General features: G+C 35.3%; 2 protein-coding genes, 1 long non-coding RNA gene and 1 other non-coding gene across 4 annotated transcripts; all 4 read right to left on the reverse strand.

Annotated features, from left to right (window-relative positions):
• Nucleotides 1-17164: 17164 nt before the first annotated feature.
• Nucleotides 17165-19732, reverse strand: LOC131175230 (uncharacterized). Its single transcript, XR_009145389.1, has 3 exons — nucleotides 19537-19732; nucleotides 18198-18261; nucleotides 17165-17330 (listed from the first exon to the last, which is right to left on the reverse strand). It is a non-coding gene; the product is annotated as an uncharacterized LOC131175230 (long non-coding RNA).
• Nucleotides 19733-22005: 2273 nt separating this feature from the next.
• Nucleotides 22006-22079, reverse strand: TRNAR-UCG (transfer RNA arginine (anticodon UCG)). The gene has a single exon. It is a non-coding gene; the product is annotated as a tRNA-Arg (tRNA).
• Nucleotides 22080-42642: 20563 nt separating this feature from the next.
• Nucleotides 42643-56470, reverse strand: LOC131175263 (uncharacterized). The gene is made up of 4 exons (XM_058138973.1): nucleotides 55997-56470; nucleotides 55800-55915; nucleotides 55544-55673; nucleotides 42643-43278 (listed from the first exon to the last, which is right to left on the reverse strand). Exons 1-4 carry the CDS (start codon nucleotides 56468-56470, stop codon nucleotides 42643-42645), a joined length of 1356 nt encoding a protein of 451 aa, XP_057994956.1.
• A 910-nt stretch (nucleotides 56471-57380) lies between these two features.
• LOC131175264 (uncharacterized) lies at nucleotides 57381-57812 on the reverse strand. The gene has a single exon (XM_058138974.1). It carries the CDS (start codon nucleotides 57810-57812, stop codon nucleotides 57381-57383), a length of 432 nt encoding a protein of 143 aa, XP_057994957.1.
• Between the last annotated feature and the right edge of the window lie 14277 nt (nucleotides 57813-72089).

Below are 72089 nucleotides of genomic sequence, written 5' to 3' on the forward strand. Positions count from 1 at the left end.
TGACTCATTGTCATCCTTAGTAGAAAGAATTTTAAACACCAATATTGTTACTTAACTAGAATTGTTCAATTCTAGGAACAATTCTAGTTAAGTAACAATATTGGTGTTTAAAATTCTTTCTATTAAGGATGACAATGAGTCAAACTTTCGTAGGTGTTCTAGTATGATTTTATCTAAAGATTAAAATTAAAATCAAAATTTTTAATTTTATCAATAACATTAATTATTTCCAAAATTTTAAGATTTAAAATTTAAATTTCAATCAAATGCCATATAAACCAAAATTAGTATGATCTAATATGCTATCACACTTGTTTATAGTTTTCAACACAACTATACTCATATGTTATTATTACCATGTCAAGAGTTTTTTTTTCTCGTTTCAGATAACAAGCCACATTTCTCCTTTCTTTAACCTTTTCTCTCTTCTCAATTTCATTCTATAGATCGTGTTCTTCTTTTTACTTCTTTTATTTTTTTCTTCCTTTACCTCTTCTCTATATTTTCTTTTCCAATGGAGGCTGGAGGTGAGGCGGATAGGTTGGTGGAAGACATGTATCGAAGATTAACCCTTGAGGAGGAACAAGGGCGGTTAGAGTATGGTGAGAAGGATGGAGTGTAACATCCTCCCGGTAGCAATTCCGCACAGTCTACTGTTCCGGTGACCAGTGTCGGTCCGGACAGCTAGATCTTCTGGAAAAATATTTAAACTAAAGTCAGGAATCATAATTAACTCAAATATTAATAAGAAACACTTAGTAAAAATTTTAGAAATAAAATACAACTAAGTCAAATGAGCCTGTGCCCAAGCGATGGGTGACCCAGAGGGAAGTTGCGGTTCTCGCAACTAGGAGCCCTAGACCCGGGGGAAAAACTATAAAATAATTTTTGGGACTCCAGAGAAGGGTCATTGAGGTTCCTATGGCATTAGAATGCCAAGAAAATACTTAGAAAATTTTTTTAATCGGTACAGACAATTTTGACCCGTTAAGCCAAACGGAGGGCATTTTGGTCATTTCGCCTTCAGAGGTGATTTTTGGCCGACTTGTCCAGTCAAGTAAATAATTAATATGACATAAAATATGAATAAAAATTACTAAAAATGAAATTGGAAATGAGTAGTGGATAAAAGAAAAGGAAAATGAAATAAAAAGCAATTTATGACATCTTGATGATGTCATTTAAAAGCTATAACCAATAACAATTAAGTAACCATTTGACTAATTAATAAAAGAGATAAATAAAGACCAAGGAAGACCAAAAACAAGCAGCCATCTTCTTCTTCAAAACGTGATCCTCTCCTCCATAACCCTCCATGGAAGTTTTCTTTAATTACTTCCATTTTCCCATGAATTTACACTATAAAACCCTAAGTCCCTTCACTAAAAGCTTGTCTCTACCTCTTGGGAAGTGTTTGGCAGCCTAGAAAGTGAAGGAAAGTGAAGTTTTAGCTTGGAAAATTCTGCCCTACAAGAGGTTAGTGCACATATATATTTAAAACTCCTTAATTCCATGTTAGAGATGTGTAATAGGTAAGAAATTGTGAAATAAATGAACTAAACTCATGTGTATGAAGCCCATGGATTTCGGCTGCCCCTAAGGAAGGAACAAGATTGAGTGTTTTGATGGACTTGGAGTGCACTAGAGATTATGTTTAAAGTGTATAAACATAAGGATAATGAAGTAGTTGGTTAATTAAGGTAAATTGTGTAAATTTTGAATTTAAGCTAGGGTTTTGGGAGTGAAAATTTGATTTGGCTTATGGAATGATTAGTGGACATTCTAATGGTCAATTAGTGACCATTTAAGGCAAGTAAATCATAATTTGAAGTGAGCTAATGCATGGTAAACTGAAATGGGAAGGCTGCCAAGAGACAGCAGAAATGAGGCTGTGAGTCCAGCATGTTTGGACTGCCATATCTTTGGCTGTGTAGGTCCAATTGGTGTTTGGCCAATTGGACATGAAACTAGGCTTATAATGGCACATTTTTGCTGAAGAAACCATGCCCAAAAGACCAAAGCAAGAGGACCAAAACTTGGCCCCAATCCGGATACCCTGCAAACAGCCCCTGCAGAAATGACCAAATGAACAGTAACTGTTCATTTGGCCATAACTCACTGTAGATATGGTCAATTGACCTGAAATTTTTACAGCAACAAGATAAGATATAGACAAACAACTTTCATGAAGGATACCAATCTAAATTATGCCATTAACCTAATCAAATCATTGAGCAAAGTGAAGTTTACTGTACTGAGATTTCCAGAATTTTCATTTGAGCAGTAATGTTTGGATGGCTATAACTCTCTCTAGAAAACTCGGATTTAGGCGATTCTTGAACCGATGAAAACCTAAGGCATAGTAGAACATTTCATATGAAGAAAGTTAGGCCAAATTATGAACTTAACTTGATCAAATTACTGACCAAAGTTGGACCAAAATCTGCCAAAACCCAAAAGTGCAGCATGAGCGATTGCGTGAACAGTAAACTTATTTTGGCCATAACTTGAGCTACAAAACTCCAAATGGAGTGATTCAAAAAAAGAAATTCAACTAGACAGAATAAGGAACAACTTTCATGTTTACCATTTCCTCAAATTCCCACTGTAAAAATAACAAATGGAATAGTAAAGATGAAGCACCAAATCTGAAAATTTTGTTCAATTAGCATTAAGCTTAGAAATGGTATTGGCAACCAATACCAACAAGTTTTAAATACAAAATGTGGTATGTTTGGGGTGTTAAAACCAATACACCTATTTTCTATCCAAAAGTCAACATTTTTGTTGACCAATGAGGTGAATAGTGACACCAAAACCAAAAATTGGCAATTTTGCCAAAATGACCTAAGCTTTGAGAAAGTGACTAAAACCAACAAGTTTTGAATGCAAAATGTGGTATGTTGGGAGTGTCAAAACCAATGTACCTATTGTTTATGCAAAAGTCAACATTTTAGTTGACTAATGAAATGAATAGTGACATGAAAACTTGAAATTCAAAAATTGTGAAACTTAAAAGTGCAAAATGCCCTAGTAGGCCTAATGTGATTGGTTTGGATAGATTAGCATGCCAATAGGGTATTGTTTTAGCAGTACTGCGAAAGGAAAGGCTTTGTGCCTGTATTCATGGCTTTATGCCCGTATTCATGGCTTTTATGCTCGTATTCATGGCTTTTATGCCAATTATGTGATATCATGGCTTTTTAGCCATACCGATCGTTATACGTGGTTGGCGTTACTGCGTCCCATGGTATGACGGCGAGGCACCACGGTGTCGGTGCCAACGACCCGTTATCGATCGATCGTCGAAGATAGGTTACTTGGGCATGGAAAAGTATAAGCGTGATTGAGCGATTATTAAAGAAAATACGAAAATTAAGTATCAGGAATGATTACAAAAATACAAAGAAGCTCAAGATCATGAAGAAAATAATTAACGAAATGCATGAAGAAGTTAATATCATAAAACATGATTAGCCCTCGACTAAACAATAAATTAGTAATTATTCACTTCTTATGAACACAATAGCAAGGAAATTATTATTTTTATTTGCATATTATATTTTCTTGTATTATTGGCACCACTAAGCTTTATGCTTAGCGCGTCGCTTTTACCAGCGTGAGTGCGAAGATTTGGACAGAGGGCCCAGTAGACCACAGATTCGGTAAGGCAGTTCACAGTTCTTCATAGTGTCCGTGTCACCTCACCATCCACAGTGCATTGGTAGGACACTAGGTCCCATTTTGTATTTTGAGATTTTTGTAAATTTTATAATTAAACTCTTATTTTATCATGTGTATTTGATACAAATGTAATATAATTTTGTATTAATGTAAGTACTTGTAATTTGTGATTATAAATCACATATGAGAATTTATTTATGATTTGAGTCTAATGATGATGTGAAATGAATGAATGACAAATAAAGGAATTGTTAAGAAAATTGTGTTTGTGAATGGAAGAGTGGATGTCTATTTATGACTTGGACATGATTATCACATGAGATGAATGATTGAGAAATGAATGGTGAAAAATGTTGTGATTTTGGTATTGAAGTTTGAGAGTGATGAGATGATTGAATATGATCATAGGAAGTGTTTTTCACAGGTTCCGAAGAACGGTTTTCTCCATTTTTAGCCGGTATTCTGCCGGATTTTCTATAAAATTCTCGGAACTTCAAATAAATTATAATTTCGATAAATGGCTTAAATAAATTATATTTCACAAGTTATATTCAAAAGGAAGAATAAAAATGAATTAAGATAAAATAGAGTGCTCGGCACACTGAGTGGCATAACTTGCTCGGCTACACTGTAGTCGGGTAAGGGGTGTCACATGGAGAGCAAAGGGCTGATGAGGATCATGGTGTGGATTGGAAACATTGTGTTGTTGGACGTTTGCTTACAGATAAAACAATAAATTTTATGGCTCTTAAACAAATCATGGCTAGTGTTTGGAGACCGATGAAAGGTATTCTTATTAAAGAGCTGGGTAATAATGTTTATCTATTTCAATTCTTTCATGAATTGGATGTTGAGAGAGTGCTTAAAGGAGGCCCATGGAATTACCAACAACAACCTATACTCTTGCATGAGTTGCAACCCAATGAGAAGCCACGTGAAGTTGAGTTAACACGTTTAGATCTTTGGGTTCAAGTTCATGATGTACCGAATGGTTTTATGTTTGAACACGTTGCTAAGGATGTGGGGACTTATATTGGCATTTTTTTGGAATTTGATCCAAGGGATTTTTCAAGATTATGGCGTGACTATATGCATATACGGGTAAGTGTTGATGTTCGTCAGCCATTGAAATGAAAATTGCAAGTGAAAAAATCTAAAGGTGATTGGGTCTGCTTCAATTTTAAATATGAGCGACTTAATACCTTTTGTTATTTCTGTGGAATTATAGGCCATTCTGATCGTTTTTGTTGCAAATTGTTTGATATGCCAAAGATTCCACGTGAGAAGTTTGCCTATGGTCCATGGATGAAGGTTGAGTCACGTAGAATTTCACAGGTGGGAGCTCGCTGGTTGCGCACAGAGTCTGATTTCATGGCAGATTTGGTGGGTGACTCAAAATTGGAAACTCATTTTCGGGAGGATGTTAACATGATTCCTGTAGATAGGCATGATGGAGAAAATCAGGGGCATCGAGATCCTCCAATTCAAAATTTAAATTGTGAACGAGTTCAAGATGGTAGTTTGGTGGGGATAGATGAAGTGCACGGTAAGGCAAATAATGGTAAGGAGATAATTAGTGACGTGAATGATGAGGCTATCATTACTACTGATATTAAACGTAGAAGAATGGAAGAGGCTCTCATTGATAGGGCTTTCATGGATGATGAGCGAGTCTCGGATACTTTTGAAATTAATCCAAAAAATGTGGAAGTGGCGGGTTTTGGATCCCAGGCCCGCCAAGGCCAATGAATACCATAAGTTGGAACTGTCGTGGGCTTAGGAACCCACGTACAGTTCGGGCCTTAAAAGACTTAGTGTCTGACAAGAAACCTAATTTTGTTTTTCTCATGGAAACAAAAATTAAACAAGATAAAGTGCTTCGTGTAAAACAAGCTTTGGGCTTTAAGGGGTCTTTTATCGTTGACCCAAGTGGTTCGAGAGGTGGATTGGCTTTATTCTGGAAAGAGAACCATATGGCTAAACTTATTAGTTATTCTGCTCATTATATAGACGTTTTGGTTTGTATTGAAGGCATCACAACTTGGCGTCTAACTGGGTTCTATGGTTTTGCTGATCGTAGTCAACGGAGGTTAGGTTGGGACTTGTTGAGGAGATTAAAACAAAAATCTAGATTACCTTGGTGTGTTATTGGTGATTTTAATGACATTATGTTTCTCTCAGAGAAGCAAGGTAATGATATTCATCCTCGATGGCTTATGGAGGGTTTTCGTAGTGCTCTTTATGATTGCCAGTTGCATGATATGGTTTATACTGGGTCTCGTTATACTTGGGATAACCATTGAGATGATTCAAACTCTGTTCAGGAAAGGTTGGATAGGGTGGTGGCTACTTCGGATTGGGGTGTCTTTTTTCGATGGCTAAGGTTTATGTTATTGATGGTGTCTCCTCTGATCACTTGCCTTTGTTTTTATCTCTTGGCATTCAGATTTCTCGATATGTACAGAGGAGGTTCAGATTTGAGAATTCATGGGCCATGGAATCCGATTGTCACAAGATTGTTCAGGATGGTTGGTTTTCTATTTCAGATGTTAACCTTGATATTCGAATCAGTCATTGTTCGAATATGTTGCATTCTTGGACATCTAATCATCATAAAGATTTTAAAGATTAGCTTTGGCAAATAAAGAAACATTTGGCTTTTCTACGTAGATAGCCTTTTCTTAATATTGTACAGCTTAAGGTTACAGAAAACCAATATAGCGAGTTGCTTCTCCAAAACGAGTTGTATTGGAAACAACGATCTAAACAACACTAGCTTGCTCAGGGTGATTCAAATACAAAATATTTTCATGCTATGGCATCTCACAGGAATCGAAAGAATTCGATAGCAAGGCTAAAAAATGAAGATGGAGCTTGGGTTACTTGGGATTTAGGTTTGCCTAATCCTGTTTTGGATTTTTATATGCACTTGTTTACTTCTTGCCAAGGGGATCCAGAGCAGATTGTAGATTGTGTTGATACCTGAGTTACCAATCAACACAATGAAATGCTTTTATCTCCATATACAGCATGTGAGGTACGTAAAGCTTTATTTTCCATGCACTCGGATAAGTCCCCAGGACCAGACGGTTTGAATCCTAGTTTTTTCCAAATGTATTGCGATGTTGTTGGTTCTCATGTCACAAATGCATGCTTAGATTGTCTTAATGGTACTGGTTTATTACCGGGGCTAAATAGAACCAATATTATTTTGATTCCAAAGAAGTCAACTCTAGAGAAGGTTACTGACTTGCGTCCCATTTCTTTGAGTAATGTGGTGGACAGGATTGTGTGTAAGGTGATGGCGAATCGTTTGAAGTTAATTTTGCCAGATATAATATCTGATACCCAAAGTGCCTTTATTCCTAATAGCCTTGTTACAGATAACATTATTGTGGAGTATGAGTTGTTCCATACTCTCAAGCGAAAAACTCAGGGGCGTGAAGGTTTTATGGCCCTTAAAATGGATATGAACAAGGCCTATGATCGTGTTGAATGGGACTATTTGAGGCTAATGATGAGAAAGCTGGGATTTGTTGAAGCCTGGATTTCAAAAATAATGATGATTGTTTCATCTGTCTCTTATTATATTGCTTGAGGGAGTGAGGAGTATGGGCCAATTATTCCAAGCCGTGGTCTGAGACAAGGAGATCCATTATCTCTGTATTTGTTCATTATCTGCGCTGAAGGTCTATCTGAAATTTTATCAAAGTATCAAGCACAGGGTCGTATTCATGGAGCAACAGTTGTTAGAGGTGAACTCCTGTCTCTCATTTATTTTTCGCAGATGATTATTTATTTTTTATTCGAGCTAATGCTGTTAAAACAACTTATTTAAAGAAATGTTTGGATTTGTATGAGGCGGCCTCTGGTCAACTTATTAATTTCTCCAAATCGACTGTATCTTTCACTCTAAATACTAAGGTAGAGGCTTGACATCTAATTTGCTAGCAGTTGGGTGTGCAAGAGGTCAAAAACCATAGTAATTATTTGGGAATGCCTTTAGTTATAGGCAGAGATAAAAGAGTAGCGTTTAACTATGTGGTAGAAAAGGTTGCTAAGAGATTACAAGGCTGGAAAGCTAAATGTTTGTCAAAGGCAGGTAAGGACGTTTTGCTTCGAACTATGGCGCAAGCAATACCTAATTATTTGATGTCCTTATTTCTTTTACCTGTTGATTTGTGTAAAGATATTGAGTGCTTAATGAATGGGTTCTTTTGGTGCAATTTTGGTTCTATGAATAGTGGTCTTCGATGGATGAGATGGAGTAAGTTGGCAATGCCTAAATGTCATGGAGGTCTAGGCTATCGTGACCTTAGATAGTTTAATCTTGCTTTATTAGGGGTAGCGCATTCTAAAATATCTAAACTCCATGACAGCAAAAGTGCTGAAAGCACAATATTTTCCAGTTTTTGATTTTTTTTAGCTAGTATTGGATCAAATCCAAGTTACTTGTAGTGTAGAATCTGTGCGTCTCATCTAATTTTACTTCATGGCTATAGAAAGTGAGTTTGAGATGGCTCTACAATATCTATTTGGCATGACCCATGGTTATTGGATCCGAATGAGCCTCATATTCAAACGGAGATCATTGATGGTTTGGATCAGGCTGTGGTTGCTGACTTGATTGATGGTGGTAAGTGGAATGAGGCTTTGATAAGATCTCTCTTTAATCAACGTGATGTGGGATTAATTCTAAAAATCCTATTACCTTTTATCCGTGTATGGAGATGATTGGTTTTGGTTTTTAAATCAGAAAGGTGAATATGTGGTTAAAGAAGGTTATAGGGTCAGTTTGGATATGGGATTTGAGGAGGCTCGTGTCACAGGTGTTTCATGGGATTGACTGTGGAAAATTCAGGTCCCTGAAAAAGTTAAATTTTTGGTTTGGAGGATTTTAAGGGATGTTTTGCCTTGCAAAGTCAATTTGTTGAGAAGACATGTTGAAGTGGATGAATTATGCCTAGTTTGTGGAGCTCAACCTGAGACTGCTTTTCATATTATTTATACCTACTCTTTTGCCCAAACTTGTTGGTTGTTATCATCTTTGGGATGGAGTCCGATGAATTCTTTACAAGTTTGGTTTAATAATCTTTTTTCTTCTGATCGCGAAACATCTATTGAAGAAGATTTTATGATCATGTGGAGCTTATGGAGTCACAGGAATGAGGTTGTTTGGCATCAGAAGTATCAATAACCTTTCTCGATTCTAAGTCGAGCTTGCTCTATTCATAGCTAATGGAGTGTAGCTTATGTTAATATTTCGTCCCATACAGCTCATGTGCGTCCAGATTCTGTGTTGCAAACTCGTTGGAAGCCGCAGGAGCAAGGAGCATTCAAATGTAATATTGATGTGGCTTTGCTTAATGATGGTTCTTATGGCTTAGAAATGATAATAAGGGACTATACCGGTTATTGTTGCGCAGGTCGATTGCTTGCAAGGCCTGGTTTAACTGATCCTCTTATTGGTGAAGTGCTTTGTTTTAGAGAGGCATTAAGTTGCATGAAATCTTTAAGTTTTCAACCAGTTGTGTGGAAACATATAGCCAACTAGTGTTCCAAGTTTTGAATACTTCATATGCATTCTCATCTTATTTTGCTATGATTATTAATGATTGTAAGGCTCTTCTTCAAGAGCTCCAATTTATTTCTTATGCTTTTGATGCGTCCCACATCGGTTCTGCAGGGAGGTCTTGGGTGTTATATATATGGGTTTGCAAACCTCCCATTGTAAGCTAGCTTTTGAGGTGGAGTTAGACAGGTTCATATCATTTGGTATCAGAGCCTCACTATGTATGGGTCGGTGGGCCATGTACAAAGGTTCCCTGACGTTCTTCGGGAAAGGTCGGGGTGAACGAGTCATGACCCCGGTTACTTCACGAGGACGTTCAGTCTAAAGGGGTCGGGAATGATGCGTCCTACATTGGTTCTGCAGGGAGGTCTTGGGTGTTATATATATGGGTTTGCAAACCTTCCCTTGTGAGCTAGTTTTTGAGGTGGAGTTAGACAGGTTCATATCATTAAACTGATGTGAACCTTCAAGTAATTGGTAACTTGAAAACCCACATTCAAGAATTAAAGGAACAATATGGAAAGCACCAAATCAAGATGTATGAATTTGATTCTTTGAACTAGCACAATCAGATTGTTGTGTAATTCAAAGAAAATATCAGAAATGAGATTCTTGACCTAATTCATATGGAGAATGAATAAACGAAGAATATTATGCACATTAAACCTTGCAAGATAGAAATCTCAGCAAGTTAATGAGCTTCACAAGAACAAAGGCAACAACCAATTTACTCACTAAAGGAGCAGAAACAATCTTTCATTAATATTCAAAGTGTGTCCTTCACTCTCTCATTACATTTGTATTTATAGTCTCTTGGCTCCAAAGCTAAAGACAAAAATATCCCTACTTTAATAACAGCTGCAAGGAGCTTTAAGTCCAAATAAAAATTAATCTATCAAAAGACTAAAAACTCCTAACAAGAAGTAAATTTAATACAGCAGCAAATAAGGGCATTTAAGTCCAAAAGAGAGGTGGTTATAACAGTAAAGGAATATTCTTTTAAAAAGGTGCCAGCAGATGCATGTACATGGGTTGGATCTGGTACATGCATGTCCACAGGTTATTCCATGTAACCTAATGCTCCACATGACACCTGGTCACTTCCAAGCTTAATTTTCACCAAATTTAATCCTTTATAATTTTCTTCATGCCATTCCAGCTTATTATCCTTGCTCCTTAAGATTTCACAAATTAAATTCTGAAGTGATTTAGCTCTAGCTCTAGTAATTGGACCTTGGATGAATTCCTTTGGTGTGGATGTAGCTTGATTCTCATCATTCCCCTCCGCTTCAAAAGGATTCATCCTCGAATCTGTTCCTGCATCAACACAAGGAGATAAATCAATAACATTAAAGGTGGCACTGACATTATACTCACCGGGCAGGTTTATTTTGTAGGCATTATCATTAATTTTGGTCAGCACTTGGAAAGGTCCATCACATCTTGATTGTAATTTTGATTTCCTTCAAGAGGGAAACCTTTCTTTGCGCAAGTGAACCCATACCCAATCTCCAGGTTAAAATGTAACTTTCTTCCTTCCTTTGTTGGCTTGACTAGCATATTTTTCATTTTTCTTTTCAATTTAAAGCTTGGCTTGTTCATGGATTTTCTTCACCAATTCTGCTTTTCTTTTTCCATCTAAACTAGCAAGCTCGTTCACAGGCAAAGGTAAACGATCCAAAGGAGTTGAAGGATTAAAACCATACACAATTTCAAATGGAGAATAGCCAGTAGAAGAATGCATATTTCTATTGTATGCAAATTCAACAAGTGGAATGCAATCTTCCCATGACTTCAAATTTTGCTTAACCACAGCACGCAAAAGAGTAGTTAGTGTCCTATTTACTACTTCAGTTTGACCATCGGTTTGTGGGTGACAAGTGGTGGGAAATAACAACTTGGTGCCCAATTTTCCCCACAAAACCTTCCAAAAGTGACTAAGGAATTTAACATCCCTATCACTAACTAAACTCTTAGGTATGCCATGCAACCTAACAATATCTCTAAAGAATAAATTTGCAACATTTGTAGCATCATCAGTTTTATGGCATGAAATAAAATGTGCCATTTTTGAAAACCTATCAACAACAACAAAAATTGAATCATGGCCTTGTTTAGACCTAGGTAATCCTAACACAAAATCTATAGACAAATGAACCCAAGGATCACGAGGAGTAGGTAAAGGTGTATACAAACCTTGTGGCAAAACTCTAGATTTAGCCTTAGCACACACAACGCACCTAACACATGCTCTTTCAATATCTCTTTTCATATTTGGCCAATAAAAATGTTCCTTTAATACATCTAAAGTTTTGGCAACACCAAAATGACCTATTAATCCACCAGCATGAGACTCATTCACAAGTAATTCACGCATGGAACTCTTAGGCACACACAATCTATTTTCTCTAAACAAATATCCATTACGCCTATAAAACTTCTCAAAAGTATTCTTTTCACAAGCTGCATACACTCTAGCAAAGTTATCATCTTCAGCATATAATTCTTTCGCATATTCGAATCCCAATAACTTTGCATCAAGAAGGGCAAGAAGGTTATACCTTCGAGATAAGGCATCAGCCACCACATTTTCTTTCCCATGTTTGTATTGAATCACATATGGGAAGGTCTCAAGGAACTCAACCCATTTTGCATGACGCCTACTCAATTTATTTTGCCCCTTGATATGCTTAAATGACTCATGATCTGTGTGGATGACAAATTGCTTTGGCCAAAGGTAATGTTGCCATGTTTCCAAGGCACGTACCAATGCATACAACTCCTTGTCATATGTAGAATAGTTTAAAGCTGCTCCATTAAGCTTCTCACTAAAGTATGCTATTGGTCTCTTATCCTGTATTAAAACGGCTCCAATACCTATACCTGATGCGTCACACTCAATCTCAAAAGTCTTAGAAAAATCAGGTAAAGCCAACACAGGAGTGGAACATAACATGTCTTTAATTTTGTGAAAAGCATCATCTTGTTTCTGTTCCCAAACAAAATTAACATTCTTTTTGACAAGATCATTCAATGGTGCTGCAATGGTACTGAAATTCTTAATAAATCTTCTATAGAAACTAGCTAGTCCATGGAAACTACATACTTGGATCTGGACTGAATGGGCCAGTCTCTAATAGCTCTAATTTTTTCATCATCGACTTCAACACCATTAGCACTAATGACAAATCCTAAAAAGACAACCTTTTCCATGCAAAATGAACATTTCTTCAAGTTAGCATATAATTTTTCCTTTCTTAACACATCGAATACAGCTCTTAAATGATGCATGTGTTCATTCATGCCTCTACTGTAAACCAATATATCATCAAAATAAACAACAACAAATTTTCCAATAAAAGCACGCAACATATGATTCATCAATCTCATAAAAGTGCTAGGAGCATTAGTTAGCCCAAAAGGCATCACTAACCACTTATATAGTCCATACTTTGTTTTAAATGCAGTCTTCCATTCATCACCTACTTTCATGCGAATTTGATGATATCCGCTTTTCAAGTCAATTTTGGTAAACACACAAGCACCACAAAGTTCATCCAACATATCATCCAATCTAGGTATAGGGTGGTGATACTTTACAGTGATTTTGTTAACCGCCCTGCAATCCACACACATGCGCCATGTGCCATCTTTCTTTGGTACCAAAAGGACGGGTACAGCACAAGGGCTCATACTTTTTTTCACATAACCCTTAGCTAGCAATTCCTCAACTTGCCTTTGTAATTCTTTGGTTTCTTCAGGGTTAGTTCTATAGGCTGGACAGTTGGGAATAACTGCTCCAGGTACAAAATCAATCTGACGCTCAATCCCTCAAATAGGTGGTAGTCCAGCAGGCATCTCCTCAGGTAGTACATCCTCATATTCCTGCAAAAGGGAGACAACAACATTAGGCAAATTGGGGTCAAGGTCAGATGTGGATAAACAAGAGTCCTTAAACACAATTAATAACATTTGCTTGTTAGCAAACAAGGCATTCCTCACATCTTTTCCTTTAGCATACAAGCTTAATTTTCTCTCCCCTCTTTCCGCACAGCTCTCCTTTTGCGCCGAAGATTCACCTTTTTCAAGCACTCTTGGAATGTTTTCTTTACTCTCTTTTCTTTCCTCACAACCACCCTTGTCTTGCTCACTCACAATATTTTCAGTCAATTTCTTTTCACTCCTTTTTTTCTCTGCTCTCTTTTCGGCCACTCTTGATTTTACCTCACCCATTGCTTGCTTAAGCCTTGTTTGGTCTTCATAAATCTGTTTTGGTGTCATAGGTGCCAAAATGATTTTCCTTCCATTCATTTCAAAAGAATACCTATTTTTATACCCATCATTGATCACCTTTCTATCAAATTGCCATGGTCGGCTAAGTAATAAATGGCCAGCTTGCATTGGAACCACGTCACACATAACCTCATCTTGATACTTTCCTATTGCAAAGGAAATCAGCACTTGTTTTGTTACTTTCACCTCACTGCATTCATTCAATCGCTGCAATTTATAGGGCCTAGGGTGTTTCAAAGTCCTGAACCCTAATTTCTGTACCAAAATAGTACTAGCAACATTGGCATAACTTCCCCCATCAATGATGACACTACAAGCTTTGTCTTGGATAAGACACCTTGTATGGAAAATTATTTCTCTTTGCAATTCATCACCAACATCCTCCTTTACTTGAGTATTTAATGCTCTCATAATCACTAGAGCACTTCCTTCAGCAGCATATTCTACCTCTGCATCCTCCTCCCCTGAAGATGTGGAATCACTCACAATTTCCTCCTCCGTTTCTATCTCACCATTTTCTCTCATAACCATGACTCTCTTGTTAGGGCATTGAGAAGCTATGTGTCCACTGCCCAAACACCTAAAACACTTCACATCTCTATTTCGGGTAATAATTACAACCTCCTTTCCTTTACTTTCTACAAATTTTTTTTCCACCTTCTTTTCCTTTTCCTCATTTTCCTCATTTTTCTTATAGTTGCTAATAGCCTTTTCCCTATCCTCCTTCTTCCAGTTAGACTTCCAAGATGAAGAAGTACCTGCATTTCCTCCAAATTTTGACTTGCTTTTAAGTTGCCTTTCTACCTTCATAGCCATGTGGACCATATCCTCCAACTCAACATAGTGATGTAACTCAACAATATGAGCAATCTCCTTGTTTAGCCCATTCAAGAATCTAGCCATGGTGGCTTCTCTATCCTCCTCCACATTTGCTCTAATCATAGCAATTTCCATTTCTTTATGATAATCTTCAATACTTTTAGAACCTTGAGTCAATCTTTGTAACCTCTGATGTAGCTCTCTATAGTAATGACTAGGAACAAATCTCCTTCTCATTATAGTTTTCGTCTCACCCTAGGTTGCAATTGATTGCTCATAATTTCTCCTTCTACTAATCAACACTTGATCCCACCAAACCAAAGCATAATCAGTAAATTCTACTGCTGCTAACTTTACTTTCTTCTCCTCTTAATAGTGATGACAATCAAAGACAGCTTCTACCTTCCTTTCCCATTCTAGATACACATCCGGATCATTTTTTCCTTGGAAAGAAGGGATGCTCATTTTAATACTTTTGATATTGTCATCTACCCTATTCCTCTCTCTTTCCTCTCTTCTTATCCTCCTATCCCCATTCCTCCTATCTTCAGCTCTTCTCTCATACCTACCCCTCCTAGGTCTTTCAATCTCAAAATCATAGTTATCAACCTCATCTTTATCAGATTCAACTACTGGAGGTACAAGATCCCTCCTATTTGGCCTTATCTCATTTTGCCTATCTCTTTGCTCCAATCTTTCCAACCTATCTATGATTCCATTACACACAACATTCATTCTTTCAAATTGTTGTCTGACAGCCTGCATGTAGCATGGATTTTCACCTTCCCCCTCATTACCATCACCCCTTCTAGACATGTTTTTAGACCTGCAAGAAAATGGTTAGTGTAAAGAAAACACCTCACTCAATCCCTTACCTGTTTACACTCAACAGGGGACACTCCACTCGTGTTTAACTCAACAAGGCTTTTCCCCTCTTATGAACTCACCTCTCTGTGCCTTTTACCTCTCTTGGCTCTATCCACAAGTTCTTATCAAACTCAAGTAACTCAAACCAAGACTGTACTCACAAAAATTTAACACACAATAAAATTCTTGAACGTGACGGATCAAAACGAGTAATCAAGAAAACAATAATGTGACTCAAGAAGTCAAGAAAAGAAAAGCTCAAGCATGAAAATGTAATGCAATAAGGAATCAAGAAAGAAGACACCAAAATAAAAGAGTAGTAAGCTGGAAAAGAGACAACCTAAAGAAGTGATATCAAGCTTAAATATCCAAGTTTGCCACTAACTTATCACAATTACCAGCAGTTCACACAATACATCAAGAATTGCATAAATTTAGGATCACCAAGTAAACGAGTGTATTTTGATCTCAAATTGAGTAGGCAAATGCAACCCAATACTGACTAATTGCTGCTAGAATTTCAGGCTTTTCTTGACAGGTTTACTATGTAAATCAAATGTAATCGTGTCTGCCGCAAAATTTTGGTTCCCCATACAAACGATTAAATTTTGAGCTGAGATTTAATTTGAGAATAGCTCAAATGTGGCACAAATAACCTGTAAATTTTCAGGAATTTTTGGGCTGATTTGTAATGTGAACTTAATTTGATCGGGTCTGTTACAAAATTTTGGTTCCCTACACAAACGGTAGAATTTTAAGCTGAAATTTAATTCGGGTACTACTGAAATGGGGTATAAAAACCCGGTAAATTTTCATAAATTTCTAGGTATATTTGCTATGTGAACTTAATTTGATCGATTCTGCAGCAAAATTTTGGTTCCCCACACAAACGATTGAATTTTAAGCTGAAATTTAATTTGGGAACTACTGAAATGGGGTATAAACACCCTGTAAATTTTCAAGAATTTATGGGTCTATTTGCTTTGTGAACATAATTTGATCGGGTCTGCCGCAAATTTTGGTTCAGCAGGCAAACAACATCAAACAACCCCCAAAATTTATACCCAATGTCTTAAACACACCCAAATAATGCTGGAACAGTTTCAGGCTAAATAGGTAAGCCGAACTCAATGACCCAAATAAGCTCTCATGCTTGATATCAAAATGAAGGAAGCAAAATAGATAGCTAGAATAATGGGTTTGGCTTGATTAACCCAAAACCCTAAGACAAACTCAACAAAACAAATTTTTTAAACAAACAGATTATACTAAACCCCAAGAGACAATTTCGGTCAAATACAAAGAACAAAAATGTGAATAACAGAAACACAATAAGAAGCAAAACAAGGTTTAGCAAGAAAGAACCAGGTGCAAGATGAAGAAGTAAAAGCAAATATGGAACTAGTGTCACACCCTACTCCTCGTAAGATGTAACATGCTCCCGTAGTACACCTAATGAATTACTGTACTTCGTCTATCGGAAACCCATTAAATATATTATAAGGAATTTTAAAACAATTTTCGTTCATTTTTAAATTGGTGGGTAAATTTTTTTCAGATATTAAAAACCTTTATTTAAAGTCCAACATAAATCAAATTTTTAGATATTTAAAATCTCCGCAATTTTTATAAAAATTTCGGCAGAGTGCCGTCTGTATTTTGAGAAAATAGTTCTTCAAAACCTGAAAATAAAGACACTCCCAATATATTTTTCAATCACAACTCCATTATTCAATCTCATTTCACAAATCAACACAAGCAACTCAATACACAGTTTAAATTAAATCAAATATTGAAACAGCTCATTATGGTGACATAATTAATTTTTACATTCATGGGAGTATTAAAAAGTCAGTAGTGTAAAACTTTATAAGTACATAAAATCTCAAGATAATATTACAATAATTTGTATTTGATTATAGTCCAAAAATATATTACAAAAGAGTTGATACAATTGCTCAAATGAAATTACATACATATAATTACAGAATTACATCAAAATCTAATGTACAAGGGTATACCTATGATATACCCGAAGGTAGTCTCACTATGTCTTCTCAGTAATCCTGCTCAGCTGCTCTATATTTCCTTTCACCTGTGACAGCATACAAAGCTATCGCTGAGTGGTGAACTCAGTAGTGCATAAACTAATAATTTAAAACTTAATACAAATTATGCTTGACAATTCATAACAAACAAAAATTTAAAATTTCTAAATTCTTCAAAATTTATAACATTCAAAAATCAATATTTTCATTCATGCAAATTATTCATTTGAATAACATTTTGATCAAATAGTAACTATTTATCTACATTTCTTTTAAATCCCGAAACAATACAAAAATATTTTGAATCACTGATAAATTATTTATTTCAACCACAATTTATCAAACCATGCATAATTTAAAGGGCGTTGCCAACAATTCACACAGTTGAACCCATAACCCAAAATTCAAATAGATGCCGTGTTGTACACCACGACATTTCATACTCTCCCAATAACCGAGGCTAAAAGGGAGGAACAAAGACTAGCTAATATATATGAGTACTCATTCAAACTCTTCCCAACTGGCAAGCCAGAGAGGAAGGAACTCGCCCCATCTAGTGGAGGAGATTTCTCACTAGAAAAGCTAATGAGAATTCACAACATATTTTGCCATGTCAACTGTGGTTTCAAATCATATTCAAAACAATTTCTATTTACAAAGTGTTTACAAATCATCAACATATTTAATCATCATAAATTCATGCTCAAGGTTGGCAACACATCAAACTTAAAATTTACAATCCTCAAAACAATACAATAAATCCTTAAATGCATAAGAAAATTTATATTCAAATTATACAATTTCATTCAATAAGTTAAAATTCTCAACACAATAAAAATCATAAATCATACAATATATTTATTTCAAATCAATTTGGAATTTAAAAATAACAAAAGAGTTAGTTGTGTACAAACCTTAAGCGAGTCGCCTCTTAGCCTTGACTCGATTCCTCGGGTTCTTTCCCGATATTCTTTTCAACTGAAACACACAGTTTCATAGTGTTTCAGTACCATAACTTAACATAAATCCAAAAATAAATTTAAATTCACTTTTACCTAGCTCTAATGTGCTAAACTTGACGTTCTTTAAATTTTGTATTTCGGGGTTACTATTTATGATACTATTCAAGTCAATTTGTTGACTTTCTAAGACTTAATAGGTATGGGAACTCCAACTTCACCCACATACCACATTTTGGTCACTAAATTTGTTGGTTTTGGTTGTTTATTCAAATTCTAAGTCTTTTAGGCAAATTTGAAAATTTTCAGTTTTAGTGTCTAAGGTTGCACTATTCCATTGATCATTTTACTGTTGGAATTTGACAAAACTTTCTTCATAGAAAATGTTTCCTATTGTCTTAAGTTTATTCTCCTTTTTGAATCACTCCAATTGGAGTTTTGTAGCTCAAGTTATAGCCATTTGAACCATGGCTGCCGGATTGAACTCAACCCAGATTTTCTGGGCAATTTTGGTTCTGGCAGTTTTAGGTCACCAACTTGGGGTGGCCAAATGACTTGGTTAATGGCATAATTTAGGTTTGTGTTCTTCATGAAAGTTTTAGGTCTATATCTCAACTGTCCACTAGTAAAAGTTCAGGTCATTTAGACCTGCCTAGCTCAAGTTATGGCCAAATGAACAAACATTGTTCATTTGGTCAGTTTGTACAGGGCAGACTGAGAATTTCTGTATTTTGGTCAATTTGTTTACTAGGTTTTGGTCACTTTTTGGGCATGATTCCTAAATGAAAATTGTGTCATTTGGTGTCTATTTTCATTCTCAATTGGTCTCATACCAATTGGACTTGTAAATTTTCAGTTTTGGTCCCTCAAAGGGACCTTGGTCCTGATGCCAGCAGCATGACCACATTGAATCCGAATTTAACCTTAACGCCAACACTTCCAACACACTTCATTTGGTCACAAATGACCATTTCTCACTTCAAACTAGATCAAATACATCATTTCACTATTTCTCCAAATTTTTGCCTCTAAACCCTAGGTGTCCAAACCCTAGTTCACCAATTAATTGCATTTAACCAATTCAATGCATATCAATCTCACTACCACATTCATACAAGCTTGCCTAACATATTAAATTCAATCAAAACACAAGCATATGCATAGTAACCCTAGTTGGCCAAATTTTCAGTTTGGTCCTTCACAAATGTTTTTATTTCATTTTAAGTTAAGATCTAAGTTACCTACACCAAGAACACAAATATTGAACATAAATTTTCAATTTAAATTCACTAACCTTAAACTTTGAATTTCAATCTTCAATTCCACCCCTCTTTCCTTCTTTCTTTCTTGCTAAATCTCTCTCTCAAAGGAAGAAAATAAGGTTTTATGAAGTGATTGGGGAAGAAATTAGGGTTTAATGGGGGATTTAAAGCTTGGAGCAAGCTTTCATGGAGGTGTGGTAATGGTGATGTTAAGGGAGAGGTGGGGCGGCAAAGTTGAAGAAGAAGAAGGAAAATGATTTTCTTTCTTTTTTTTAAGTATTTTATGTCTTATGGAAGAGCATAAATCCAATTAAATAAATTTTTTTAATTATAGTAATTATTGCATCATGCATATGTCACCACATGATGTCATTACCTTTTTAACTTTTCTTTTTCTTCTTCTTTTTTTTTATTTTTCTATTAGTTCTTTAATTTAATTCCCGACTCCGAAATTTTCTTTTCTCCAATTTTATTTGACAGTCAGGTCAGGAGTCAGCTCTCGGGGTCAATTGACCAAATTGCCCCTCGCCGGTTCAACCCGGTTTGCAAATAATTCAATTTTTCTTCCGGCTCCCTGACCTAATTATTTGACTGGCTTAACAGTTCTTTTTTGTGATTTTCTCTTTTCCACTGTGTTCGTAATAGTCCTAAGGACCGCAACGTCACATTTTACGGTTCAAAATTTGATCGACTTCGCAGTTATTCCCGAGAAGGTCACCCATCGCTGTGACTCTCGGCTCGTTTAACTTCTTATGTTCTGTTTTTCTTATTTATACTTAACTAATTGACAATTACTAATTATTTGTGTTTATGGCTTATCTAGTTGTCTTAAGTGTGATTCTAATCCCCTTAATTGTCCGGACCGACACCGGTCACCAGAACAGTGAAATATACCAAGCTATGCAAATAGGGGTGTTACAACTAGAGCCAAACAGCAAATATGAAAAAGGTAACAAACACAAAGTAGGCATAAAGAATAAGAAGGAAATAGAGAATCTACCTTGTTTGGACGTCCCTTTGCTCTGATACCAAAACTGATGTGAACCTTCAAGTAATTGGTAACTTGAAAACTCACATTCAAGAATTAAAGGAACAATATGAAAAGCACCAAATCAAGATGTATGAATTTGATTATTTGAACCAGCACAATCAGATTGTTGTGTAATTCAAAGAAAATATCAGAAATGGGATTCTTGACCTGATTCATATGGAGAATGAATAAACCAAGAATATTATGCACATTAAACCTTGCAAGATAGAAATCTCAGCAAGTTAATGAGCTTCACAAGAACAAAGACAACAGCCAATTTACTCACTAAAGGAACAGAAACAATCTTTCATTAATATTCAAAGTGTGTCCTCCACTCTCTCATTACACTTGTATTTATAGTCTCTTGGCTCCAAAGCTAAAGACAAAAATATCCTTACTTTAATAACAGCTGCAAGGAGCTTTAAGTCCAAACAAAAATTAATCTATCAAAAGACTAAAAACTCCTAACAAAAAGTAAATTTAATACAGCAGCAAATAAGGGCATTTAAGTCCAAAAGAGAGGTGGTTATAACAGCAAGGAATATTCTTTTAAAAAGGTGCCAGCAGATGCATGTACATGGGTTGGATCTGGTGCATGCATGTCCACAGGTTATTCCATGTAACCTAATGCTGCACATGACACCTGGTCACTTCCAAGCTTAATTTTCACTAAATTTAATCCTTTATAATTTTCTTCATGCCATTCCAGCTTATAATTTTCTTCATGCTCCTTAAGATTTCACAAATTAAATTCTGAAGTGATTTAGCTCTAGCTTTAGTAATTGGACCTTGGATGAATTCCTTTGGTGTGGATGTAGCTTGATTCTCATAAGCTTTTGTTAGGAAACCAGCAAATCAAGTTGCCCATTCAATTGCTAGAGAGGCTAATTCTATGCCTGGTTGTGAATGGGGGGTATGCCCCCCCTTCTTTTTTGTATGATTCATTATCTTTTGATCTTAATAATATGAGTTGAGCTCCTTGGTTTTTCAAAAAAAAAAAAAAAAATCATATGTTATTACACTCATCATATGTAACTCCTTATAAAAATTAAAAATTAAATTTATGTTAATATCATAAAAAAAATAACCAATAAGTTCTTATTGAAGCAAATATTAGGAAATATTTTGTAATTCTTTTGAAAATTTTATCATAATGGCTAATGATAACTTATTTGTTTTTATTTTTTTTATTGCAACTAGAAATGGGTTTATTAATTATTATTAGATAGTCAAAAGAGGCATCATCACATCACTCATGGTGATGGTGAATGATAACTTGGGAAAATAGCTACCCTAGAATAAATTTTTCACAAAAATTATGATGGTGAAAATTAGTACTTGTCTTTGAAAGAGAATATATGTGTGGTTTTCTTTTTTTAATGCTTTTATAAGAGAACAAAAATAAATGGAGAGAATTTTATATTATATGATAAAAGTGCAGAAAGGATAAAAATAAAATGGGAGTAGAGTGCGACCACAGTGGGAGTCGAACCCACGACCTTTTGATCCGAAGTCAAACGCGCTAATCCACTGCGCTATGCGGTCGACTTTGTTATCTTTGACGTATTCTTATTTACTATAATAATGTTTCAGCATTATTATTTTTTTTTTAATAATAATTGAAAATGAGACCATTAACCCTTATGGTAAATTGTACCTATTATCCTCAACTTTGACAATCGTTTAATTTTAATTTTATTTAAAAAAAGTTTTTTGAACTTGCAAAATTCATTTTTTTAACTAATAATAAAATAATATTTAATTAAAATAAATCAATAAATTATTATATAATTTTTTTGCTTTTTTATATAAAAACCAAAATATTAATAAAATATCACATATTAATAAAAATATTATTTTAAAATTTCAAATTTATGATTAAATTAAAATTTAATTAATAATAAATAAGATATATATAATTAATAATTTTATTAATAAATTTAGTTAAAATAAAATAATTTTTAATAATTATTAATTAATTTAATCATAAAGATAAAAATAAAAAAGAAAAAATGATAAAAAAGTAATTTTATTATTTTAATCTGAAAATTTATTATTGCAGATTATGATGACTTTTTTAAAAAATAATGTTAAGAGATTTTATTTTAATAAATTAAAGTTAAATGATTGAAGTGAAATAATTATATAAGTTAAGGGATGATTAATATAATTTACCTCATAATAAAGTATAAAAACATAACAAAGTGTCAATTTAAAAAAAAAAATAATAACAAGCGTAATCATTTTTTATATTCATCATGATAATGATGATATTATAAAAAAAAATTAATTAATCATGCTCAAATTATTATTATTATTATTATTTTTACTTACAGCAGAATATATTTTAGCGAACTTTCACACTTGAGACTATATTCTTTATCTGAATTTTAAAAATACACTCCCTCACATAAGTATAGTGTATTTAAGATGAAAAGTTTTGGAGTGCTCTTTACAAAATCGAGTCTTAATTAATAAGAAAAGAGAGCTCTCATTTTCATTAATTGGGATACAAATTTTTTTCATTTTTATCATAGTTGATAGATTACAAAGAATCATAAATTAAAGTCAATGTGAATAGAATATAATAATAAAATTTTAATTTCTATTAATGGATAAGGATCTATCAAATTTGTTCTCAATTAGAGTTTTTTTTATTGATTATACTATCTTTTTATTGAATTTTAAAAATAAAAATAAATATATAATTTAAAAATAATAACAAAAATTTTATTAACATATTCTATATTCTCTTCTTTTATCCATTCATCTACATCTATCTATCTCGATAATCTATCTATCTCTATAATCTATCTATAATATATATATATATATATATATATATATATATATATATATATATATATATATATATATATATATATATATATATATATATATAATTATATATATAAAAATACGAATGAAGAGCAAACTTGTGAATGGATAAAAGTAACTTTAATTTTTTATATTATTTATTTTTTACTATTTAAATTAATTTTAAAATTTTATTTAAAATTTTTAATCCTGTTTATGATTAAACTCAACTCAACTCAACTCAACTAAGCCTTTATCCCAAAAATTTAGGGTCGGCTATATGGATTCGCTTTTTCCACTCTGAATGATTTTGAGTTAAATCCTCAGAAATGTGTAATGCTTCTAAGTCACGCTGTACTACTCTCCTCCAAGTCAATTTAGGTCTACCCCTTTTTTTCTTTCTATCCTCTAGCCTAATGTGCTCTACTTGTCTAACTGGACCCTCCGTATGTCTACGCTTCACATGACCAAACCACCTCAATCTCCCTTCTCTCAACTTATCTTCAATTGGCACCACTCCTACCTTTTCTCTAATACTTTCATTACGGACTTTATCTAGTCTAGTATGGCCACTCATCCACCTTAACATTCTCATCTCTGCAACTCTTATCTTAGATGCATACGACTCTTTCAGTGCCCAACACTCACTACCATATAGCATAGCCGGTCGTATGGTACATGCGGTAAAATTTTCCTTTTAATTTATTGGGAATCTTACGATCACATAGAACTCCGTGCACGTCTCCACTTCAACCATCCGGCTTTAATCCTATGACTAACATCCTCCTCACATCCCCATCTACTTGAAGGGTGAGCCTAGATATTTAAAGTGATTACTTTGGGACAGTGCCACTCCATTCAAACTAACTCCTTCACTATCACCAGTTTGGCCTTCACTGAACTTGCAATGCATGTATTCTGTCTTCGTTCTACTTAACTTAAAACCCTTTGACTCTAGAGTACTTCTCCAAAGTTCTAGCTTCCTATTGACTCCTTCTCGTGTCTCATCTATCAGAACAATATCATCCGCAAACATCATGCACCAAGGAATACTCTCTTGTATATGTTTCGTCAGTTCATCTAAAACTAATGTAAAAAGGTAAGGGCTTATGGCTGATCCTTGGTGTAATCCAATTGAAATCGGAAAATCTCTTGTGTCCCCTCCCACTGTGCGCACAATAGTAGTTGCTCCTTCATACATATCTTTCAATACTTGTATGTACCTAATAGATACCCTCTTTTGTTCTAACGCATTCCATAAGACCTCTCTTGGAATACTATCATAAGCCTTCTCCAAATCAATAAAAACCATGTGTAGATCTTTCTTCCCATCTCTATATTTCTCCATCAAGCTTCTAATGAGAAAGATCGCTTCCATAGTTGAACGACCAGGCATGAAACCAAATTGATTGAGAGAGATAGAAGTATCATGACGTAGTCGATGCTCCACAACTCTCTCCCACAACTTCATAGTATGGCTCATGAGTTTAATTCCCCTATAGTTTGAGCAACTCTGTATGTCTCCCTTATTTTTAAAAATAGGTACTAAAATACTCTTTATGATTAACTTCTATTAAATTAAATTTTGTAAAAAATAATTAAAAGTAGAAATCCATATTTTTCTAAAAATTATTAAGTTTCATGTTTTCAAAAAAAAAAAAAAAATCCATTTTTATAGAAAATCAATAATCAAAATAGGAATTCGTTTTGTTAAAAAAAATCATAGTAGCTAACCAAAAAATTTGAAAATTCATGTTTTTCTAAAAAAATTCATAATTTTTATGTTTTCAATATATATATATATATATCAAAATATTTTTAATTTTATTTTTTATGGCCAGGCTATTTTTTTAATTAAATATTGAAATTTATAAGTTTACTATAATATATAGAAAATATAAATAATAATAACATATTTTAATAAATAAAATAATATATGGTTCTATTTTTTATTCGCAAAATCGTTAAATTAATTACGAAATTTATAATTTAATTTTTTATTAATATAATAATTTTTAATGAATTTTAATATATATATATATATATATATATAAAACAAATGAGAGAGCTAACTTATAAATTGACTAAAATATCATTAATATAATTAAAATACTTATTATTAAATTCATATTCTTCTAAAAAAAATTAAGTTTCATGTTTAAAGAAAAATTTAATAAAAAAATCATTAATTAAAATCAGAAATTCGTTTTCTTTGAAAGAATTGTAAGTTTCATGTTTCCGAAACAATTTGATCGATTTTTATAAAAACAATTAAGTAAAAAATTTGAAAATTCATTTTTTTTCTGAAAAAGTTCATAATTTTTATGGTAAAAAAATATAAATAATAATAAATTATACCAATAAATAAAATAATATATGAGTCAATTTATTATTTATAAAATTATTAAATTAATTACGATTTTTTTAATTTAATTTTTTATAAATATATTATTTCTTTAATTGATTTTTAATTTTATATTATAATTTATTTATATCAATAATATCTATTATCTATATTCATCTATTTATTCACCTTTATCGATACTATATATGTATATAAAAGCATAAAAAAGATGCTAACTTAAGAACTGATTAGAATATCATTAATATAGTTATAACGCTTATTATTAAAATCATATTTTTCTAAAAAATATTAAGTTTCATGTTTTCTTTTTAAAAATTGTTTTTTATCAAAAATTATTAATCAGAATTTATTTTCTTAAAAAAAATCGTAAGTTTTATATTTCCGAGACAATTTGATTGATTTTTATAAAAATAAAAAATTAAAAAATTTGAAAATTCATTTTTTTAAAAAAATTCATAATTTTTATGTTTTAAAAAAAATCAATATCCAATTAGAATTCTATCACGATTAGATTTTTGGGTCAAACAGGCACTAGGGTTTGGATCAGTATAAGGCCCTCAAAACACGTAGTAAGCCTAACTATTTCTAATCCATATATAAAGTCCAATATAATAGCCCAATTCTAAGAAAATAAATGGACATAGACCGGCCATAAATTGGACTATCTAAAGGGGAGCAGTAACTCAACTTTTAATATATAATATCAAAATCTGGGGAGTTTAGCTCACTTTCACAATCTTCAAAACAAATAAATCAACAATTGGGAGCTCAGCTCACTTCATTCACAGTAATAGATATCACATGCATCGAAGCAATCTCACATAAATAAGTTTACAACTTCAGAGAATTAAGTTATTACAACCTTATATAAAAATAATACAATTACTGGTACATGCGGAGTTTTAGAATTAAACAAAAGACAATAAGAGTAAATTTAAATTTTGTTGGTTAAATTTGTGGGAAAAGAAAACAGGTTAATCTCAATAAATCTATCTGTCACCTGAGTAAAAATAGTTGAGCAGGGGTGGGCGTTCGACTCATTGAGTAAAATATTGATTTTAAATATAATTTCTATAGCTATCTAAATCTAATGCATTCTTATATATAAAAATGCAGCATATTTACATAGTTTCAAACAATTCAAACAATATTCGTACAAAAGATAATTTGGAGCATGCAAACACTCATGTGTCACATTAATACATATATAAGAGCTGATCTTCTATATAGCTCTCTTAATCCAATACCTGCCAGCGAGGTCAACTTAAGCTGAACTTTCGCTTAATAATCCACGTGCGGGGTCAACGATATCAACTCAAAGCCGTGCTCACCCCAACTTATCAATACATAAGGATAGAGTCCCAGCAAGTCAAGCTCCAGCAGTGACTACCTATCCTACCATGTCCATATTCACACTATACTCATGCCAACACATGCACACTGCTTTAATTTACCTTAAGGCGATATTCACAAATAAATTCATTAACATATGCAACACAGAAATGTGCCTAGCATTTAACTATTTATATACATATTTATAAATGAAATGCATGAGTATGCATTGAATCTAAATTGATAATATTGAAATTACAATTAAAATCAATATCAACTCATAGATTATGCAAAAGTTACGACTGAGAAGAAGAGGAAGGTTGACTCAGATCACCTAAACAATTATATTCATAAATTTATCAATAATAAAACAAAATAAAGAACTTAAAGAGTTAAAGACACCCTAAATTTTATGCTGGAAATCCAATAGAGTTTTTCCTGTACCTAGAACCTACCCAATCTACAAGGCAGTTCAAATAACACTTCTTAAACCAAAGGCCATAAGCCCACAACACAATAACAACATAATGCTCCTCTTAAGCCCGCCAAAACAGCCAAAACTCATATATTTACACTATTTAGTTATTAAGTTTAAAACTAATATTTTGCAAAAACTATCCAAATTAATCCAAAATATTCCATAATGATGCATCGGAGTCCTTAACAATGCCATTTTACTATTGCAATAGAAATTATAATTTTTCGGCTATTCACGAATATTTTATAAATTTTTATTCTAAATTCAATCTAAGGTAAAATGGGGCATTTGGAGTTCGAGTTTACCTACACCAATTCTAACACCTGGAACGCATTCGGGTTATCTGAAAATGGTGGGAAGCACTATAATATTTATTGCGAGTGTTTTGCAGTGGCTAGACAATTTTCACTGAAGTAAAAAGTGAAGAGTCGTCACTTTAATTTATATATATATATATATATATATATATACCTTTTTTAGAAAAAAAGAAGATTTGTCACTTCTAATTTAGAGATTCAGGATTTGGGGTCTGTATACCTGTGAGGAAGATGTTAGACGCCCCACTTCGTCCTTCAATGGGGTAGGTAAATTTAAAAATGTACTCACTATAACTTAATACCAATAATTTTATTGGAGTTCAAATTACAATATCGGTGTCTTATATTTGTCATGTAAAAGATGGGGTACATAAGTATAGAAACACTTAATGTCTCACTACAAAAAAATAAGTGGGATGATCCTAAAAGTGAATTTTGGCTCCATTTATTATTTTAATAAATTCCTCCCTCCCCAAAACTAGGACTTTAATTTTGAAAAGGTATCATTTGGGTTCTTAGAGATTTATAATGAATAATGAGTATTCTTAGCTTACCCATCGTTAATCTCATCATCAGTGCCCAAACAATAGATGGTGTCATATGTGAAGTGAATATTTTATGAAAAACATGATACTCATAAAAAGTTGTTAAAATTGAATTAAGATGGGTTTGGATTTTCACTCCCTTCAATTGAGACTTCAATTCAAAAGAGAATATGTTGGTTAAAACCTAGAGAATTTAATTCATTAATGAGGACTCTCAATTAATGAATCAAAGTCCTATCATCAATATAATTGATTATTATTCTTCGCCCATATTGACTCAACTTAAATTATTGATATATTTATTACTTACAGATTTTACAGAGGGGTGTTTTCGAGACAACCTATATAAAATGCCATTTTGGCCTGCACAACTATACATTCATTTCATTCCGCTAACAGAATAAGATTCTAACCAATTTCTAAATTTTAAATTAGGCTTCAAGCAAACAACTATTTTATGCTCTACTAAACCAATTATTATCCTATTTGAACATTTGATTAGATGTATTTTATATTGTATTTAAAGTTTAAATCAATGTTTATGTATTATTATTTAGACTAAAAAATTTTAAATTAATTTTAAAAGGGTGAGAGATATGGGTTATATAAGATAACGAAGGGATAATTTAGGCTTTAATAAAACAATAGTTCAAGAATGACTCCCCCTTGAATTAGAATATAAAAAAAAATTGCTAGGAATGGCTCAAGGAAGTACTCTCCTTGGTTCCCATGAAGGAAAGTTTAAAATGAAAAGGGCTTTAAGGGTTCAAAGAAGGATTCTCCCTTGAACCCAAGAGCATATAACGCATTTAAAAAAAAAATTTAAGGGTTCAAGGAAAGACTCTCCCATGAACCTGAAATAGAAGAAAGTTTTATTTTAAAAAAAATTTAGAATAGGTCCAAAGAAAAACTTTCCCTTGACCAAAGGACAAGCTAAGATCGTACAATTTTTAAAAGGATAAAATTAGAGAAGGTCCAAGGAAGGACTCTCCCTTGAACCTCATGTTGGAAAATGGTATTATTTTTATTTTTATTACAAGGTCATTTTAAGAAATAATAGAAATGGTCGAACTAATCTTAAAGGATTGAGAACATGACCCTTTATTGTTACCTGAACACAATAAGAAACATTAAAAACATAGTAGGACATTATTATAATGCCATCAAATGACACCGATTATGTAACACCCCTTACCCGGTCTACAGTGTAGTTAAGTAAGGCGTGCTACATTCGGTGTCGGAGCACCCTATCTTATCCTGTCTTATACCATATTAATTTAAATTTTATTTATTTATTGTATTCCATGTATGGGGAAAATTTTTTTTTATCGCATCTTATTTTTGTGGAGACCTGAGCGGAGTCTCCTCTGTTTTTTTTATTAGTGCATTGTGGGTTCTATTATTTACCAGTTAAAATCCCATATCCATATCATTTTCCATAAACCATGTCATATCAACATAATACTCATAATCATTTTAAGTAAATAAAATACTTCATTTCATTTATATAAAATCAAGTACAATATTTACAATTTTATTTACAATCACAAAATAATTTACATCGTTTACTTACATACAAGAACTAAATTGCAAAATTTAACTATATAAGCGTCCTACCAAAATGGACAGCTGAGGTGACAATCTACACTGTAGCAAATCTGATTAAAGTCCTGTCTAAGCTCTACTGCGGCTGCAGATGGTCTCCAGTACCTATGCAATGGAAAAATCAACGCGCTAAGCATAACGCTTAGTGGTGCATAAAATAAAGGAAAAATAACTAAACAATTAAATAATTATTCTAGGTATAATTTCATAAATTTCTAAGTCATTTACATATTTTATGAATTTTGAGAGCAAGTAAATTATTAAGATCTTCTTCGTTCATTTATGTCATTTCAATCTTATTGCTCGAATTTGTGATTTCTTCATATAATTATTTAAATTTAAGACTTATTACTTACATCTGTGCCCAAGTAACCTATAACAAACTATAAAGACTCGATACATAGGTGTATACTAGTTAAACATTTGTATGTTTAACATGTATACATCTGTCATGTCAGGCACAAGGCCAGCGGGTAGGTATGAAGCCAGAAATAAAATCAGGCACAATGGCCAACGAGCAGGCATAAAGCTAGTAGAATAACCATCTTAGATATATATTATCTATCAATGATTATTCCTATGGGAAGTACTGCAATCTGTAATCCCTAATTAGTATACCAATTGATCCATGCTATATATATAAGTCTAGGTATACTTTGGGCAAATTAATATTATTAAGTATTTATAGTTTCATATTATGTGCTAGTTGTATTTAATAAAATTTTCATATTACTTATGATGGGAAACATAGGTCCCACATGCATATTCATGTCACTTTTATGTTTAACAATTCATTTTGATTAACTTCATATCATATAACAAGTCATTTTATGAACCTTTCTCAAGGTCCAGATTTGATGTCTTAAATTCACCTAACAAATTGGTCAAGATGTGGCCACTGTTTGGCCGCATTTCCTTCATGGAAGTTGTCCCTTTATGTCTTGTCTTTGTTTTCTTTTTTGACTCAGATCATTTGGATTTTTTGAACTCAAGTTATAGTCAAATAACCACAACTGGTTCTTTTCCTAAATTTGGTTCCTTAGCTAGGCAAGTTTTGGAGTTACATTTTACCAATTTAATTGAGCATGTTGCAGCAACTTTTGGGCCTGGTGTTCTCCATAAAATTTGTTGCCCTATGTCTTATAGTCACTCAAAATTTTTAATTGCAATTTTTCAAGTTTTGTAGAATTAATTATAGCCAAATAACTGGCCTAGACTCATGTACCCAGTGCCAACAAGATTCTAGTTCAGGTCAGTGGATTTGACTCAAATTTTAGGGTTCCTACATTCATAATTTGAGAATAGTGTCTAAAACAAAGTTGGATCCCTATTTCTTAGGTTTCTAGAACCGTATGACTCATCCCAATTGGAGTTTTCTAGTGGAGATATGACTAAAAGACTGTTCTGGGGTCAAGTAGTCATTTAGGCAATTTCTAGAATTTGCATACTAAATTGACCTAGCCAATTGACCTAGTTCTCTTAATTTTTGGGTTTTGATCCAAATATCAATATTGTAGATCTATGTCTTATAAAAATTTTGGCATTGGTTCAATTGCATTTGTAATTTTTTGGACCAAGTTATGGCTTTTTTTCCAAAACTGATCGGGTAGGCCTATGTCTAGCAAATTTTGGGCAGTCTGGCTCTGGATAGTTTTGTGACCTAACTTGTGCTACTAATTTGACTTGGTTAGAGGCAGATTTGGGTTCTGTGATCCGTATGAAAAATGTGCTCCTATGTCTAACCTTTCCAATGGTATAAAAATCAGATCATTTTGACATTTCTAGAGGAAGTTACGGCTAAATGAGCATGTAGGTCATTTTTCTGGGTTCAGTGTATGGTCAGTCAGATTGGAACACTAATTAGGTCAATTTGTGGAAAGAATTTGGGCTTGGTTTCTTCATGAAAAAATGGAGTATTTTGACCCTAGTTTCATCTCCAGTTAGCCTCATACCAATTGGAGCAACAAAAATTCAATTATAGGTCAAAAACCACACTGGACTCAAAGAGTCCCACAACCTGCACAAAGAGAACACTCCTAATTCATTTCCTCCAATCTCCCAAACTACAATTTGGCATACATGGCACTTCTAATAAACCACAATCAATCTCAATAATGTCAATTGCAAGCAATTTCACAAAAGCCTTAATAGTTAGATTAAACCCTAACTCAAAGTTTCAATGTCAAGCATACTTCCATGTAATTCAATTTCTAATACATTAAAGTTCATTAATCAACTTCACTAACCAAATCAAAACCATCAAAACCATCAAATTCATTCACTTCCTAGGGCTGCTGAAAATTAGTGACCCCATATGTTCATGAATTTCTTTTGATTTCTTACAATTTCTACTTATCTCAAGTCAAATTCAATGATTAAAAGAAGAAGAAAAGGAGAAAAGGCACTAACCTCTTTGATCAACTTCTTCAAGTTACCAAACTCCAATTTCTTCCCTTCTTACTACTACTACTAGCTTCTCCAAGGTATGGGGATGATTTTTAATGCAGATGATTTAAGGTTTTACGGTGGAAAGCTTAGGGAGAATTAAGCTTGGAAGAAGAAAAAATGGAGGAGGCTTTGGGATGAGAGGTTCGGCCATGGGAGGTAAAGAAAGAAGATGACTACTTTTAATTTATTTTTGTCTCATTTTGCTTCCTTCTTATCCCTTTATAATTAATTGTTAAATTTTAATTGGTTTCCAATTTTTAATTATGTCATTACACATCATGCTTACCTCATAATTCCTTTAATTTCTATTTCTTTTTTTTTCTTTTCTTTTCCCTTTTTCTATTCCATAATTCACGATTTAAATTTATTTTTTTTATATTTTATTCTCTCTAATTTTAATTGACATTTAGGTCAAAATTCAACTTTGGGATTGAAATGATCAAAATGCCCTTCCTTAAGCTTGTCGAGTTATTTTTTATCTATGCTGGTTAATAAATTTTTTTGAATTTTCTATGACATTTTTGATATCATTTATGCCTTAGTAAACCTTCAATTAAGTCCTAAAAATTACTTCATAGAGTTCCTCGTGGGTTTGGGGTCGGCAACTGACTTCACAGTCACTTCCCGGTACGGTCACCTATCGTCGGAATCTCGGCTCATTTAACCTAGTTACATTTCATTTCTTTTATTTTCTCTTAATTTTTTCTTGTATTTTCTTAACATTTATTCCATCAATTTACACCTCCTCACTATAGTTTAAGTGTAGTTCTAGACATCCTGGCTATCCGAACAGATGTTAGTCATCGGAATAGTAGAATGTATGGACTACTTGAAGTGAGAGCGTTACAGATTAAAAACTCATGAAACACTGTAAATATTTTCAGTGCATTTTAAAAAGTGAGGTAATGAGGTTTTTGTGATATAGAATCTAAATGCAACACTTATGCTGTAATAAAATAGGGTATCATAGTGCAAAATTATTATCAACCATATTTTATTCATCTATGAGTTCAAAAAAAAAAAGTGGAAATAAACCCCATTAAGCATCAGTTTTACATAATGAAGACTATTAAGAAAATAAAAAGAAAAAATAAAATAGATTCTAGACTTTACACCACTAAATATTCAATTACAATAGCATGATTTAGTCACATTTTTTTTACAAGGGGAACATGACAAATAGCATAAAAATGAAATGTTACCTTCAACAAAATTTAAGAAATGACATAACAGTTGATTCCCCTAGTCTCTTAAACTAACCAAAAGGAAGCTGAGCGGCAAGAGAAAAACTTTGTCTAATCACCTTTGAAGGAGTGAGTCATAATGCGGCTTTTGGATGAAGGTCAATATCATTATTAAATGAGAAAATGGGGAGCTCTAGAAGAGCTCTCATTTTTTGGGAGTGGGGACAACTTTTAGAAAATGACTCTTTAAAAGACAAATTTTACACCCCTCTATCTTATGTTGTTTCCAGGCACTAAAAAAAAAGCCCTCTAACAGTAAAACTTTAGGTATTTATAGGGAGTGAAAACCCTAAAATGGAGGGTCAAGATTTAAGATGAAAAAGAAAGGTTGAGATTTAAAAGGACAAATCTAAAGGTCAAGAATTAAAGAGATCAATAATCAAGGTTGTAAATTAAATTAAGACTCTTTTGTCCTTATTTCTTTGATCCAAAGGTTCAGAATTGTATCTTACAAGTTAGATCAAAGGTTGTCAAAAGTACAAAATTTGTCCTCATTACTTTTTAATCCAAGGGTCAAGAATTTATCCTTACAAATAAGATTAGTGGTGAATATTGAAAAGGTTCTAGGATGCTTTAACTAACTCAACCTAATGGTGAAAATTTAATCTCTAAAACCTAGGTTTATGATTTAAGGGTATACTTTTATCTGATGGTCAAGTGATGCTATTGTGGAACTCTTGGATGTCGAGTTCAACCATCTTAAGGGAGTGCTGCTTCTAAAGTTATGCCTTGCCTTTGTAGTGGATGGGATGAAGTCTAGGTAAGTGTGATTTCTAGCGTAATGCTTGCTTTAACTCGATCTCTATCCAATCTCATCGTCTGATTTCTTTGCTCGATCTTTTATTGATCTTTTTATCCAATCTCTTTGTCTAGTCTTTTGTCCGATCTCTTTATAGCTGACTAAAATGCTCTAGAAATTGCCAAAGGGTTAAGCCTTCTAGTAGTTGAGATCAGAATTGCAGGTTTTATTTGGCTTTGAACTCCATTGGGCGAGCTCTAGCTTAATCGGTTTTACTAGCCTTTTCATCAGTAGTTCCTTGCCAAGTTCGAGTCTTTAGGTTTGGGGAATAAAATCTTCAAAACTCGCTCTAATGGTCTATCTTGAAAGCTAGGAAAAGGCCTTAAATGTTATCTCCATCCAAGATGTCACTTCAAACTTCCCGATTATTAATGCACTAGGCTGTCTATATATATATATATATATATAAGCGATCCCCATCATTTTGTACTTTTGTTATCTTCATTCTTCTCTAAATCTCTCCGGCAAACGATTCTCCATTATATGTTTTTTCGGTGACATGACCCCATCTCAGCGGAAGGCATTGTCCTCTTTTCCATTTTCTCTGTTTATTTCTTTTTCTCCTTGCTTCGCCCGAAATGAGTGACATCGATAGTCAGAGGACGGCAAGTTCCCCTTTTGTTCAGTTTTCGTGGAGTTCTGACCAGGATGTTGGGACTAGTGGTCAAAATGTTACTGTGATACCAACTAAACTAACTTCAAATAAATCCGTCAGTATGAGCAAAGAAAAAGTTCCGAAGCCTAGGAAAAAAACTCTCCCAGTGGATGAAGTAACCTTAGCTCTAAGACCTTTCGAGTTGACTAAAATAAGTTAGGAGTTTAACCTCTCGGAAGATATGTACGAGCTGATCAGATTCCACGGGGATTTCTGAGCTGATCACAGTTTTGAAGAGGGAGATTAGATTGTTATGTATGAGGAGCAATTAATAGCAAGGCTATGGTTCCCTTTGGAGCAGTTCTACAAAGACGTGCTGAACTGTCACCGTGTCTGCGTGGCTCAACTACACCTGAACTCCTATCAAACTTAGTAGCCTTTTGAGGTTTATGCTGAGCCAAGGGTTTAATGCCGATCGTGAGGGTATTTGCCAAACTACATTGTCTCGAAAGACATAAAAATGACGAATATTGGTTCTTCCAATTGAAATTGAGCTGTGGGCTTTTCGCTGAGCTGCCCTCCTCCTTAAAGAACTAGAAAGATCAATTTTTTATTCTAGGGAGCCAGGATCCTCATAGTTTTGAGGGTGTTCCGTGAAGTTGGAACCACTTAGATAAAAGGCCCCAGGGTGATATTATTCTGACTCGGGATAAGGAGGCAGTTATCACAGAATTAAAGAGCGAAGTAAATACTCATCGATACCTGTGCGCCAATGTCATTAGGGCTAAACTAAAATGGTGGTTAATGAATGTGGTGGCTAAGGAGAATGTTCCTCTATAACTTTTCAACCTTGGGCCTGGAAAGGGTAATCTCCTTGACCAATATAAACTCACTAACTTCCTTTTATGTGCAAATATGACAAGAATCAATGCTGAGAAAGTTGCTAAAAAGAGAAAAAGAGAGCTCACCAAGAGAGTTCTCAAAAAGAAAGAAGCTGATGTGAAGGCTACTGTTGCTGCCATCAAGGTCGAAGAATTGGGAGCACAGAAGAGGGCTCGGGTCAAAGAGACGAGTTCCCTAGCTCGGGTTTAAAATGAGTTTACCAGTGTTGGATCACCTCCCCCTTAAGACCGGCCTTTGTATCAACCATCAACTTCTGCTACTTCTGAGGGTGGTTCATTTGAACAACTGGTCTTTAAGGATGCTCAAGTGCTGGTAAGGTCTCTAGAAAGGAACCAGATCGTGAGGGGCAATATCGATCTAGCCAGGTTCATTACCACGACCATATGCTTCCCAGAAGATCGATCTCAGATGGGCATGAAAAGTATCTAGAATCTCCCTAATCAATTTATAAGCCTAAGCTTGGAGGCAGTTACCACCCGACACATGGTGAAGGAGAAGGTGAACTTTCTTAGGTGGGAGATGTCAAAGGTGGTCAACAAGGTCGTAACCTGCCAGAGCCATCTGACCGCTACCAATGCCCAGGTTTAGGAACTTGAGCAATAGATGAGATCTTCTGAGGAGCTTGTGGCTCAGTTACAAAAGAAACTTGAGGATGCCAAGGCAAGCTAGGCTATTGACTTGGCCAAGTTCTCTGCATAGATTAAGGCAAAGGAGAGTGAGGCCATTGAAAAAGAAGCTGGTGCGTACGTGCAAGCCCACAGCAACCTACTTGCCGAACTGCTAAAGCGATACTCCAATGAGGAATTTTCCTGGCTTGAGAAGCTTGACCTGGGTGTTGGAGCCCTGAGTGAAAGTGAGGGAGAGGGTGATAGTATAAATAATGTTTGGGCAAGTGGAGATCCACCCGCTGAATGGTTATACTTTAATAGAATTAATAAAGTTAGCATCTTTTTGCCAAGTAACGATTTTACATTTTGTTTGCTGGTTTTACAATCTCACAAATGCGCGGATCGCTAATAAGTAATAAAGTGATGAGTAAAGTATTGTTCTCATGAGGAATTTTAGGTTAAGTACTAAATTACATGGCAATTTTGACTATTTAAACTTTTAAAAGTTATAGGGTAATAAAATTTAAGCTAGTGCTGAATAACTACTAAAAACAAAAGAAAGTAAATCTAAGAACTTAAGGAGGGTTCTATTTGGATAAATAATTATGGAATTAAGATTTTACACCTTAACCCTATTATGGTTTTAATCTTACTTTATCAATGGAAAGAGTATTGTCACTTTGATGAAAATTAATCATAAAGTATCTTAGATCCTCTCTCAAGGTATCTAGAGTGTATTTCAATTAGTCTAAATTCTGCTTTCGTAGTGATCAGTCCTAATCAAAATCCCTTAAGATCTATTATTAATTATGAAATTCCATAAAGGTCATCAGTCTATCTCTAGGTCAGATTTTCTAGGTTCAAAATCCTAATTTTTCGATACTAATATTCACTTTTTAGTTCTTCAATTAATATCTTAGATCATAACTAAGTGTGTACCTACACATAGCATGCATTAAGAACACAAGAGATTGAATCAAAGCTCAAAACTCAATTCTATTAAATAAAACTCAATGTATATCCATAACAGAAGTTAAGATACTACTTTCCAAATTCCAGAATTAAAGGAACTACTCACTCATGGTGAGTTTAACAAACATAATTTAATGAAAATAAAAGAACATAAAACCAGTCTAAAGAATTAGAATAAAATTACCGAGAGAAAGATTCTGCAGCTGTAAACTTATGGATCTTTAGCTGAGAGATCTCTTCCTTGGAACTTATGCAATCTCTCTTCAAGATGGCTTGGGAACTAAGGGTTTTCAAGAAGTCTTCTCTCAAAGATCTTCCCCTTTTTTTTCTTTTTTTTTTTTTAAAAATTTTCTTCCTTCCTTCCTCTCCTTTTCATGCTTTCTTCTTATTGATATTTATATTAGATGTCCTAGGGTTAAGTTTCAGAGTCCCAAGGGTCATAGAAGTCTGAATGGCATGCCAAAATAGGAGCTAAAGTTGATTTAGGAAGCTGGCTAATGCATAGTACATGACCCGTGTATCACTGCACGACCTGGGGCGTGTAAGTCTCTTGAGTGATTTTGGCCTTTCTTTAGATGGAAGATAGAATATTATATGGGGCACTAGGGTTTACACGGGTCATAGTACACTGCCCATGTACTGTCTCCATTCCTTTTACCACTTCAAGCTTTAATGAGATGAAGGTTACACAGGTCCTTGGATGGTACATGAGGTCTTTTACATGACCCGTGTACTGAGGCTTTTCTGTAACTCCTTTAATTCTTACAGGACAGAAGGTTACACGGTGTCCTTGGCTGTGATTACATGACTCGTGTAAGGTGTATCGGCAACTTGCCTTGCTTTTAAGTCTTCTTAAGCTTTTCCACTTCACTCCTATGCCTTCGATTTCCTTCAGAATACCTAAAAAGATGTAGAAAATGTGAAATTTAGAGAAGATTAACTAAATTAACAAAAACTAATGAAACTAACAAATATGTATGTAATTATCTACCTAAATGCTATGAAATATAGTACAATTATGCCTAAAAATATCTATATAATACAAGTGTATCAAATACCTCAAAACTCAAACTTTTGCTTGTCCTCAAGCAAAATAAAACTTTTTGAAAAAATTTTAGGGTACTTAGAAATAGAACAAAAAATTTAATTTGCACACAATTGAACTCCTTTCAATCCTCATACCAATTTCCCACTTTCAAGGCATAGAGATATCAATAATTGCTTACTAGAACCTCGTCCCTTTTATGAAACTTCAACTAATTATTCCTCTATGCAAGGCCATTAATAAGTCATAAATAACATGTTTTTTAAAGATAGACTTGAGAAACACTTGCTCTTCGAAATTTGCCTCTATTATGGGTAGTTGTGATGAAGTTACTCAATTTCAGCTCCATAGGCATATCTCAATTTCCTATCTCTACTAATGTAGCATACACTTTTCAAAAGATTAAAAGATCTTTAAAAGGGTTGTAATGGGGCTAAAAGGATAGTGATTTGATTGCCAATGAAGGATTTTTAGGAAATGCAAATATGAGGATAACATTAATGCATAAAATACCAAGTATACTAAATTTGTTCTATTGATTTTGTATGGAGAGGAGGAGTTTTAGTTTTTCTAGTATCAATCATGCTTCTTTGATACTTTTTTTAGGACTTCTCTAATTTCTATCTCTCTCTCTCTCTTTTTTTGAATGTTCATTTTGTTCTTTTCCCCAAGCTCATTACTTTTGTGGGGTTAGAAAGGCAATTTTTTTTTTTTTATTTCAATTGCACACTTGCACTTTCTTCTAAGCTTTGCACCCTTGCTCTATATCATTCTTTGGCATTTAGTATACTTCTCATTTATGCACTTAGCTTCGTCAAAAGGGTAAGATAGGTATTTAGGCTAGGGGCTAGGTGAATAATGTGGGTAACCAAGAAATATCATATGTGTAAAATTATAGGCTCAAATTGGCTGCAATTGATATTGATTTTACTTAAGGGTGGCTAAGGCTTAATGGGGCTATATCAAAGATTGCCTATATCATCTCTTCTTCAAGCAAATGCTAGGATTTCGCCTTGATAGGTCCAATAGATATGTTCTAGAGCTGGTGAGACATTTTTAGGTTTGCTTGCATTTCAAAAATTTTCTCCTAATCTTGCAAGTTCAATGTAACAGATTAATAGTTACAAAAGAGTTTAACTAGTTTAACACCACTTAGGTGATTACGTTTTTCACAAACAGCATACTAAAGCCTCTTTGCCTATCCTGTTACATTCATTCCTTTTTCCCAGAGAGTCTAATTATTAGCTTATCAAATATTTGGTTATAATTCTAAGTTGGAAAACTTTTTTTTTTTAAAAAAAGTTCAAAAATTTTGAAATTTGCAAAAATTTTCTAATATTTGATACATAAGTATAATATGGATATAATTAAATAATGCAATGCAATGCATGAATGTATGAATGCACCCCCAGACTCAGACTTGACAATGTCCTCAATGGCAAATACAATATGCAAAAGCAAATAATAATAACAAACATGCATAAAAAAGAACTTATTATTTATTCAGGCAATGGTCATATACATGTGGAGTAAAATATGGATCTATAGAGATAGGGGACTAGGACTAAGGCCTATGCCTATGCAGTACATCAAAAAGGCATCCTAATCTATGGTTTTATAACTAAAAACTTGCAAAAGGTGAGGAAGGGGCATTTGCATCACGGCACTCTAAGATCATATCCAATTTATTACGGGCTTTTTGGAGACTGTTTTCAACTGCGCGGAGTTTGTGCTCAATAGTGGTCTCTAAGGCCCTCATATGAGCATTGAAAAAGGTCTCCATCCTCTGTAGATAGGCGATCACAGGGTCTATAGGAGGTAGAGTGTAAGGAGGACTCTGGCTGGTAATCCCTCAGGAATGGGGTCTGGCTCCTCTTGCTGCTATGCTCTAGAGGATTCTCCTGGCTCTCTTCCTTCTAGTACTGCTATAGGGATGACATTCCCTTCTGCATCAAAGAGGAGGCACTGCTCTCCAACTCTTCTACATATACCCATAGATGGTTTGATCAATTCTGGAGGCACCAGAGATTGGACGCAACCGAACATGGGCAAGCATGAACTTGAAGTGTATAGCAATGGCAGTGATGAGTCCGCCCAACATAATGCTCCCGGTGGCCTAGTGAGACATCCTCATTAAGTGGTTGCAGAGGAAGTAACCTGTGCTGCATCATTGCCCAATCACCATACACCATAAGAAAAATAGTTCGTTGGTGTTTACAATGCCTAGACTATCACCTCGGCTCATTATAGTGTGGGCAGCGAACTTATGCATGTAACGCAATGTAGGGCTTGTCAACCAAGAGGATTTTGATTTGCTGGAGTTATAGACGTCAGTGTTTGGTGTAATGGATCACTAAAACTCTACACTATTATACACAATCTTGTTTCGCAGGATCTCTTGGTGTCTCGTGCTATCAAAACCAAAAATAGCATTAAATTCATCCATGTTCATGACACAGTCAACACCCAAGAGGTGGAATTCAATTCTTCCTCTATCACCCCTAACAGTAGCCTAAAGGGTGGCCATAAGACTGCCTAGGAACTCTAAGGTGGTGTCCCGATAGGCAGGGTAGTGCAATTGGGCAAACCTGGTCCACCCAATGTTGTCCAAAAGGATGTCAATCTTTGCCATCAACCCCAATTCCTCCAACAATGCAGTATCCATGTATTTGGTGGAGGAGATTCTTCTATTAACGAGCTTGGCATAGATATCTCTGTGTTCTACATTCTTAAAAGGCCAGGCAATAGAGAATTCTTGTTATGGATGTTGTGGTTGTGGTGGTAGCTATTGTAGTTATGAGTTTGTTTGTGGTTGACGTTCTTGGTGTGGTAAGGCGGGTTCTTGGGCATTGGGGTAGAGATTGAGAGGGTGGCGATGGTGAGTCTCTTCCTCCTCTAGAGGAAGAACCAATTCTGCCTACTGGTCTCTTTGTGGGTGCCATAGGAGAAGGAAGCAAGTGTTTCTAGGGTTTGAAGATAGAAATCAAAATTTGGGAGGAAACTTATGAGAGACTCTTGGGGAGGAGGGGAATTTATAGGCTTTAAATGGGTGTGTAATAGTTGGGAGAGAATTTAAGGGGCTAAAATTTTGTTTGGAAGCGTTTTCCCACCCCTTCGGTGCGTTATCTGCCAAGAATTACACAGGTCCATGTATCACTACATAGCTCGACCAATGTAATTCTTTGTTATATATTTTTCAGTTTTTGGATAGTTACACGGGTCGTGTACCACTACACGGGCTTGACTCGTGTAACATTTTGTTACTCTTTTTCCTTTGTTATGTGCCTTATTTAACTTACATAGAGATGTGTAATGAGTGAAAGAGGCCCGTGTAAGTTTTGCCCTATGTTGACCAATTCATTCTTTTCACCTTTTCAGGTTACGCGGGTCATGTATTATTACACGAGGTACACCGTGTAACCGTCTAGAGTGCTTATACGCTAGGGTTTATTGAGTCTAGTATGTTACACGAGGTGTGTACTATTACATGGACTGACCCGTGTAACTTTCTGGACCAAAAATTATTTGTGCTTTTAAAGGTGTTCTCTTTTTCCAAACTCTTCAGAAGTTAATGCTAACATGCTTTTATGTAAAAGAATTAAAACAATGAACATGGAAGTTAGCAACAAAAACACTTCCCTGGTTTTGTGGTTTCCTCTCTTGTGTGAGTTGGACTTGGAAATTCCCCCTCTCCTTACTTTTTGATGCATACTATGAAGAGTGAGGTGCCTACAAAATTAGAAATAAAGATAAAAATGAAAAAGTAAATTGACTAAAAAGAAAATTTAAAAGTCTCAAGTTGCCTTCCAATGAGCGCTTGTTTATAGTCTTAAACTCGATTATTCTTATAAGTTGATAGCTGTGCTGGAGGGTTGCTGAAGGATTGTGTGAATCATTTCTTGATTGGATCCCCTAATAAGTATAGCTTTAGTCTCTGCCCATTAACCTTAAAGGTGCCAGAGGTCTCACTCCATACTTCTTCTGCTACATGTAAGAAGATTTGAGTAACCTTAAAGGGTCTAGACCATCTAAACCTCAGCTTTCCTGGTATAGCTTTAGCCTTGAGTTAAACAGCAAGACAAAATCTCCTTTATTGATTTCTTTTTTGGTTATGTGATTGTCATGCCAGCTTTTGGTCCTGTCCTTGAAGATTTTGGCATTCTCATAGGCATCTTGCTTAATCTCCTCTAATTCATCAACCTGTAGAAGCCTCTTTTCTATAACAACTTTCAAATTAAAATTTAGGGTTTGAATTGCCCAATGGGCCTGTTCAAGCTCAATGGGGAGGTGGCATGATTTCCCATAAACCAAGCGAAAGGGAGTTATTCTAATGGGAGTCTTGAATGCAGTGCGGTAGGCCCATAATGCATCATCTAATTTGAAAGACCAATCCTTCTTTGAGCGATTTACTATTTTCTCAAGGATTCTCTTCAGTTCCCTATTTGAAACTTTCACTTGACCACTGGTTTGAGGATGGTAAGGTATTGCTAATTTATTTGTCACTCCATATTTCTTTAATAATGTTTCAAATTGCTGATTACAGAAGTGACTTCCTCCATCACTAATGATTGCCCTTAGTGTGCCACATCTTGTGAAGATGTTCTTCTTGAAGAACTTAACTACCACTCTGGCATCATTTGTTGGTATAGCTATTGCTTCTACCCATTTATTCTACACCAACAAGAATGTACTTGTTGCCAAATGAAGATGGGAATGGACACATAAAGTCTATTCCCCACACATCAAACAGTTCCACTTCAAGTATACCATGAACTGGCATCTTGTTCTTTCTCGAAATATTTCTGGTTCTTTGGCACTGATTGCATGTCAGTACAAAGTTTCTTACATCTTTTAACAGATTGGGCCAGTAGAACCCTGCTTGAAAGATCTTTGCTGCTGTTCTTATTATACTAAAGTGTCCCCCATAAGATGATGAGTGACAATGCTGTAGTATACTATCTATCTCCTCTTATGGTATGCATCTCCTTATTAGCCCATTGTTACATCTCTTGAATAGCAGAGGTTCCTCCTAGGTATAGTGTAACACCCCTATGTTCGGTAGTGCGTTCTACTGTTCTGGTGACTAGTGTTGTCCGGACAGCTAGGATGCCTAGAACTACACTTAGATATGGGTGAGGAGACATAAAATAATGAAATACAAGAAAAGAAAATACAAGAAAAACAAAGGAAAAATAATAGCAATGAAATGTAACCAAGTTAAACGAGCCGAGAACCCTAGCGATGGGTGACCGCACCGGGAAGTTGCGGCGTGGACCGTTGACTAGCCCTGGACCACGGGAAACCCTAGAAAATATTTTTAAGACATTATTAAAGACTTATTGAAGTATAAATATCATTAGAAATAGCAAAGAAAAATTAATTAATTAGTACAAAGAAAAACGAGAAATCGAGAAAACGACAAAACTCGGTGTTACCGAAAAATCGGGAATGCAACCCGAACAAGGGCATTGTGGTCATTTGACACCCCGAGTTGTCTTTTGACCTAAATGTCCATTAAAAATAAATGATATTACACTTGGAAAATGTCATGAAAAATTAAAATAGTGGTACATAATCTAAATAGCAAAAGATAGGAGGAAAATGTGGAAAATTATAAAGTTTAACATAAAAAAATACTTTTAATTCTATTAGTGCTCCACTAACTCCACTTAAGTGGACATTTAATCAACATATGGACAGAACATTCCTTCATCTTCCTCACTTTGCAAAACCAGCTGAAACCTTGGTGAAGGAAACCTCCATGGCCGAATAGCATGCAAGCTCCAATCTTCCATCTTCAAGCCATGATCCTTGCATTTTCCTTCACTAAATTTTGCCTACACATCTTGGAAAACATATAGGCAACAAAAAGGAGAGAAAATTTCAAGATTTTGTCAAGCTCAAGTTTAGGTAAGTGAGTGTTTTCAATTCTTGTTTCATTAAAAGTGTAACCAAGGTTGTGGGTAATTGATTTATGGAAGAATTTTTGAAGTTTGATGAATTAATGGAGATGTACATTTTGGCAGCCATGGAACTTCAATATGAACAGCTTATTCTTGCATATAAATAGGGGTTGGAATGATGATTCAAATGTTTAATTGTATTGTAGTTGAATTCCATGTGTAAGGTTTGATTTGGAAGCTTGAAAAGTGAAAATGGAAATTGATGGGTATGTGTAAACTTGTGGCAGCCTCATGAAGAAGATTGAAGTGTTTGAGTCATGAAATATTGTTGAATTATGTTGTCATTGATGGCAGCATGTGTATATGAATAATTGTTTGAATTTGGATATGTGTATAATGGTTTGAATTTGGACATGTAAATGAGGTATGTCTTGTGGTTAATTGTTGTAATTGGACTTGGAAAATTCTATATTATAGTGTGCATATTTAGTGTGGTTATAAGCTACCAAAATGACCAAAAATGTGAAGTAAAATGTGTTAATGGTATGGTACAAACCAGAATTGGCATGGGAGAGTTAACTTGGTAAGCATAGGATGTGTAATTGGTAAAGGATGAACAAATTGTAATAGGGCAGTGTATGTTTTGGCTTAGAACCTTAAGTGTGTGGCTCCAATTGGTATGAGACTAATTGGAGGTGAAACTAGGCACAAAATGTGCCAACTTTCATGAAGGAAGCTTACCAAAATTTTGCCTAGAAGGTGACTTGAAAAATGACCAAATCCGGATTAGTGCTTTGAAAGCCTGAAAATTTATCATTTGGGCACCAATTGGTGTTTTGACCATAACTCACTCAAAACAAGTCCAAATGACCTGAAATTTTTACCATGAATAGTTGAGACATATATCTACAATTCTTATGAAGACACCAAAGCCCAGAAATGGCCAGAACCAAGCCAAATAGCTTGCACAAGTTCAGGTCCAAAAACTGGCCGAACCAAAAGTGACCTAAAAATGACCTAAAACTACCATTTTGGTACATTCTATCCAGCAATGGTAGATTGACCATAACTTGGTTTACACAACTCAGAATGACCTGAAATTTTGCCCCGCGTGCAATAAGACATAGACCTACAATTTTGTAGTTTGGACCGAAACCTGAAAACCGAGGGAACTAGGTCATCCGGCTAGGTCAAATTAGCATACCAAAATCCAGCAAATTGCAATAAAATGCAATATATATGAAAATGAATTTGGTAACATGTACCAACACTAAAAGGCTATAAAATGTGACATATTGGTAACATTAAACCTAATTCGCCTAGAGTGCATCGAGGGTCAATATTTTAGGTTGACTAAAGAAAATAATAGAATTCAATAAATTAATTATTGAACCTTATTATTAGTGACAGTTTAAATGAGTACTGAAACACTTCAAATTGTGTGTTTCAGTTAGCAAAGACTCAGGAAAAGGGAAGGAAATACTGAGTCAGGGCCAAGAGGCTACACTTTAGAGGTTTGTGCACAACAGCTATTTCTTTTGATTTTTCAATTGAAATAAATTATGAGAATTTTGTATGTTATTGTTTTGAATTGTGAAAAATTGTTTGAATGGAAATTTGATGGATACTTATTGTTTGAAAATATTGCAATTGGTTTGAAACCACAGCTATCATGTATATTGATTGAATTCCTCGCTAGCTTGTCTAGTGGGACGAATTGACTTTGAATTCCCTCTCTGGCTGAAGTGTTGAGGTGTGTGCTTGTTGAGGACGAATAGAATGAGTACTCATATTATTGCTAGCTAGCTATGTTATTCCTCATTACCCATCGGCTCTTAGGATGAATTGGACTTTGGAACATGATTAAGCTGCATGTGTGATTTATTGATATTTATTGTGATATTGTGAAATGGAGTTTAAATTCTTTATGACATTCACTATCTTTTGAATTTAACTATGGTTTTAACTATCCACTATTTATGTGACTTATGATTTATGATTTAAAGTTGTATTTTGTTAATATTGTGCACCACTGAGACATTGGCTCAGTGATAGCTTTTCATTGCTGTCGCAGGTAGACAGACTGACAGGGTAGCAGACTAAGCTGCTAGTACTTCATTGTGAGTTCATCGGGTATATTGAGTATACCATATTTTGCATTTTGTATTGTAATGTATGTTTACTGTATGTATATAGTGTTCTTGGTTTTGAGCAGTTATAAATTAAAATTGTACATTAAAATTGTACATTAAAGTTGTAAACTAAATTTGTAAAGTATTTTGGTTTGTAAATATTGTGATATATTCTTTTGTCTCAGCTTTTGAAAACACTGAAAAATTATTGTGGATTTGAGTTGACAATTGTTGAGAAACTTATTGTGTTGATTGAATATTGGAGTTTGGGGACAGAACAAAATAATTGAAGTGCTTTTTTATAGGTTTTTGAAGAACTGTTTTATTCAAAATACAGATGACACTCTGCCAAAATTCTTACAGAAATTATTAATTCTTCAAATGTGTTAGCTGTTTCACTTCAGTTCAAAAAATTTTTTAACACTTGTAAATAGTGCTCACCACTCTAAAAAGAAGTAAGAAAAATTTTAAAATCCCTTATAGTGTATTTAATGGGTTATTAGTAGACAAAGTTGATAATTCATTAGGTATACTATGGGATCATGTTATGCCTTACGGAGGGGTAGGGTGTGACATGTTTTAGTGGTATCAGAGCGAGTTTTTAAATTCTGTTTTCACCTATAATTTGAATATTCTTTCTTCATTGTACAACTACTCAATGTCATTGTTTGATACATACAGTACATTACATTATAAATATCCACTAACAAGAGGAAATCTCCTTGTGTTATTTGTTCAGGAGCTGTAAGATCCTCGAATTGACTATGGAAGAGGGTGATCGTTCAGTCGATCAATCTATAGAGGCTGAGGTACAAGGGGATGCCCCAGCCCTACACAATGTCAGTGGATCAGCCGCGCTAGTCCCCTCAGTACCGCAGTTTCTTACTCAGTTTGCATAGCAGATGGCTGCAATGTTCCAACAGATGGCTGGTAATATGCCTACTCAAGTCCCACTGCAGACACCAGTGGTACAACCATAGTCTTCCTCTAGGCAGTATGACAAATTGATGAAATATGGGGCTACTAAGTTGAAGGGGACAGTAGATCCTCTAGAGGCAGAACAGTGGTTAGAGAGAATGGATAGGGTGTTCAAGAAGCTACATTGAACAGAGGAGCTCAGATTTGAATATTCAGTATCTCTGCTACAGGGGGATGTATATGACTGGTGGAAAACTATTCCCCATACTCTGGTAGAACCTTTAGTGCTAACATGGAATGATTTTCTATGGGAGTTCAGACAAAAATATGTCCTTGATGCTTATGTGGACCAGAAGCTACAAGAGTTCCTAAGTCTGAAACAAGGGAGTAGATCGGTGGCTGAATATGAAAGGAAATTTTCCTGCCTGAGCCATTATGCAGTAAGTCTACTTTCTACCAGTAGGGAGAGATATAAGAGGTTTGAAACCGGTTTGAAGCCTAGTATCAGATTACAAGTAGTCGGATTCAAACATAACAACTTCTCTGAGCTTATTTTTCAAGCACTAGAATTGGAGAGAATTGAGTCAGAAGCAGCCCCAGAGAAAAAGAAATCAGAGAAGACAGAGAAAGAGAAGGAGGGAATGTCAGTAGAACAGAGTTCCAGTGGTCCTACTGGGAAGAGAAAGAACTTGGTGGACACAGCAGGGGTGGTAAAAAGTCCAGTAGGGGAAGATATTCGGGACAGAAACCTCCTCCATCTGGTCAGCAGAGTACCAGAAGTTCCTACCCTCCCTGCCAATGTGAAACTTGTGGAAGAAATCATGGTGGGGTGTGCTACAAGGCCATAGGAGCCTGTTATAACTGTGGAGGCACAAGGCACTTTGTCAAAGACTACACCAGTACTCGCAGAGTTGGACCACCTCCTGCTACTGCAGAAGGGTCAGTTCAGAGTCCTGTCACCAGAGGTTCACAACCACCTAGCAGAGGTAGAGGTAGGGGTAGAGGTAGTCTAGTAAACAGCCAAGGCACAGTGAATCAATCAGAGCAAGGCAGTGCTCCAATCAGAGTCTACGCAATGAGACAGAGAGAAGAGGCTGAGACATCTGATATTGTGGCTGGTACCTTCTCAACTTTTAATCAAGATGTGTTTGTGTTATTTGATCCAGGTTCTACCCATTCTTATGTGAGTGCCAGCATCATTGATTGCATTGCTGTTCCATGTACAAAAATGGACTTTGAGGTGCTAGTAACAAGTCCGCTAGGACAGGAGGTCAGGGTTAATAGAATGTATAGGGATTGTCCTTTGGTGATCCAAGGACACACTTTTCTATCTGATCTCATTGAAATGCCCTTCAGAGATTATGATATCATCTTGGGCATGGATTGGTTAGCCAGGCATCATGCCATGATTGGTATGGCGAAAACGATCACTTTGGTCTCCTCGATGCTGATGAAGTGGTAATGCATGGGGAGAGGCGACTATTGCCATCAAACATCATTTTTTGCACTAGCGATAAAATGATCGAGAAGGGGTGTGAAGCATACTTGGCACATGTGGTAGACACCCAAGTGGGGAGTCCAGCATTGAGGGACATCCCTACAGTATATGACTTTCCAGATGTGTTTCCTGATGAATTGCTAGGATTACCTCCGAAGAGAGATGTGCAGTTTGAAATTAATGTTATGCCTGGTGTGGATCCAATCTTCATAACACCATACAGAATGGCACTAGCAGAGTTAAAGGAGTTGAAGGCACAATTGCAAGAACTACTTGAAAAGGGCTTCATCCGCCCTAGTGTGTCACCTTAGGGAGAGCCAGTATTATTTGTTAAGAAGAAAGATGACACTCTTCGCTTATGTATTGACTATCGGCAGTTGAATAAGGTGACAATAAAGAACAGATATCCATTGCCTCGCATTGATGATCTGTTTGATCAGTTGAAGGGTGTAGCTGTTTGCGATCTGTTTATTATCAGTTAAAAGTGCAAGAGCAGAGTATTCCAAAAACTGCTCTCAGAACTCGATATGGCCACTATGAATTTCTAGTAATGCCATTCGGGTTAACAAATGCTCTAGCTGCTTTTATGGATCTGATGAACACTATCTTCAGACCATATCTCGACCAGTTTGTGGTGGTATTTATTGATGACATTTTGATATATTCGAGGAATGCAGAGGAGCATGACAGACATCTGTGGATTGTACTGCAGACTTTAAGGGAGAAACAACTATACGCCAAATTGTCGAAATGTGAATTTTGGCTGAAAGAAATCTCCTTTTTGGGACATGTTGTGTCAGCTGAAGGGATCAAGGTAGATTCCAGCAAGGTAGAAGTATCCTTAATTGGAAGCCACCCAGGAATATCACAAAAATTCACAGTTTTCTGGGTTTAGTTGGATATTACTGTCGATTTGTGAAAGAGTTTTCTATGTTAGCTTCTCCACTAACCAAGCTGCTTCGGAAAGATGTAAAATTTCAGTGGACAGATAAATACCAGCAGAGTTTTGATGAGTTGAAGAGGTGTTTGACTGAAGCTCAAGTCCTTACTTTACCTACTCCGAGTAAAGAATACACAGTTTATAGCGATGCTTCTCACAATGGGTTAGGCTGTGTACTGATGCAAGATCGAAATGTTATTGCTTATGCATCACGCTAGCTGAAATCGCATGAGAGGAACTACCCAACACATGATTTGGAGCTAGCAGCTAGTGTTTTTGCTCTAAAGATCTGGAGACACTATTTGTATGGGGAGAAATGCTACATTTACACAGATCACAAGAGCTTGAAGTACTTAGGTACCCAGAAGGAATTGAATTTGAGGCAAAGGAGATGGTTAGAACTGATTAAAGACTATGATTGCTCAATAGACTATCAGCCAGGGAAAGCAAATGTGGTGGCTGACGCCTTAAGTCGCAAGACTATGGCAAGTCTCAGAGTTTCTCCTTTGTTCATGGTACATCAGTTAAAAGCGCAGCATGCCAGTTTAGAGATTGATGATGAGAGACAGATAGTAGTTGCATGGCATGTATAGCCAGTGTTGATTGATCAGATCAGAATGGCTGCTTAGAGTGATAATAAATATCAGAAGCTACTGAAAGAAGTCCAGCAGGGCAAGATATCTGAATTCTCTGTGAGAGATGATGGTTTATTGCTACATCAGGGCAGAATGTGCATTCCTAATGATGTGGAATTGAGACGGATTATTATGAAGGAAGCACATGAGTCTCCTTTTGCTATGCACCTTGGTGGAACTAAAATGTACAGAGGGCTGAAAGAGCATTACTGGTGGATGGGTATGAAGAGGGATATAGCTGAATTTGTTTCCAAATGCCTAACTTGCCAGCAAGTAAAGGCAGAACATCAAGTTCCAGCTAGTTTGTTACATCCATTGCCATTACCAGAGTGGAAATGGGAACGAATAACTATGGATTTTGTGATGGGACTTCCAAGGACACAGAATAGTCATGATGCAGTATGGGTTATAGTTGATAGACTGACCAAGTCTGCTCACTTTTTGCCAGTCCGGATGGACTATAGCCTGGAGAGATTGGCCAGATTGTACATATATGAAATTGTAAAATTGCATAGAGTGCCAGTATCAATTGTATCTGATAGAGATCCTAGGTTCACTTCTAGATTCTGGGGTAGTCTTCAGAGAGCCCTAGGAACTAGATTAAACTTTAGTACAGCATTCCACCCACAGACAAATGGCCAATGTGAAACGGTAATTCAGATATTGGAGGATATGCTACGGGCTTGTGTGATTGAGTTTGAAGATAGTTGGGATATACACTTGCCTTTGATTGAGTTTGCTTATAACAACAGCTACCAATCAAGCATTGGGATGCCTCCATATAAAGTTTTGTATGGCAGGAAGTGCAGAACTCCTCTATGTTGGGATGAAGTAGGTGAAAGGAAGATGACTGGGCCTAAAATTGTTCAGCAGACAGAGAAAAAGATCAGATTGATAAGAGATCAACTCAAGGCTGCATCAGACTGTCAGAAGTCCTATGTTGATCTGAAAAGAAGAGACATTGAATATGCAGTGGGTGATAAGGTATTCCTCAAAGTTTCTCCTTAGAAGAGGATTATAAGATTTGGCAGAAAGGGAAAACTGAGTCCTCGCTTTATCGGACCATATGAAGTTCTGGAATAGCCCATTGTTACATCTCTTGAATAGCAGAGGTTCCTCCTAGGTATAGTGTAATACCCCTATGTTCGGTAGTGCGTTCTACTGTTCTGGTGACCAGTGTTGTCCGGACAGCTAGGATGCCTAGAACTACACTTAGATATGGGTGAGGAGACATTCTGGAATAGCCCATTGTTACATCTCTTGAATAGCAGAGGTTCCTCCTAGGTATAGTGTAATACCCCTATGTTCGGTAGTGCGTTCTACTGTTCTGGTGACCAGTGTTGTCCAGACAGCTAGGATGCCTAGAACTACACTTAGATATGGGTGAGGAGACATAAAATAATGAAATACAAGAAAAGAAAATACAAGAAAAACAAAGAAAAAATAATAGCAATGAAATGTAACCAAGTTAAACGAGCCGAGAACCCTAGCGATGGGTGACCGCACCGGGAAGTTGCGGCGTGGACCGTTGACTAGCCCTGGACCGCGGGAAACCCTAGAAAATATTTTTAAGACATTATTAAAGACTTATTGAAGTATAAATATCATTAGAAATAGCAAAGAAAAATTAATTAATTAGTACAAAGAAAAACGAGAAATCGAGAAAACGACAAAACTCGGTGTTACCAAAAAATCGGGAATGCAACCCGAACAGGGGTATTGTGGTCATTTGACACCCTGAGTTGTCTTTTGACCTAAATGTCCATTAAAAATAAATGATATTACACTTGGAAAATGTCATGAAAAATTAAAATAGTGGTACATAATCTAAATAGCAAAAGATAGGAGGAAAATGTGGAAAATTATAAAGTTTAACATGAAAAAATACTTTTAATTCTATTAGTGCTCCACTAACTCCACTTAAGTGGACATTTAATCAACATATGGACAGAACATTCCTTCATCTTCCTCACTTTGCAAAACCAGCTGAAACCTTGGTGAAGGAAACCTCCATGGCCGAATAGCATGCAAGCTCCACTCTTCCATCTTCAAGCCATGATCCTTGCATTTTCCTTCACTAAATTTTGCCTACACATCTTGGGAAACATATAGGCAACAAAAAGGAGAGAAAATTTCAAGGTTTTGTCAAGCTCAAGTTTAGGTAAGTGAGTGTTTTCAATTCTTGTTTCATTAAAAGTGTAACCAAGGTTGTGGGTAATTGATTTATGGAAGAATTTTTGAAGTTTGATGAATTAATGGAGATGTACATTTTGGCAGCCATGGAACTTCAATATGAACAGCTTATTCTTGCATATAAATAGGGGTTGGAATGATGATTTAAATGTTTGATTGTATTGTAGTTGAATTCCATGTGTAAGGCTTGATTTGGAAGCTTGAAAAGTGAAAATGAAAATTGATGGGTATGTGTAAACTTGTGGCAGCCTCATGAAGAAGATTGAAGTGTTTGAGTCATGAAATATTGTTGAATTATGTTGTCATTGATGGCAGCATGTGTATATGAATAATTATTTGAATTTGGATGTGTATAATGGTTTGAATTTGGACATGTAAATGAGGTATGTCTTGTGGTTAATTGTTGTAATTGGACTTGGAAAATTCTGTATTATAGTGTGTATGCTGAGTGTGGTTATAAGCTGCCAAAATGACAAAAAATGTGAAGTAAAATGTGTTAATGATATGGTACAAACCAGAATTGGCATGGGAGAGTTAACTTGGTAAGCATAGGATGTTTTATTGGTAAAGGATGAACAAATTGTAATAGGGCAGTGTATGTTTTGGCTTAGAACCTTAAGTGTGTAGCTCCAATTGGTATGAGACCAATTGAAGGTGAAACTAGACACAAAATGTGCCAACTTTCATGAAGGAAGCTTACCAAAATTCTGCCTAGAAGGTGACTTGAAAAATGACCAAATCCGTATTAGTGCTTTGAAAGCCTGAAAATTTACCATTTGGGCAGCAGTTGGTGTTTTGGCCATAACTCACTCAAAACAAGTCCAATTGACCTGAAATTTTTACCATGAATAGTTGAGACATATATCTACAATTCTTATGAAGACACCAAAGCTCAGAAATGGCCAGAACTAAGCCAAATAGCTTGCACAAGTTCAGGTCCAAAAACTGGCCGAACCAAAAGTGACCTAAAAATGACCTAAAACTACCATTTTGGTACATTCTGTCCAGCATTGGTAGATTGACCATAACTTGGTGTACACAACTCAGAATGACCTGAAATTTGCCCTGCGTGCAATAAGACATAGACCTACAAGTTTATAGTTTGGACCGAAACTCGAAAACCGAGGGAACTAGGTCATCCGGCTAGGTCAAATTAGCATACCGAAATCCGGCAAATTGCAATAAAATGCAATATACATGAAAATGAATTTGGTAACATGTACCAATACTAAAAGACTATAAAATGTGACATATTGGTAACATTAAACCTAATTCGCCTAGAGTGCATCGAGGGTCAATATTTTAGGTTGACTAAGGAAAATAATAAAATTCAATAAATTAATTATTGAACCTTATTATTAGTGACAGTTTAAATGAGTACTGAAACGCTTCAAATTGTGTGTTTCAGTTAGCAAAGACTCAGGAAAAGGGAAGGAAACACTGAGTCAGGGCCAAGAGGCTACACTTTACAGGTTTGTGCACAACAACTATTTCTTTTAATTTTTCAATTGAAATAAATTATGAGAATTTTGTATGTTATTGTTTTGAATTGTGAAAAATGGTTTGAATGGAAATTTGATGGATACTTATTGTTTGAAAATATTGCAATTGGTTTGAAACCACAGTTATCATGTATATTGATTGAATTCCTCGCTAGCTTGTCTTGTGGGACGAATTGACTTTGAATTCCCTCTCTGGTTGAAGTGTTGAGGTGTGTGCCTGTTGAGGACGAATAGAATGAGTACTCATATTATTGCTAGCTAGCTATGTTATTCCTCATTACCCATCGGCTCTTGGGATGAATTGGACTTTGGAACATGATTAAGCTGTGTGTGTGATTTATTGATATTTATTGTGATATTGTGAAATGGAGTTTAAATTCTTTATGACATTCACTGTCTTTTGAATTTAACTATGGTTTTAAGTATCTACTATTTATGTGACTTATGATTTATGATTTAAAGTTGTATTTTGTTAATGTTGTACACCACTGAGACATTGGCTCAGCGATAGCTTTTCATTGCTGTCACAGGTAGACAGACTGACAGGGCAGCAGACTAGGCTGCTAGTACTTCATTGAGAGTTCATCGGGTATATTGAGTATACCATATTTTGAATTTTGTATTGTAATGTATGTTCACTATATGTATATAGTGTTCTTGGTTTTGAGCAGTTGTAAATTAAAATTGTACATTAAAGTTGTAAACTAAATTTGTAAAGTATTTTGATTTGTAAATATTGTGATATATTCTTTTGTCTCAGCTTTTGAAAACACTGAAAAATTATTATAGATTTGAGTTGACAATTATTGAGAAACTTATTGTGTTGATTGAATATTGGAGTTTGGGGACTGAACAAAATAATTGAAGTGCTTTTTTACAGGTTTTTGAATAACTGTTTTATTCAAAATACAGATGGCACTCTGCCAAAATTCTTATAGAAATTATTAATTCTTCGAATATGTTAGCTACTTCACTTCAGTTCAAAAATTTTTTTTAACACTTGTAAATAGTGCTCACCACTCTAAAAAGAAGTAAGAAAAGTTTTAAAATCCCTTGTAGTACATTTAATGGGTTATCAGTAGACGAAGTTGGTAATTCATTAGGTATACTACGGGATCATGTTATGCCTTACAGAGGGGTAGGGTGTGACATGTAGTCCCTTACATCATGCAGAAATTTTTTTCTTTGTTGGTAGGACATGTTAGGTGGCAAAACCTTGCACACAAGATAATTAACAATATCAGCATACCATGGGAGTTGGGAAATTGCAAATAAGTTCTCATCTGGAAAGGAATCATCAATTGGCAAATTATCAAAGCTCTCCCCAAATTCTTCCTGCTTGAGCCTGGATAGGCAGTCAGCTGCCACATTTTTTGTTCACTTTTTGTCTTTGATTTTGAGGTCAAATTCCTACAGAAGTAAAATCCACTGGATCAGCATTGGTTTTGCTTATTTCTTATTCAGAAGGTACCAAATTGCAACATGGTCTGTGTAGGTAATGACTTTGGAACCGACCAAGTAAGACCTGAACTTGTCAACTGCAAACACAACTGCTAAGAATTCTTTTTCTGTGGTTGCATAGTTGGCCTATGCATCATTAAGTGTTTTGCTTGCATAATAGATGGCATAAACTTTCTTGTCTTTTCTTTATTCAAGCACTACCCCTACTGCATAATCACTTGTATCACATATTATTTCAAATGGCAGCTCCCAATCTAGTGGTTGCATAATTGGTGCTGAAATTAATGCTTCTTTTATCCTGTGAAATGCAATAAGGCAATTGTCATCAAAGTCAAAAGGAACATCTTGATTTAGTAAATTAGTTAAAGGCTTAGCTATTTTGGAGAAATCCTTGATGAATTTTCTGTAGAAGCCCGCATGTCTCAAAAAGCTTCGCACTTCTTTGACTGATGAAGGCAGTGCCACTTTTTCAATGATCCCAATTTTTGCCTTGTCCACTTTTATTCCTCTTTCTGAAACTAGATGACAAAGGACTATGCTCTCTCTTACCATGAAGTGGCATTTTTCCCAATTTAGAACCAGATTTGATTCCTCACATCTTTGTAGCACTTTAGATAAATTAGCTAAACATTCATCAAAATTGATTCCATAAACAGAAAAATCATTCATAAAGACTTCCATTATATTTTCAATATAATAAGAAAAAATAGCCATCATGCATCTTTGAAAAGTTACGGAGGCATTATAAAGACCAAAGGACATTCTCTTATATGCAAAAGTACCATCAGGACAAGTGAATATGGTCTTTTCTTAGTTTTCAGAATGAATGGGAATTTGAAAAAATCCAAAATACCCATCTAGATAACAGAAGTAAGAATGTTTGGCTAGTCTTTCTAACATTTGATTTATGAATGAAAGAGGAAAATGGTCTTTCTTGGCGGCACTATTTAATTTTCTGTAGTCAATGGTCATTCACCAACCATTAACTACCCTCGTAGGGATCAACTCATTATTCTCATTTTTCACCACAATTCTCCCACCCTTTTTAGGCACTACGTGTACTAGACTGACTCATTTACTGTCAGATATTCAGTATATAATACCTGCATCTAATAGTTTTAAAATTTCCTTTTTTACTACCTCTTTCATGTTAGGGTTTAGTCTCCTTTGAGTTCAATGGTAGGTCTACTGTTTTCTTCCATAGGTATTCTATGCATACAAATGGAAGGGTTAATTCCCTTAAGGTCTTATATAGTGTACCTTATAGTCTTGCTATGGGTCCTAAGTTTTCCTAAGAGCTTTTCCTCTTCTGCATTATTCAGGTTAGTACTTAAAATAACAGGATATTTAGAATTAGGGTCCAAGAATGTGAATCTTAGTGTAAAGGGAAGAGGTTTCAATTCTACCTATTTTGTCTCTTTTCGTGGCTTATTTTTGGGTTGCTATTCCTGTAGCTTTTCTACTAGTAGTGCTCGAGCCAAAGGTAGAGGGCGGTTAGCTTCAAAAGATTGTGCATATTCTACAATTTCTTTGTTTTCATCCTCCCTGTGTGGCTGTGTACTATGCAAACTTCAAGAGGGTCTTTGGGATATCATTTTTGAAATTCTTCCTCTACTAGCTTGTCTATGATGTCAACCCTTAAACATTCATCAAATTCAGGCTTGTGCTTCATTGCTTTAAACAGGTTAAACTCCACCTCTTCATCTCCCACTTTGAGAGTTAACTGCTTATTTTTGACATCTATAATTGCTCCATCGGTTGCCAAGAAAGGCTTTCCTAATATTATGGGAATTTGGACATCTTCCTCCATTTCTAGGACAACAAAATCTATAGGAATGAAAAATTTACCCACTTTGAAAGGGATGTTCTCTAAGATGCCAATTGGATACTTGATAGACCTGTTTACTAATTGTAATGAGATAGTAGTTGATCTCAATTCTCCAATATTCAGCCTTTGACATATAGATAAGGGCATTAGGCTCACACTAGCTCCAATATCACAGAGGGCTTTGTCTATGTTCATGTTACCAATTAGGCATGGTATAAAGAAGCTTCTAACGACTTTCAAATTTGGAGGTAGCTTATTTTGCAAGATGGCACTACATTCCTCTATTAAAGCAACTGTCTCATTGGCACACCTTACCCCTTTTGTAAGACATGACATGATCCCATAGCATATCTAATAAATTACCGAATTTCGCCTCCTGATAATCCATTAAATATACTACAAGGGATTTTAAAACAAATTCAATTCATTTAAAGTTTGAAGTGCTTTTAAATTTGAATTAATTTGGCATTATTAGAATTTTTCAAAAATTTCGGCATGGTAACGGATAAAATTTAAGAAAACAATTCTTCTTTTCACCTGTAAAAACAATTTATGTTAGGGCACAAATTTAAATCTCAACAATTCCATCATTCCACAAATCATTTTTGTCATTCTCAATCTCAAAAGGAGACAATAATTATTCATGAAAATCAAAGGGGTTTATGTTACTACAATTTATATAGTTCAAGTTACAAAGAAATAAAATTACAATATTTACAAATTCAAAATGTTATAGAAGATTTTTTATACAACTGCTCAATGTCTATGCAAACACATATAAATACAAAATATATCAAAATAATTTACAAGGGTATATCTAGTATATACCCAGAATCAAATCATATTGCTCCAACTACTGCTACAAGAAATCTACTCAGCAGTCCTCTCCTTACTCTTACCTGCGATAGTATAAACAAGCCATCGCTGAGTATTACACTCAATGGTACACAACTTAAAATTTTAAAGCTCAATATAAATCATAATTTATCAAAACTTAATCAATCATAATTTCAAACACATGTAAAATATTACAATATTTCTAAACCGAGAGAATCTGTAACAGCCCTATGTTCGGTAGTGCGTTCTACTGTTCCGGTGACCAGTGTTGTCCGGACAGCTAGGATGCCTAGAACTACACTTCGATATGAGTGAGGAGACATAAAATAATGAAATACAAGAAAAGAAAATACAAGAAAAACAAAGGAAAAATAATAGCAAAGAAATATAATCAAGTTAAGCGAGCCGAGAACCCTAGCGATGGGTGACCGCACCGGGAAGTCACGACGTGGACCGTTGACTAGCCCTGGACTGCGGGGAACCCTAGAAAATATTTTTAAGACTTAAAGAGACATCAATTGAAGTATAAATACCATTAAAAATATTAAAGAAAAATTAATTAATTAGTACAAAGAAAAGTGAGAAATCGAAAAACTAACAAAACCCGGTGTTACCGAAAAATCGGGAATGCAACCCGAACAGGGGCATTGTGGTCATTTGACACCCCGAGTTATCTTTTGACCTAAATGTCCATTAAAAACACATGATATTACACTTGGAAAATATAATGAAAAATTGAATTAGTGGTACTTAAGGTAAATAGCCAAAAATGGGGTATAAATGGAGTAATTAACACTTAAAACATATTAAATCATTAAACTATGGTGAGTGGAGCACTATGGGATTAAACAATCCTTAAGTGGGAAGGTGTAAACCCACTCACACTTCATCTTCTTCATTCATCCTTCCATGTCGAAATGAAGAGCTCAAAATCCTCCATGGCTAAAACTTGAGAGAGCTTCCTAATCTCCATCATTTCCACCTCCAAACACCAAAGTTACTTCACTAATTTTGATCCCCACCTCACAAGGAAGAAGTAGATACTAAATTCAAGGGAGTTTGGGGAAAATTTAACAAGCCTCATCAATAGGTAAGTTTGTGTTTTTGATTATTGTTTTATTAAAGTTTGTAAGGATGTTATGGGTACTTGATTTATGGAGACATTTTTGAGGTTTGATGTTTAAATGGGGATGTGTACTTTTGGCAGCCATGGAAACTCTTTGAGGACAGCTTATTCTTGCTTGTAAATGGTAGATTAAAGGGTTGATTAAATGTTTATGTGTGTAGGAATTTATTTGGGTGATGTATACTTAGTATATGTGAATGTGTATTTGAAATTGGAAGCTTGGAAATTAATGGAATGTAAATGCATGAATCGACAGCTTGGTTTGGTGAACCATAAGGATGTTATTTCATGTTTGGTTTATGGAATATTAATGTTGAATTGTAGTAGTTGTTATGGCAGCTTGGGTATATGTATGATGGTGTGAGGTTGGACATGTAAAAGTATTATGGTTAGGTGATTGAATTGTTGTAAATTGGGTTTGAAAAATTCTGTACTAAATGGTGCACATTGAATGTAATTGTAAGCTGCCAAAACGACCTATAATATGTTGTGAATTATGTTTAGGTTATGGTACAACCAGAATTGGCTTGAATGTTGAGTTTGGTAAGTGTTAAAAGTGATCCTTGATGTGTATGAAAGAAATGCAATAAGGCAGTTTGTGTTTTGAGCCTAGAACTTTAAGTGTGTGGCTCCAATTGGTATGAGACCAATTGGAGGTGAAACTAGGCACAAAATGTGCCAACTTTTATGAAGGAAGCTTGCCAAAATTCTGCTTGCAAGGTAGCTTGAAAAATGGCCAAATCCGGATTAAGTGCAAATAAGGCCTGAAAATTGACCATTTGGGCAGCAGTTAGTGTTTAGGTCATAACTCACTCAAAACAGGTCCAATTGACCTGAAATTTTGACCATGAATAGTTAAGATCTATATCTACAAGTCTTATGAAGACAAAAAAGCCCAGAAATGACCATAAGCAAGTCAAAAATCTTGCACAAGTTCGGGTCTAAAAACTGGCCGAACCTAAAATGACCTAAAGTGACCTAAAGTGACCAATTTTGATGTATTTTGACAAGCAATAGTAAAATGACCATAACTTGGTCTACATAACTCAGAATGACCTGAAATTTTGACCCGCGTGCAATAAGACATAGATCTACAAGTTTGTAATTTTGACCGAAACCTGAAAACTGAGGAAACTATGTCGTCCGGCTAGGTCAAACTAGTATCCCGAAATCCAGCAAATTGCAAGAAAATGCAGTATACACGGAACTGAAATTGGTAACATGTACCAACCCTAAAAGACTATTGAATGTGACATATTAGTAACACTAAAACCTAATTTACCTAGAATGCATCGAGGGTCGATATATTAGGTTGATTAAGCAAATAATAGAATTCAGTGAATTACTTATCAAGCATTATCGTTAGAGACAATTTAATTTAGTACTGAAACACTTCAAATTGTGTTTCTCAGTTAGCAAAGACTCAGGGAAAGGGAAGGAAACACTGAGTCAAGGCCAGGAGACAGTTATCAAAGGTTTGTGCACAACAGTTATTTCTTTTGGAATTTTTCAATTGAAATAAATATTGACTATTTGTATATTATTGTTTTGAATTGTGAAAATGTGTTTGAATGGATACTTATTGATTGCAAAGCATTGTAAATGGTTTGAAACTGTGAAAAATTGTTTGAATGATATTTGATGGATACTTATTGATTGAAAAGCATTGTAAATGGTTTGAAACCACAACTATCATGTATATTGATTGTATTCCTCACTAGCTTGTCTAGTGGGACGAATTGAATTCCCTCTCTAGCTGAAGTGTTGAGGTGTGTGCCTGTTGAGGACGAATTGAATGAGTACTCATATTTTTGCTAGCTAGCTATGTTATACCTCATTAGCCATCGACTTTTGGGACGAATTGAATACCTCATTAGCCATCGGTTTTTGGGACGAATTGAACATTGGAACATAATTAAGCTGTGTGTGATTTATTGATACGTATTGTAAGATTGTGAAATGGAGTTTAAATTCTTATTTACATTCACTGTCTTCTGAATTTAACTATGTTTTGATTACCGAGATTTATTGTGATATTGTGTTAAATTCCTTATGACATTCATTGTCTTGAATTTAACAATGGTTTTAAGTATCCACTATTTATATGATTTATAAATTGTGATTTAAAGTTGTATTTGGTTAATGTTGTGCACCATTGAGACATTGTCTCAACGATAGCTTCTTATTGCTGTCGCAGGTAGACAGACGGACAGGGCAGCAGACTAGGCTGCTAGTACATTCAGCGAGAGATCATCGGGTATATTGAGTATACCACATTTTGCATTTTGTACTATAATGTGTGACCACTGTATGTACACATTGTTCTTGGTTTTGAGTAGTTGTAAATTAAAATTGTACATTGAAGTTGTAAAGTAAATTATGAGATATTTTGGCTTGTGAAATTTGTACTGTATTTCTTTATCTCAGTCTTTGAAAAATTATTGTGGATTTGAATTGAGAAATATGTTGTGTTGAGTTATGTTGGAGTTGAGATTTGGAAATATATTGAAGTGCTTTTTACAGGTTTTCTGAAGAACTGTTTATCCAAAATACAGATGGCACTCTGCCAAAATTTTTACAGAAATTACTAATAGTCCAAATGAGTTAGCTGTTTCACTTCAGTTCAAAAAGTTTTTTTTTAATACCTGTAAATTGTGCTCACCACTGTAAAAAGAAGTAAGAAAAGTTTTAAAATCCCTTGTAGTGTATTTAATGGGTTATCAGTAGATGAAGTTGGTAATTCATTAGGTATACTACGGGATCATGTTATGCCTTACAGAGAGGTAGGGTGTGACATGTTTTAGTAGTATCAGAGCAAAGTTTTTAAATTCTATTTTCATCTGTTACTTGAATATTCTTTCTTCATAGTACAACTGCTAAATATCATTGTTTGATACATACAGTACATTTGATTATAAATATGCACTAACGGGAGAAAATCTCCTTGTGTTATTTGTTCAGGAGTTCTAAGATCCTTGCATTGACTATGGAAGAGGGTGATTGTTCAGTCGATCAATCTATTGAGGCTGAGGTGCAAGGGGATGCCCCAGGCCTACACAATGTCAGTGGTTCAAGGCACCCGCAGATCTGCATGATTTCTGCTCGATTCGCTCGTGAGATGGCTGCAATGTTCCAACAAATGGCTGGTAATGTGCCTACTCAAGTCCCATCTGAGACACCAATGGTACAACCACGATCTCTGCTAGGCGTATGACAAATTGATGAAATATGGGGCTCTGAGTTCAAGGGCGATAGATCCTCTAGAGGCTGAACAGTGGTTAGAAAAGATGGATAGGGTATTCAAGAAACTGCATTGCACAGAGGAGCTCAGATTTGAATACTCAGTATCTTTGCTACAGGGGGATGCTTATGACAGGTGGAAAACCATTCCCCACAGTCTGGTAGAACCTGCAGTGCTAACATGGAATGACTTTCTCAGGGAATTCAGACAAAAATATGTCCCCGATGCTTATGTAGACCAGAAGTTACAAGAGTTCCTAACTCTGAAACAGGGGAGCAGATCAGTGGCTGAGTATGAAAGAGAATTTTCCCTCCCAAGCCATTATGTAGTAAGTTTACTTGCTACCAGCAGGGAGAGATGCAAGAGGTTTGAAACCAGCTTGAAGCCCAGTATCAGATTACAAGTGGTCGGATTCAAACACACTAACTTCTCTGAACTTGTTTCTCAAGCCCTAGAGTTGGAAAGAATTGAGTCTGAAGCTGCTCCTAAGAAAAAGAAATCAGAGAAGACAGAGAAAGATGGACAATCAGTAGAACAGAGTTCCAGTGGTCCTACTGGAAAGAGGACGAACCATGGGGGACATGGCAGAGGTGGCAAGAAGTCTGGTAGGGGAAGATATTCAGGACAGAAACCTCCACTATCTGGTCAGCAGAGTTTCAGAAGTTCCTACCCTCCCCGCCAATGTGAAACTTGTGGAAGAAATCATGGTGGGATATGCTATAAGGCTATTGGAGCCTGTTATAACTGTGGAGGCACAGGACACTTTGCCAAGGATCGCACCGATGGTGCAGAGTTGGACCACCTCCTACTACTGCGAAGGGTCGATTCGAGCCACATCACGAAGTTCACAACCACCCGGTAAAGGTAGAGGCGGGGTAGAGGTAGCCCGGCCAGCGGCCAAGGCACGATGAAACGATCGAGCAAGACGATTGCTCGATTAGAGTTTATGCAATGAGACAGAGAGAAGAGGCCGAGACATCTGATGTTGTGGCTGGTACCTTCTCAAATTTTAACCAAGATGTGTTTGTGTTATTTGATCCGGGTTCTACCCATTCTTATGTGAGTGCTAGCATCATTGATTGCATTGCTGTTCCATGTACAAAAATGGACTTTGAGGTGCTAGTAACATGTCCGCTAGGACAGGAGGTCAGGGTTAATAAAATGTATAGGGATTGTCCTTTAGTGATCCAAGGACACACTTTTCTGTCTGATTTCATTGAAATGCCCTTCAGAGATTATGATATCATCTTGGGCATGGATTGGTTAGCCAGGCATCATGCCATGATTGATTGTAGGCTGAAGACAGTCACTTTTGGTCTCCCTCAGTACAGTGATGTGGTAATACATGGGGAGAGACAGCTATTGCCATCAAACATCATTTTGGCTGCACTAGCCAGAAAAATGATCAGAAAGGGGTGTGAAGCATACTTGGCACATGTGGTAGACACCCAAGTGGGGAGTCCAGCATTGAAAGACATCCCTACAGTATGTGACTTTCCATATGTATTTCCTGATGAATTGCCAGGATTACCTCCGGAAAGAGAAGTGCAGTTTGAAATTAATGTTATGCCTGGTGTGGATCCAATCTCTATAACACCATACAGAATGGCACCAGCAGAGTTGAAGGAGTTGAAAGTACAATTGCAAGAACTACTTGAAAAGGGCTTCATTCGCCCTAGTGTGTCACCTTGGGGAGCGCCAGTATTGTTTGTTAAGAAGAAGGATGGCACTCTTCGCTTATGTATAGATTACCGACAGTTGAATAAGGTGACAATAAAGAACAGATATCCATTACCTCGCATTGATGATCTGTTTGATCAATTGAAGGGTGCAGCTATATTCTCCAAAATTGATCTGCGATCCGGTTATTATCAGTTGAAGGTGCAAGAGCAGAGTATTCCAAAAACTGCTTTCGGAACTCGGTATGGCCACTATGAGTTTCTAGTAATGCCATTCGAGTTAACAAATGCTCCAGCTGTTTTTATGGATCTGATGAACACTATTTTCAGACCATATCTCGATCAATTTGTGGTGGTGTTTATTGATGACATTTTAATATATTCGAGGAATGCAGAAGAGCATAACAGACATCTGCGGATTGTACTGCAGACTTTAAGGGAGAAACAACTATACGCCAAATTGTCGAAATGTGAATTTTGGCTGAAAGAAATCTCCTTTTTGGGACATGTTGTGTCAGCTGAAGGGATCAAGGTAGATTCCAGCAAGGTAGAAGCTATCCTTAATTGGAAGCCACCCAGGAACATCACAGAAATTCGCAGTTTTCTGGGTTTAGCTGGATATTACCGTCGGTTTGTGAAAGGGTTTTCTATGTTATCTTCTCCACTGACCAAATTGCTTCGGAAAGATGTAAAATTTCAGTGGACAGATAAATGTCAGCAAAGTTTTGATGAGTTGAAGAGGTGTTTAACTGAAGCTTCAGTCCTCACTTTACCTACTCCGGGTAAAGAATACACAGTTTATAGTGATGCTTCTCACAATGGGTCAGGCTGTGTACTGATGCAAGATCGGAATGTCATTGCTTATGCATCACGCCAGCTGAAACCGCATGAGAGGAACTACCCAACACATGATTTGGAGCTAGCAGCTATTGTTTTTGCTCTAAAGATTGAGACACTATTTGTATGGGGAGAAATGCTACATTTACACAGATCACAAGAGCTTGAAGTACTTAGGCACCCAGAAGGAATTGAATTTGAGGTAGAGGAGATGGTTAGAACTCAGTAAAGACTATGATTGCTTAATAGACTATCAGCCAGGGAAAGCAAATGTGGTGGCTGACGCCTTAAGTCGCAAAACTATGGCAAGTCTCAGGGTTTCTCCTTTATCCATGGCATATGAGTTGAAAGCACAACATGCCAGTTTAGAGATTGATGATGAGGGACAGACAGTAGTTGCATGGCATGTACAGCCAGTGTTCATTGATTAGATCAGAATGGCTGCTCAGAATGATGATAAATATCAGAAGCTACTGAAAGAAGTCCAGCAGGGCAAGAAACTTGAATTCTCTATGAGAGATGATGGTTTATTGCTACATCAGGACAGAATGTGCGTCCCTAGTGATGTGGAATTGAGACAGATCATTATGAAGGAAGCACATGAGTCTCCTTTTGCTATGCACCTTGGTGGAACTAAAATGTACAGAGGGCTGAAAGAGCATTACTGGTGGATGGGTATGAAGAGAGATATAGCTGAATTTGTTTCCAAATGCCTAACTTGTCAGCAAGTAAAGGCAGAACATCAAGTTCCAGCTAGTTTGTTACATCCTTTGCCAGTACTAGAGTGGAAATGGGAATGAATAACTATGGATTTTGTTACAGGACTTCCAAGAACACAGAATGGTCATGATGCAGTATGGGTTATAGTTGACAGATTGACCAAGTCTGCTCACTTTTTGCCAGTTCGGATGGATTATAGCTTAGAAAGATTGGCCAGATTGTACATATATGAAATTGTAAAACTACATGGAGTGCCAGTATCAATTGTGTCTGACAGAGATCCTAGGTTCACTTCTAGATTCTGGGGTAGTCTACAGAGAGCCCTAGGAACTAGATTGAACTTCAAGACAAACATTCCACCCCGCAGACGGATGGCGATCTGAAAGGGTTATTCAGATATTGGAGGATATGCTACGGGCTTGTGTGATTGAGTTTGAAGGTAGTTGGGATATACACTTGCCTTTGATTGAGTTTGTTTATAACAACAGCTATCAATCAAGCATTGGGATGCCTCCATATGAAGCTTTGTATGGCAGAAAGTGCAGAACTCCCTTATGTTGGGATGAAGTAGGTGAAAGGAAGATGATTGGGCCAGAAATTGTTCAACAGACAGAGGAAAAGATCAGATTGATCAGAGATAGACTCAAGGCTACATCAGATCGTCAGAAGTCCTATGTTGATTTGAAGAGAAGAGATATTGAATATGCAGTGGGTGATAAAGTATTCCTCAAAGTTTCTCCTTGGAAGAGGATTATGAGATTTGGCAAAAAGGGGAAACTGAGTCCTCGTTTCATCGGACCATATGAGGTTCTGGAAAGAGTGGGTCCTTTGGCATATCGGTTGGCATTACCTTCGGAGTTAGCAAGGATACACAATGTCTTCCATGTGTCCATGTTAAGAAGGTACAGATCAGACCCAACTCATGTACTATCAGTTGAAGAGATTGAAGTAAATCCAGACCTCTCATATGAGGAAGAACCCATAGAAATTCTGGCTTATGAGGTGAAGCAGCTGAGGAACAAACAGATACACCTGGTTAAAGTGCTGTGGAACCATCATTCAGGCCAGAAAGCTACTTGGGAATGTGAAATGGATATGAGGAGACAACACCCATAGCTGTTCAGAGACTAATGCCAGGTAAAATTTCGAGACGAAATTTATTTAAGAGAGGGAGAATTGTAACACCCCTATGTTCGGTAGTGCGTTCTATTGTTCCGGTGACCAGTGTTGTCCGGACAGCTAGGATGCCTAGAACTACACTTCGATATGAGTGAGGAGACATAAAATAATGAAATACAAGAAAAGAAAATACAAGAAAAATAAAGGAAAAATAATAGCAAAGAAATGTAACCAAGTTAAGCGAGCCGAGAACCCTAGCGATGGGTGACCGCACCGGGAAGTCATGACGTGGACCGTTGACTAGCCCTGGACCGCGGGGAACCCTAGAAAATATTTTTAAGACTTAAAGAGACATCAATTGAAGTATAAATACCATTAAAAATATTAAAGAAAAATTAATTAATTAGTACAAAGAAAAGTGAGAAATCGAAAAATGGACAAAACTCGGTGTTACCGAAAAATCAGGAATGCAACCCGAACAGGGGCATTGTGGTCATTTGACACCCCGAGTTGTCTTTTGACCTAAATTTCCATTAAAAACACATGATATTACACTTGGAAAATATAATGAAAAATTGAATTAGTAGTACTTAATGTAAATAGCCAAAAATGGGGTATAAATGGAGTAATTAACACTTAAAACATATTAAATCATTAAACTGTGGTGAGTGGAGCACTATGGGATTAAACAATCCTTAAGTGGGCAGGTGTAAACCCACTCACACTTCATCTTCTTCATTCATCCTTCCATGCTGAAATGAAGAGCTCAAAATCCTCCATGGCCGAAACTTGAGAGAGCTTCCTAATCTCCATCATTTCCACCTCCAAACACCAAAGTTACTTCACTAATTTTGATCCCCACCTCACAAGGACGAAGTTGATACTAAATTCAAGAGAGTTTGGGGAAGATTTAACAAGCCTCATCAATAGGTAAGTTTGTGTTTTTGATTATTGTTTTATTAAAGTTTGTAAGGATGTTATGGGTACTTGATTTATGGAGACATTTTTGAGGTTTGATGTTTAAATGGGGATGTGTACTTTTGGCAGCCATGGAAACTCTTTGAGGATAGCTTATTCATGCTTGCAAATGGTAGATTAAAGGGTTGATTAAATGTTTATGTGTGTAGGAATTTATTTGGGTGATGTATACTTAGTATATGTGAATGTGTATTTGAAATTGGAAGCTTGGAAATTAATGGAATGTAAATGCATGAATCGGCAGCTTGGTTTGGTGAACCATAAGGATGTTATTTCATATTTGGTTTATAGAATATTAATGTTGAATTGTAGTAGTTGTTATGGCAGCTTGGGTATATGTATGATGGTGTGAGGTTGGACATGTAAAAGTGTTATGGTTAGGTGATTGAATTGTTGTAAATTGGGTTTGAAAAATTCTGTACTAAATGGTGCACATTGAATGTAATTGTAAGCTGCCAAAATGACCTATAATATGTTGTGAATTATGTTTAGGTTATGGTACAACCAGAATTGGCTTGAATGTTGAGTTTGGTAAGTGTTAAAAGTGATCCTTGATGTGTATGAAAGAAATGCAATAAGGCAGTTTGTGTTTTGAGCCTAGAACTTTAAGTGTGTGGCTCCAATTGGTATGAGACCAATTGGAAGTGAAACTAGGCACAAAATGTGCCAACTTTCATGAAGGAAGCTTGCCAAAATTCTGCTTGCAAGGTAGCTTGAAAAATGGCCAAATCCAGATTAAGTGCAAATAAGGCCTGAAAATTGACCATTTGGGTAGTAGTTAGTGTTTAGGCCATAACTCACTCAAAACAGGTCCAATTGACCTGAAATTTTGACCATGAATAGTTAAGATCTAAATCTACAAGTCTTATGAAGACACCAAAGCCCAGAAATGACCATAAGCAAGTCAAAAAGCTTTCACAAGTTCGGGTCCAAAAACTGGCCGAACCTAAAATGACCTAAAGTGACCTAAAGTGACCAATTTTGATGTATTTTGACCAGCAATAGTAAAATGACCATAACTTGGTCTACATAACTCAGAATGACCTGAAATTTTGCCCCGCGTGCAATAAGACATAGATATACAAGTTTGTAGTTTTGACCGAAACCCGAAAACTGAGGAAACTAGGTCGTCCGGCTAGGTCAAACTAGTATCCCGGAATCCAGTAAATTGCAAGAAAATGCAGTATACACGAAACTGAAATTGGTAACATGTACCAACCCTAAAAGACTATCGAATGTGACATATTAGTAATACTAAAACCTAATTTACCTAAAACGCATTGAGGGTCGATATATTAGGTTGATTAAGCAAATAATAGCATTCAGTAAATTACTTATCAAGCATTATCGTTAGAGACAGTTTAATTTAGTACTGAAACACTTCAAATTGTGTTTCTCAGTTAGCAAAGACTCAGGGAAAGGGAAGGAAACACTGAGTCAAGGCTAGGAGACAGTTATCAAAGGTTTGTGCACAACAGTTATTTCTTTTGGAATTTTTCAATTGAAATAAATATTGACTATTTGCATATTATTGTTTTGAATTGTGGAAATGTGTTTGAATGGATACTTATTGATTGCAAAGCATTGTAAATGGTTTGAAACTGTGAAAAATTATTTGAATGATATTTGATGGATACTTATTGATTGAAAAGCATTGTAAATGGTTTGAAACCACAGCTATCATGTATATTGATTGTATTCCTCGCTAGCTTGTCTAGTGGGACGAATTGAATTCCCTCTCTGGCTAAAGTGTTGAGGTGTGTGCCTATTGAGGACGAATTGAATGAGTACTCATATTTTTGCTAGCTAGCTATGTTATACCTCATTAGCCATCGGCTTTTGGGACGAATTGAATACCTCATTAGCCATCATTTTTTGGGACGAATTGAACATTGGAACATGATTAAGTTGTGTGTGATTTATTGATACGTATTGTAAGATTGTGAAATGGAGTTTAAATTCTTATTGACATTCACTGTCTTCTGAATTTAACTATGTTTTGATTACCGAGATTTATTGTGATATTGTGTTAAATTCCTTATGACATTCATTGTCTTGAATTTAGCTATGGTTTTAAGTATCCACTATTTATATGATTTATAAATTGTGATTTAAAGTTGTATTTGGTTAATGTTGTGCACCACTGAGACATTGTCTCAAATGATAGCTTCTTATTCTTTGTCGCAGTAGACAGACAGACGAGCGACCTAGGTCGCTAGTACATTCAGCGAGAGATCATCGGGTATATTGAGTATACCACATTTTGCATTTTGTACTGTAATGTATGACCACTGTATGTACATATTGTTCTTGGTTTTGAGCAGTTGTAAATTAAAATTGTACATTGAAGTTGTAAAGTAAATTATGAGATATTTTGGCTTGTAAAATTTGTACTGTATTTCTTTATCTCAGTCTTTGAAAAATTACTGTGGATTTGAATTGAGAAATATGTTGTGTTGAGTTATGTTGGAGTTGAGATTTGGAAATATATTGAAGTGCTTTTTACAGGTTTTCTGAAGAACTGTTTTATCCAAAATACAGATGGCACTCTGCCAAAATTTTTACAGAAATTACTAATAGTCCAAATGAGTTAGTTGTTTCACTTCAGTTCAAAAAGTTTTTTTTTAACACCTATAAATTGTGCTCACTACTGTAAAAAGAAGTAAGAAAAGTTTTAAAATCCCTTGTAGTGTATTTAATGGGTTATCAGTAGATGAAGTTGGTAATTCATTAGGTATACTACGGGATCATGTTATGCCTTACAGAGAGGTAGGGTGTGACAGAATCATTTAATAAAATCACATTTGATTCCAAACAATCATAAAACACAAGTTGCTAAAAACCACACAGTTTAGAACATAACACAAATTTCTAATTCATCCTAATAACCAAAGGCTAATGGGGAACACAAGGGCTAGCTAGCATATTTATGAGTACTCATTTAATACTTCCTTAACTAGAAACACACGTCACCACTTCAGCTAGATAGGGAAAACAAATCCAATTCATCTCACTAGGCAAGCTAGTGAGGAATACAAATCACATAGTTATGTCAACTGTGGTTTCAAATCAATTTCAAACAATTTCCATTCATTAAATGTATTTACCAATTCACAATCATATTTCCTTTAAAACAATTACCCGAAAAGGGTTGGAAATACACAATTTCTCAATTTAAAGTTCTCAATGCTATAAAAATCATAAATCATTCATACAAACTTATCCAAACAAATTTCAAATTGAAAAACAAAGAAGAAGGTTTAGTTGTGCACAAACCTCTTTATAATCCTCTTACTTAAAATAACTTTTTCCCTCTTTAGGAGGCTCCTTTTCCACTGAAAATATACGATGGAAATGTCTCAATACTTATTCTAATTATCTCTAATAACTAATTAAATGAATGCCTAAGTTACTTATGCAAATTCAAGGAGTTTGGGTCCTGGACAGTTTCATGCTCTGACTTTTAAACCCAATTTCAACCTAGTTCTAGTTATAATTTGGTGAAATGTTCTTCATGAAAATTATTCCTCTATGTCTTAGTTTTATTTTTCAATTTGAATCACTCCATTTGGTGTTTTGTAGCTCTAGTGATGGTCAATTTACCAAGTACTGGTCCAGTGACCAATACTGTTCCAGGACAAGGCAGATTCTGGAACTCAAATTTGTCAAGCTAATTGGATAAGTTACAGTTATAATTTGACTTGGTGTTCTTCATATGAGTTGTTCCCCTATGTCTCATGGTTACACAAGTTTGAGAATCACTAAATTTGAAGTTGTGTAGAGTAAGTTATGGCTAATTAACCAACCTGGACTCGTAAACCCTATACATTCAGGATTTCAAGTTCAGGTTAGTCTTTGCAATTCACATTAGAGGTCCTTACACTCAGATTTTGAGCAGTGTTTCTAAACCAAAATTATAGCTCTATTTCTTAAGT

This window comes from Hevea brasiliensis, chromosome 17, assembly GCF_030052815.1.
Source record: "Hevea brasiliensis isolate MT/VB/25A 57/8 chromosome 17, ASM3005281v1, whole genome shotgun sequence".
Classification (NCBI taxonomy): Eukaryota; Viridiplantae; Streptophyta; class Magnoliopsida; order Malpighiales; family Euphorbiaceae; genus Hevea; species Hevea brasiliensis.

What these genes read in the sequence shown, in the direction of transcription:
- LOC131175263 (XM_058138973.1), bottom strand. Translation starts at nt 56,470, where the DNA reads ATGGAAGTCTTTATGAATGATTTTTCTGTTTATGGAATCAATTTTGAT. An exon ending in GTGATACAAGTGATTATGCA is followed by an intron (nt 55,916 to 55,996) that starts GTAGGGGTAGTG and finishes AATGATGCATAG; the next exon opens with GCCAACTATGCAACCACAGA. An exon ending in TTAATTATCTTGTGTGCAAG is followed by an intron (nt 43,279 to 55,543) that starts GTTTTGCCACCT and finishes TTGTTGGTGTAG; the next exon opens with AATAAATGGGTAGAAGCAAT.
- LOC131175264 (XM_058138974.1), bottom strand. Translation starts at nt 57,812, where the DNA reads ATGAACATAGACAAAGCCCTCTGTGATATTGGAGCTAGTGTGAGCCTA.